Here is a 72089-nt window from a genome sequence, read left to right on the forward strand (position 1 = left end):
CGATTTTCATTAAATTCTCTTCAGCCGTTTTCTCGTGATGCGTGTACAGACAGACAGACAGACAGACAGACAGACAGACAGACAGACAGACAGACAGATAGACAGACAGACAGAAATTACGGAAAAGTAAGAAATGTATTTCCTTGTTACTATGGATGTGACTGATACAGAAATGCCATTATTTTCAAATTCTGAGCAATGTACAGACAAAACTCTTATTTTATATATATAGATTTACATAGGCCTATCATGATGGTTGAAGTTTCTTTCATAATGGTCTACGTTTGTAAATATTCTAATTATTTGCCTACTGATTCCTTGTGAAACAGTATATATGGTTAATTTTATATGTATGTTGCCTCCCTATTAAATGTGAACATTCTGCTGTTATCGTATCTGCGTAATCGTCAGTTAACAGGCCAGGCTGAATGATAATATATAGTAATAATGATACTAATAATAATAATAATAATAATAATAATAATAATGATAATAATAATAATAATTAACTCACCCTCATCGTAGCGACGTACGGGCGCAAAACTAAAGAATTGTTCGTTTTTGAAGTCCCTGTCCCCTATGCAGCTACCTACAATTCTCGATATTTTGAGAACCATTACTTATTTCGGCTACATATTTCTTGCGGATATTTCGACACTGATTTCTGTCAGTTTCAAGTTCGGATATTACCGAGCTCGATAGCTGCAGTCGCTTAAGTGCGACCATTATCCTGTATTCGGGAGATAGTAGGTTCGAACCCCACTGTCGGCAGCCCTGAAGATGGTTTTCCGTGGTTTCCCATTTTCATACCAGGCAAATGCTGGGGCTGTACCTTAATTAAGGCCACGGCCGCTTCCTTCCTACTCCTAGCCCTTTCCTGTCCCATCGTCGCCGTAAGACCTATCTGTGCCGGTGCGACGTAAAGCAACTAGCAGAAAAAAAAAAAAGTTCGGATATTTTGAGACTGCGCCGATACCAGCTCAGACCGGTAGGATCTGAAGGTAGACTTTCTCAAATATTCCAGCTTCGTGTAGGCGGATTTACTGAAACATAAAAGAAGACATGCCGGAAAACATATCACCTCGACTCACAAAAACTATATTATTATTATTATTATTATTATTATTATTATTATTATTATTATTATTATTATTATTATTATTATTATTATTATTATTATTATTACATGTTCGGTTTTTCTGGAGTAGCACTTTGTGGCTTAATGTGGAAGGCAAAGGCACAATTATCTCACTCCTCGTCTTGTTTTGTTCGCCTCATTACAAGACCGCAATCGATTTTTATGCTTCTATTACCAAGTGTGCTTCAGCGGTGCTACCTGAAGATCCAACCAGTGTCGGAACTGATAACTTAAGAGGCAGGTATAAAAGGGCCAGAACCGGAAATCAAAGAGTCGTTTACAACAGGAAAAATAATTCAAAGAGGAAATCGTTTTTCCGATTGCTTTATCTTCTAAAAATCTGTAGAAGTTGCTGAATCGAATGGTCGTAGTCCTCGAAAAGAAGTGCACGAAGAATATAAATACATGTAAAGTATTGATTAGTGGTCCACTGACGTCAAGAGATGTGGTAAATATTGATCAGGAAATGTGTTACAGGAAAGAGACCAATATGTCAAACTAAGCCGTGAAAAATGAGGTTGCTTGGCCAAGGTGTTAAACGCGTGGTCGGTTTTTCTCGAAAGGATATGGGTTTCATTCCCCGCCAGGAAGCCGAAAAGTTTAGAAACTTCTGAACAGATACATGGCTTTGGCATTCACTCAGCCTACTGCAGAAATAAATGCCAAGTTAATCCGCTAAGGAAAGGCATTGTGCTAATCACTCAGTGCGTAGTTTAAGATAGAGGAAGCCTTTACTTCCCACTCTGATAAGGCACTTCGAGACCTATAAATTTTGGTCAGTTAGTTGTGAACTTGCATTCGGGAGATAGTGGGTTCGAATCCCACCGTCGGCAGCCCTGAAGATGGTTTTCCGTGGTTTTCTATTTCATACTTGGAAAATACAAATGTTATTTGTTTTTACGTCCCACTAACTACTTTTACGGTTTCCGGAGACGCCGAGTTACCGGAATATAGTTGCGCAGGTGTTCTTTTACGTGCCAGTAAATCTACCGAGAAGTGGCTGATGTCTTTGAAGCAAACCAAACCAAACCACATGGCGCAACAGCCCCAAAGGGCCATGGCCTACCAAGCGACCGACGCTCAGTTCGAAGGCCTGCAGATTACGAGGTGTCGTGTGGTCAGCTCGACGGATCCTCTCGGCTGTTATTCTTGGCTTTCAAGACCGGGGCCGCCATCTCACCGTCAGATCGCTCCTCAATGTTAATCAGTTAGGCTGAGTGGACCTCGAACCAGCCCTCAGATGCAGGTAAAAATCCCTAACCTGGCCGGGAATCTAACCCGGGGCCTCCAGGTAAGAGGCAGGCACGCTACCCCTACACCATGGGGCCGGCACTGACGTATTTGAGCACCTTCAAATAGCACCGGAGTGAGCCAGGACCGAAGTGCCAAGTGCTTCAACCGTCTGAGCCATTCAGCCCGGCTGTATCGTAACTAAGGTTACGGCCACTACCTCCCCACTCCTAGCCCTTGCGTCACCGAAAACCTTCGATGTGATATATCAAGTAGTATACTCTGTGTTTTAAAATGCAGGTAAAGCTCCTCGCCATAAGAAGTTGCAGCCAAATAGTTCACTTCTTCAAGTAGTCGACCACTTATAATTGATTAGAATTTGTTCTTACATTAATATCATTTCCATTACTTAGGGTACCAAATAGTAGAATTTTAGGATGTGTCCCAACCGGATTTGTTTCTTAATATGTTCGAGAATCTTCACGACTGAACTAATTTTGTTTTCGTGACAACACTTCACAAGAGTTTTAACAATGTCAGAAATAGATTTGGCGCCAGTTTGTTCAATGTAGTCATCTTAAAACACAAATGTCATGTACTGGTGGACGGTATCGGGACTAAATCCCATTTCTTCCCCTTTTTTTGGCAGGCGTAAAGACCGTTTCACTACGTATTTACTTCACATTCCAACTCTTATAAATATAGGCTATGCAATATTATTTCTGAAACTGACTGACAAAATATGGTGACTTTGCCAAGAATATCGGAGAATTTCGTCAAAGGATTGTTAGTGAACCAGTTACGGTAGTTTACATGAAGAGTTGAATATATTAAACCTCTATTTTAGTCGTAATTCTAATGAGTACATACAAATTGGAATGCAGACGTTTGGGCCTTTAATCCTAATTTACTTCTTGACTTAATTCCTCTCGTTCCAACTGGAACATAGGGCACCCGTGAAAAGTTTTCCTTGTGGTCGTCGACTTGCCAATGCTTCAACTTCCTTCCTAGTCTTCCCTACTACAAGGACCTCCTCTACAGTCATCCCCCGGGTCTTCCTAGGACGACCATTCCCATGGTGTGCGTTCTATAGATCCCACTGGCTTTCTCAAGTTATAACATATTCATTTCCTCCTCTTGACTTCCACTGCGACAGGAACTTTGTTTGTTGTTCTCCATAGTTCGTCATTGGATATAATTTCAGGCCATCTGACGTTTATGGTGCGTCGTAAGCAACGGTTTATAAATGTCGGTAGGAGATTACAGTAGTGATGTAACCTTCCAAGTTTCACAAGCATATAGAAGGACTGATATAACATTTGTATTGAACATTTTTATTTTCGTCTTCCGTCTTCCATGGAATGTTATTCTTCCACACTGCATACAGCTGCGTAAAGGCTCCATTTCCTTTCCTTATTCTGGCTCTCACATCCTCTTCTGCCCCTCTTACTCTTGTCACTACACTTCCCAAGTAGGTAAATGTTTTAACCTCTTCAATATCTCTACCTGCCACAAACAACCTTTCATTAATTTTAGCACTTACTCTCATTTCCTTGGCCTTAACAACATTTTACATTGAGACCTGCAGCCTCTGCTTCCTTCCGTAATCCTTCTAACTTGTGTTTCATATCACTAATTCTTGAAGACAGAAAACAAATATCATCTGTAAATTTCAAATCTTACTGTCTTTCCCTCATTCCCCATTGTATTCCTCTTTTCCTTCTACCCACCATTTTTCTCATGACATTACCGAGCACCACTTAAAAGAATGTTGGTGAAAGAATGCATCCCTAGCGAACTCCTCTTGTGAAATTCGCATACTCTGTGAGCTTTCCCTCATGTATTAAGTTGCATCTGTATCCTTCATACATCTCCTTCATGAGATTCAAGATCTTATGCGGTACTCCGTATTTCACTAAGGTCCTCCACATTACAATCATATTTACTGAATCAAATGCTCTTTCGAAGTCTATGAATGTCAAGTACAGTGTGGCATGCCATTCATTGCTGCTTTGCTCTAGAATTATTCTTAGTGTATTTATTAGATCAACACAACTGCCCTGTCTACGGAAACCAGCTTATTCTTTTCGAAGAAGGTGCTCAATTGAGTCCTTTACTCTGTTTATAGTTATTCTAGAGATAGGTTTTCTTGGTATGCTCAGTGATACGGAAATACCGTGGAGCATAGAGGTGTAAGAAGGTGCGGGCGTAAATGAGTGGATAGAGAAAAGATCAAATATTAATTTAAAACTCTAAAATTTGAAATGTTATTCCTTTCCTTTTTTCTTGAGATGTTAAATTTTGTTAAACAATAACACATAATAGTTGTAAAGACATAAGAGGAGCTGTACAGCTATAGAAATAATTATTTGAAATCAGGTATAATAAAGAGGCGAGTTAGGTAGCTCAAGCGTTACATTATTCCCAGGAGCACTACTGCTCCAATCAATTACAAGTAAAGAGACGGGGCTCCAAAATTTACAACATTCGAAGAAGCTTCTTTGCTCCACACAATAACCTACGAGACTACTCTCCAAAATGTACATGATTCAAGCCTCTCCAAGGCACAGTTTAACTTTTACATTAGGTAAAATACAACCACATTCCACTGTCCTACTCGCTTGGCAGTCTAAGTTACATTTAAATAGGAAATTAAATAATTAACTTTAACACAGGCAATAAGTGCCCCTTCTACATGGCCTTAGTGAAAGCAGAAAATATTTAATATGGCGGCCGTGAACTAAAATGTAAGGAGGCGAACTCTTGCACTCCTTTGAAGTTCACATGAAAATTCTTAAAACCCTATGAGGGCTTATGGCCTGAAGTTACAGAGGCTAAGCCTATACTACGGAGGTGAGTAGATGGAGAGAAGATGTTAATTTACAAAAGGAAGAGAGAACTTTTAAAATTCACGAAATCATAGTCATCTCGATGCCAAGATAAAGGGGAATAAAAGAGGGTTCACATTCTTTATTCCGTAAGTTAGATTACGGTCATTAGACTTGGTTGAAAATGTACATAGAAAAATAGACTATTACATTACGAATGAATTTTGAAACCTTCCCCTCAAACTAGCTTACTGAGGTTATTACATGATTAAAAGATGTCTGCCATTACCTTGAGCTGGAGGACCTTCCAGGGATGGGCGAGGCGTGTTCCCTGCTTCTTCTGGGAACACACTCTACTTATGGATTGGAGCGATCGAAAGAAAACATGGCCCAAGAGGTCCAAGATTTTATAGCGGAGAGGAAGGTTCCAGAATTCTCTGGACCAAAGGCCTGGACATACCCACAAATACCATTGGATAATCACATAAATATAAAAAATTCCTGATTTATCGAACATTTAGAAGAAGAAGAAATTGATATCAGTGCTAATAACGTAAGAACACAAAAAAAATTAAAACACTTCAATGCTGAAAACCTTGAAATTACCAATTTCTTAGCAAATTAATTGTTCATATACTCACCAGAGGGAGCACCTAAATCGATAAAAGTTCAAACTTCTTCCGTAATGAGTTTTACTGTTCATATTATATATGGCCTTCTAAAACGCGCTTAGTTTGAATGTACGGAGTTGGTGAACCTCAGGTACACCCAATAGTATTATTCCTCTCCAAATCTCACACAGTTCTCCCTTCTTTCCATATTTTCCCCATAAATGGTAGGAGAAAATTAATGGTGACCTCTTCATCCACTTTTCTGTATCTATATTTTCTATACCATTCTTTGATACGGAAATACCGTGGAGCACAGAGGTGTAAGAAGGTGCGGGTCTGAATGAGTAGATAGGGGAAAGATCAAACTCTAAAATTTGAAATTTTATTCCTTTCCTTTCTCCTGGAGATTTTAAATTCTTATAGCGGAGAAATGTAAAGATGCCTCTACTGTCGCTTTAGGTGTTCCCTCTGGTGAGGAGATGAACAATTAATTTTCTAAGAAATTTGTAATTTGCATTTGAATGCTAACCTAACTTCATATATTGTTGGGGGATCTAGCTTTATTCTTCAGTCTTCAATATCTAAACCTCCATTAAATTCTTGCATTTCCTGTTCATTTTCATTATCTTTATTTAAAATTTCTGAAAAATACTCTTATCTTCTCAATTGTTCTTCGTGTGATAACATATGTCCTTGCTTATTCCTCAATAGTTTATTCTTCCTATAACCTCCTCTTGACAACTTCCTTGTAATCGTCGCCATAAGGCATATTTGTGTCAGTGCGACGTAAGGCAAGTAGCAAAAAAAAAAACTTCCTTGTAATATTATAGAGTTGTTTCATATCACCCTTCTTCTGTCCGACTCGTTGGCTGAATGGTCAGCGTATTGGCCTTCGGTTCAGAGGGTCCCAGGTTCGATTCCGGGCCGGGTCGTGGATTTTAACCTTCATTGGTTAATTCCAATGGCCTTGGGGCTGGGTGTTTGTGCTGTCCCCAACATCCCTGCAACTCACACACCACACATAACACTATCCTCCATCACAATAACACGCAGTTACCTACACATGGCAGATGCCGCCCACCCTCATCGGAGGGTCTGCCTTACAAGGTCTGCATTCGGCTAGAAAAAGTCATACGAAATTATTATATTACCCTTCTTCTCAGGTTTCTCTGCAATTTGTGCTTACTGATCAATCCATCTTTTATCGCTTCTCACACTCCTTTTAACCATTTTGTTAATTTCTGAATATTTCCTTTGGGCTTCTGATTCCTTCTGTCTTGTTCTGCTCTGATTTACTATACCTTTCGCCTCTTTTCTTTCTTCAATCAAATCCCAAGTTTACTCAGACATCCAGTCTTTCTGTTGATAGCTCCGATAACAAATTACTTTTTCACATGTGTTCTTAACATTTTTTCAAGTTCTTTCCACACTCAACCCTTATTTGAGATTTGGAAGGACTTCAAACCGATTTTTCAACTCCAAACTAAATTCTTTCCCCTTATTGTCATTGTTTAACCTTTGTATGTTGAACCCCTTATTTCTAGTTGCACACTTCTTCGATGCAGCCTTTATTTTCAATTTCAACTCAGCTATAACTAGATGATGATCACTACCAAATCAGCTCCTCATTTGCTCCCGACGTCTGTCAATGATCTACTAAATTTCTTACCAATAACCACATGGTCGTTCTGATTTTCTATTTTGTGATCTTGTGATATCCCACGTAACTTTATGACGTCTTCTGTGAGGAATGAATGTCCCTCCAATAAGAGTTTCCTGACTGGCACACAAATTTACAAATCTATCTGCATTATCGTTCATTTAATCTAATCCATGCTTCCCTGTCATGTCCTCTAGTCCCTCATTATTTGATCCCATCTTCACATTCATTTCAGCCATAATAATAGGAATACCTCTTTTATTTATATTCTTCATAGTTTCATTCAACTGATTATAAAATTGATCCATCATGTCGGTGTCAGATACTTCTGTTGGCACATCAAACTACTATTGTTACATTTCGAATGTTACCTTGAAATCTAGCTGTCATCCTTCTATCTGAGATGGAAATCCGTTCAATTAAACTGTTCTTGGATGTCCTATATAACAACATACCCACTCCATTTCTCCGTTCAGTATCCTCCCCAGACTGCCAGAATAAATAAATGTGTTCCCATTCTGCGTCATAATCTCTCCAAAATCGCACCACCTCACTTCGCTTAAGCCAAGAATTTGCATCTCTCTCTCAACATGCTTCAGTTTTACCTTCGTCTGTCAAAGTCCCAACATTCCAACAACCAATTCTCATTTTCCGTTTCTGGCCAAAGTTCGCCATCGAGGTACCCATCCGGTTTCGTTTCACTTCAGTTTCGTAAATAATTGGATTTAAGATGTGCAAGTTATTAGCCCACAGCACCCGAGCTAGGGGGTGGGGCTGCCATCTGAGCCTCCAAGCCTGCCGTTTTCTGAAGGGGTTGTCTCCCTTAGCCTTTGAAGATCCCTCTTCACCACAAAGCAGTGGTTTTCCCCCTATTCCATTAACCGCATGGGAGGAGGGTTGCCTCGTCTGCCAGATTTTCCGTTCCAAAGGTCTCCTTCTCCGCCGTATCTACCATTGAGGACTTCACCATTGCCCTGTTAGCCGTCACTGGGGCACACACCGTCCCCGCTGTACATCACCGCTGCAGGCAATCCCCTACTTCATTGCCGTTGACCACCACCCACGACGTGGACGAGGGATTGTACTTACGAGAGGCTTTTAATCCGTAGAATATCTAGAATGCCTGTTCCTTTCTTGAAAAATGAAGTGTTGAACTCTGTACTATCTACTTCATTTGCCATTCTTAGTCAAAAGTTGATTTCTAATATGATATCAAAAGATATTCATGGGAGTGTGTATACATGTGTATAGTTATGTGTGAATGTTATTGTACAGGGCGTGCAGGCTGAATCGCCTAAGACTTGCACCCCAAGTATCTCTGAATTAGGAGGTGATATTGATGCGGTGTTTTCATCGAAATGAAGTGTAACCAAGGGCTAATAATATATTGTAGCCCATAAATAGATTTTTATAACTATCAGAATGTGTATTATTTTATACAGATGCATTTTTCAAATAGAACAATGCCTATTCACGTTAACAAAATTAAACTAGCGTAAATTAGAATTGCAATGGTGCTTTTTCAGTACAAGTAGTTTACGAAGTATCGTAGTTTGAAAATAGTAAAAATGAAATGTCGTATGGCTTTTAGTGCCGGGATATCCCAGGACGGGTTCGGCTCGCCAGCTGCAGGTCTTTCTATTTGACACCCGTAGGTGACCTGCGCGTCGTGATGAGAATGAAATGATGATGAAGACAACACATACACCCAGCCCCCGTGCCATTGGAATTAACCAATTAAGGTTAAAATCCCCGACCCGGCCGGGAATCGAACCCGGGACCCTCTGAACCGAAGGGCAGTACGCTGACCGTTCAGCCAACGAGTCGGACTTGAAAATAGTAAATACCGACAATTGTCTGTTCCATTCAGTTGATTAGTTACGAAGCTATAATGTTTGTGTGTTTATTCATCCATTGTCCTGTTTCTCTACGGGGTTGGATATGAGGTGAGATGAATCTGTCGCGGCGGTATTTTATGATCGGATGCCCTTCCTGACGTCAACCTCATCGGAGGAGTTAATGAGATGAAATGAATGAAGTGCTATGATAGTAGGGAGAGGGTGAAACCCGGTGCCGGCACATAGCCTATTCCTGTCGAATAGCACCACGGGATCTGCTCAAGGCTTAACGTCTCCATCCGACGGACGAATCACCATCAACAGCGTCATATGCCTTCACTCCATATGAGCACTGCGGAGATGTTTAGAATTTAATCCAGGCTTTTAGCACGCAATCTGGTGATTAGAAATTGTATACCACCACCTCCCTCACCCTGATGGTCAACATTCTGATGGTGAAAGCTTTTTCGACCAACGGGACTCGAACCGGCTAACAACAGTGTCAGACCGTTTAGACTTCAGCGCCTTAATGATCACGGCCAACAGGCGGGCTAGTTACGAGGCTATAATGTTTGTTCCCTGTACAGTACACTGATTGCATTGCAACTTCCTTGGCAGTTAGTTTGTGATAGTTCAAGAAGTAGGATGGGGTGGAAGATGGTATTTACCAACGCTGAAATTGACGACTTGTTAATGATGTTTGGAGAAGGTAGGAAGAATGCTGTTCGTTCTTGTGCTCTGCACGCGGAACGTTATCCCAATAGACGTCACCCATCTCGACAATTATTTGTGAACCTCTTCAACCAATTACGTGAAAATGTAACAGAACGTAACAGAAACAAACGATTGAATGGATAATTCTTTTTTTATTTTTCTTGTTTTCTTGTTGTCGCAATTTGCTTTACGTCGCACCGGCACATATAGGTCTTATGGCGACTATGGGAGAGGAAAGGGCTAGTACTGGGAAGGAATCGGCCGTGGCCTTAATTGAGGTACAACCCCAACATTTTATTGGTGTGAAAATGGGAAACCCCATAAAACGAACTTCAGGGCTGCCGACAGTGTGGTTCGAACCCACAGTCTCCCAGATGCAAGAATGGAGAAAAGGATGAAATCAGTCTACCTTCTGTTGCTGTAGATCTTCACTTGTTTTCCGTGCAATCGTACGAGGAAGAAGCATGAGTCAGGCAATTGTACTACGCGTTCTCCATCGTTGTAAGTTCCATCCATATCATGTCTCTCTCCATCAAGAGCTGCATGGAAACGAATTTGAAAATCGTGTTAATTTCTGTACATGGGCGTTAAGACAAGATACACCGGATATATCATGTATCTTGTTTTGTGATGGGGCAACATTTACAGATCATGGCTATGTAAACCTCCGGAACATGCACTAGTGGTCCGTATACAATCCCCCTTGGCTTCGTCAGTTGGAACTTCAGCGCCCATGGAGTTTAAATGTGTAGTGTGGAATAGTGAACCATCAGCTCATAGGCACTCTATCGAAGAAACACTAGATTCTCAAAAGTATCTCAACCTCCAAACAGACCAACTTCCACATGTTAGAAGACATTCCACTGCAGACTAGGGGGAACATGTGGTATCAGCATGATGGCTTTTAAGCGCGTAGTGCACTACGTACTATAGCTTGTCTTCAGTGATAGTTTCCAATTCGTTGAATTGGACGAAGGAGACCTCTACCTTGGTCGGCCCCTTCACCAGATTTGACCCGTTTAGAATTTATCTCTGAACAAAGCTAAAAGACACTGTTTACAAGGACAAACCAACTACACCAGATGTCATGAAAAGACGTATTTCTTCTGGCTGCGCTGAAATTTGTGATGAAATGCTAGAACTTGTTCATCAACATTTACACTGACTGACAGAGCAAATGCAACACCAAGAAGGAGTGGTCAGAACTTTATGCCAATTGCGGGGTAGACTGACGTCACTGAGGTATGCTCATGATGTGAAATGCGCCGCTGTGCTGCGCACGTAGCGAACGATAAATGGGACACGGCGTTGGCGAATGGCCCACTTCGTACCGTGATTTCTCAGCCGACAGTCATTGTAGAACGTGTTGTCGTGTGCCACAGGACACGTGTATAGCTAAGAATGCCAGGCCGCCGTCAACGGAGGCATTTCCAGCAGACAGACGACTTTACGAGGGGTATGGTGATCGGGCTGAGAAGGGCAGGTTGGTCGCTTCGTCAAATCGCAGCCAATACCCATAGGGATGTGTCCACGGTGCAGCGCCTGTGGCGAAGATGGTTGGCGCAGGGACATGTGGCACGTGCGAGGGGTCCAGGCGCAGCCCGAGTGACGTCAGCACGCGAGGATCGGCGCATCCGCCGCCAAGCGGTGGCAGCCCCGCACGCCACGTCAACCGCCATTCTTCAGCATGTGCAAGACACCCTGGCTGTTCCAATATCGACCAGAACAATTTCCCGTCGATTGGTTGAAGGAGGCCTGCACTCCCGGCGTCCGCTCAGAAGACTACCATTGACTCCACTGCATAGACGTGCACGCCTGGCATGGTGCCGGGCTAGAGCGACTTGGATGAGGGAATGGCGGAACGTCGTGTTCTCCGATGAGTCACGCTTCTGTTCTGTCAGTGATAGTCACCGCAGACGAGTGTGGCGTCGGCGTGGAGAAAGGTCAAATCCGGCCGTAACTGTGGAGCGCCCTACCGCTAGACAACGCGGCATCATGGTTTGGGGCGCTATTGCGTATGATTCCACGTCACCTCTAGTGCGTATTCAAGGCACGTTAAATGCCCACCGCTACGTGCAGCATGTGCTGCGGCCGGTGGCACTCCCGTACCTTCAGGGGCTGCCCAATGCTCTGTTTCAGCAGGATAATGCCCGTCCACACACTGCTCGCATCTCCCAACAGGCTCTACGAGGTGTACAGATGCTTCCGTGGCCAGCGTACTCTCCGGATCTCTCACCAATCGAACACGTGTGGGATCTCATTGGACGCCGTTTGCAAACTCTGCCCCAGCCTCGTACGGACGACCAACTGTGGCAAATGGTTGACAGAGAATGGAGAACCATCCCTCAGGACACCATCCGCACACTTATTGACTCTGTACCTCGACGTGTTTCTGCGTGCATCGCCGCTCGCGGTGGTCCTACATCCTACTGAGTCGATGCCGTGCGCATTGTGTAACCTGCATATCGGTTTGAAATAAACATCAATTATTCGTCCGTGCCGTCTCTGTTTTTTCCCCAAATTTCATCCCTTTCAAACCACTCCTCCTTGGTGTTGCATTGTCACTGTCAGTCAGTGTATATGACAGACTGGAAGCTTGTATTGAAGATGCTGGTCGTCATTTTGAACATAACCTTTGAAATTAATTATCTTTCTTCCTCAAAATCCAAATAATTCGTTTATTCACTTTTTCATAAGTTAGTGCTGACAAATGGAGCTGACAACTGCCGGTATTTACAATTTTCATATTACGATAGCTCGTAATCTACTTGTACTAGAAGTCTAAGAGATACAATTGTCATTATAACTTACAATTAGTCTTGTTTTATTTTTAATGTCAATAGGCATTTTTCCATTCGAAAAATGTAAATTTCTAAAAATAAATTCTAATAATTTTAAAATCTGTGTGTGGGCTACAATAATGAGCCCTTGATTACACACCATTTAAAATAGTTCATCAAGAGCACCTTCCTTTTCAGAAATATATGGGGCACTAATTTTAGGTGATTCATCCTGCATACGTTTTCATTATAGATTGTAGTGTGTTTCAACGTCGAGTCTTATGCCTCTGTAAATTAACTAAGTGCTTCCGCAAGCCTCTATTTGTCACTATCTCTTTCATCGTTTAGTTAATTCCTTCCTTAAAATAATTAAGCTACTTTAGTGTGCCTTTCCCATTCTCACCATGGGTTAGTCCATTTTTCTCCTAGGAAATATTTCCTCCATTCGCCTTGACGACCCAATCACTGAAGCTGATTCGCACGCACAGCTTCATCCAACGAGTGAATTCCTGGTTTGGCTTTTATATCTTCATTAATAATGCTCTCATGTCATTGTTCCCACCTGTTTGTACCAGCAATCATTATCACTACCTTCGTGCCTGTTACTCCCAGTTTATGACTGAGATATCTGAGTCCGTCCATCTTTCACTCCCGAACAGGAAAGTCATTCTGAAAACAGAACGACGTATAGATAAATTCACCTTTGTTACAGATTTAGCTTTTATTACACTTGTAATCGATTTCGCATACTATGCTACTATTCTGGGCGAATGCACGTCACCAGTACCTGTTACAGTTTGGTATTCTCTACCTGACATTCGATTCCCTTAAGCACTTTTCCCACCTGCCATCACCTTATGTTAATATTTATTAATACCTTATGAATATCTTACAACCTGATTTAAAAGTACCTTTTATCTTCGTGAATATATATTTCGTTCTAACGCTTCTTGCTCTGCGACTCCGGAAACATGCTGAAGTGCTTTGTGAGGTTCGTAAAACCAAACAAATATTTGCTTCTACGGAACGTATGGAAATACTTCGGAATTTGTCACTGAGTGGGTGAAATTTCCATCATACCTAATAAGTTCCTTAATCGGCTTATCACGGAAAGGGCTCCATAAGAGTCGTAATGACGTTTCTGAGTAATCCACACAATGCGAAGGGAAATCACTCGCAGCCAACGTCCATTTTCATTTGTGATAGTGAATGCAGTTTCGTTGTTATCGAATTGAGAATAATATGATATATTACAAAAATTATGATCAATAGCCATTTGTACAGGAACATATTAAATTTCACTGGATCTGACGGTTCATTAATCATTGAGCTAAACATGGGAAAAATATTGCATGGATAACATTTAGTTGAAAGTTAGAATTTTACGATATCTGTGTGTAGTAACGAATACGATATAATCATGTAACTTGTCACAGAATGACATTTTATAATTAATTTTTCTGAATCTATTTAATATTGTCCAAATGCTGTCTTCCTCCTATCGTCGATATGCTAATTTCCTCAATGTTATAATAAAAAATCATGTTACAAAATGCGTGGTCTGTTTATAATTTTATTTAAATAATGATCACAATATATATATATACATATAATAATTATAAACAAATCGCAGGTTTATGGTACTCATATCTGAGACTTTCTTTCGTACAGAATAATGCTGTGAGTGCTCTACGTTTTTCATCTATTGTACGTACTATACTACCATTCCGAGAGAATATTCATTCGAAGTACTTGCAACGATGTTTCCATGCAGGAAGATATTAAATTTCACAGGAACTGACTGTTTATCTTTTCCTGTTTCTGTAGAATTCGCCGATTTGTTTTGTGAGTCTCTCATTGCTCATACGAAACTTTCTCATGCATTTCACGCAATTTTACTTACCTGTACTCATATCTGTGGTCTCAAATCAAAAGGTACCAAAATCGCTGAGTGGCTCAAACGGTGGAAGCACTGACCTTCTGAGACGAAGTTGGCAGATTCGATCCTGGCTCAATCCGGTGGTACTAAATTACACCAGTCTCATGTTGGTAGATTACCGGCACAGAAAATAAATCTTTCAGGTCAAAATTCGGACAGCTCCGCGTCTCAGAAAACCATAACAGAAGGTATTTAGTGGAACGTAAGACAAATATGGATATTTCTGTAGTTAGTACATAAGTATTAATATAGGGAAAGATCTTCAAAGGAGTAATCACACTAACGAGGTTGTGAATAATGGTTGCAGATCTTCATATACAGTAGTTATGAACGTATTTAGTGGTTGTTTAACGATGTAAAGGAGCGGGAGTATAATGCGCTTGATGTTTCGCTCATATCCGGAAAAACGGAATACTGCTTTTAAGTTTCCATTATGTATGTAGGCCTATGCATGTACGCTCGTCACGATAAAATAGCTAAATAAAATTTTATGAAAAGCTGTGTTTGAAGTCAAAGAAAAGAGTACTACAAACATGGCTATAATTTTTTTCACTCTTGGTGAAATAATAGTTTAGGGAAACGTCTAAAATTTAATTCTCAAATATTTTCCTTAATACGGGTTCTATCCATAAATTCTACACAATAAGATTTGTCTAAAATAAACGTTCCGATGGCGTATGCAGTGCAAATTGATCGTAGAACGAATAACAACGGAAATATTTTTATTAGCTTTTTAATAAATGTCCCGCTTCCTCCCGTTGTTAATGTTCGTACTATGACTCCAGTTCCGAATCAGAATGCTTTTTTCTCCATTTACCTGAACTAAGTACATGGCCGACCTGCCGAAGGCAGTAGTATAATACAGGGATTCGGCGGCCACCACCACCACCGGCTCCCAGAGGCCTCCTCCACCAACACCACAGCCAGAGGCCTCCCAGATGCCTCCTCCACCACCACCACAGCCAGAGGCCTCCCAGAGGTCTCCTCCACCACCCGCGGGAAATTTGAATTTGTAAACAGAGCCACGTGCTTTTTGACAGCTGTCATCGACAACAACGCATCGCTAACCTCAGTACTGCCATCTTGACGGGCCTAAACCTCAGTAGTACCAACTTAACCTAACTAGCGCGAGGTAAACAAGGCCACGTGTTTTTTGACAGCCACGTGATTTTTGACAGACAACAACGCATCGCTAACCTCAGTACTGCCATCTTGACGGGCCTAAACCTCAGTAGTACCAACTTAACCTAACTAGCACGTGGTAAACAAAGCCACGTGTTTTTTGACAGCCACGTGCTTTTTTGACAGCTGTCATCCGCCATCTTTAAACTACAGAGCACCGTGCTGCCCTCTTTATCGCAGTAGCTGCAAATTTGTCACCTGTCATCGGCAGTGCTGCCATCTTGGCGGGCCTAAACCTTAGTGCTACCAACTTAACCTCACTAGTTCGAGATAAACAAATCCACGTGCAGCTGTCATCCGCCATCTTTAATCTATAGAGCACAGTGCTGCCCTCTTTAGCTACTTACCTTTGAAATGTGGTGGCGGATTATTTGAAAAATGCTTTTTGACAGCAGCCATCTTTGAGCACCGTGCTGCCCTCTTTAGCTAGATACCTGTGGTGGAAGACAATTCCACGTGACAGCAGCTATCTTTGAGCACAGTGCTGCCCTCTTTGTGGCGGCGGGAAATTCCACGTGCTCTTGTTTGGAAACAAATTCACGTGCTATTTTCTGACAGCTGTCATCCGCCATCTTGCATCACAAACCTCAGTGCTACACTCTTTTGCTAGATACCTTTGACCGGGCGAGTTGGCCGAGCGCGTAGAGGCGCGCGGCTGTGAGCTTGCATCCGGGAGATAGTAGGTTCGAATCCCACTATCGGCAGCCCTGAAGATGGTTTTCCGTGGTTTCCCATTTTCACACCAGGCAAATGCTGGGGCTGTACCTTAATTAAGGCCACGGCCGCTTCCTTCCAACTCCTAGCCCTTTCCCATCCCATCGTCGCCATAAGACCTATCCGTGTCGGTGCGACGTAAAGCCCCTAGCAAAAAAAAAAAAAAAAAAAAAGATACCTTTGAAATGTGGTGGCGGCAAATTCTACATGCTCTTGTTTGGAAACAAACCTATGCGCTTTCTTGACAGCTATCATCCACCATCTTTAATCCAGAGAGCACCGTGCTGCCCTCTTTAGCTACTTACCTTTGAAATGTGGCGGCGGCAAATTGAAAAATTCCACGTGCTCTTGTTTGGAAACAAACTCACGTGCTTTTTTGACAGCTGTCATCCACCATCTTTAATCCAGAGAGAACAGTGCTGCACTCTTTAGTTGAAATGTGGTGGCGGCAAATTCCACGTGCTCTTGTTTGGTAAACATAGCCACGTGCTTTTCTGAGAGCTGTCATCCACCAACTTTAATCCAGAGAGAACAGTGCTGCACTCTTTAGTTGAAATGTGGTGGTGGCAAATTCCACGTGCTCTTGTTTGGAAACAAACCCATGTGCTTTTCTGACAGCTGTCATCCACCATCTTTAATCCAGAGAGAACAGTGCCGCACTCTTTAGTTGAAATGTGGTGGCGGCAAATTCCACGTGCTCTTGTTTGGAAACAAATTCTACGCACTCTTCAGCTGTCATCCACCACCTTTAATCAAGAGAGCACCGTGCTGCCCTCTTTGTGGTGGCGGATAATTTGAAAAATTATTTTCGACAAGCAGCCATCTTTAATCCAGAGAGAACAGTGCTGCCCTCTTTAGCTACTTACCTTTGAGGCGGTTAATTTGAAAAATTCTTTTCGACAAGCAGCCATCTTTAATCCAGAGAGAACAGTGCTGCCCTCTTTAGCTACTTACCTTTGAGGCGGTTAATTTGAAAAATTCTATTTAACAAGCTGCCATCTTTAATGAAAAGAGCATCGTGGTGCTATCTTGCGGGTAAATTTTACGTCACAGCTGTCATCCACCATCTTGCATTGCTAAACTTAGTGCTGCCCTCTTTAGCTACTTACCTTTGAAAAAAAATCTATTTGACAAGCTGTCACCCGCCATCTTGCATCGCAAACCTCAGTGCTGCACTCTATGTAGTGGCGGATAATTTGAAAAAATATTTTTGACAAGCAGCCATCTTTAATCAACAGAGCACCGTGCTGCCATCTTTAGCTACCGCCATCTTACATCGCTTACCTCGCTGCTGCACTCTTTATTTGAAATGTGGTGGCGGTAAATTCTAACAAGTTTAATCACGCATCGGGAAACCTAGAGTAAGCACGTGCTGCAGTGATGACGTCATCATGCATGTTTAGACCTGTCCGTTTTCTTAAGAGTAAGTCGGTGTAAAGGAATGCAATAAGTATGCATCATAAAAACAAGAGTTTGCATGTGCTGCAGTGATGACGTTATTGTGCATGTTTAAACCCGTTCGTTGACTAAAAGCTTTAGTCTTCGAGAAACAGTGATAGAGAGTGGAGTGCAAACATAACAAAAACATTAATAGTTGATGTGCAAGGCTTTAAAGTAAACGGAAACAAATTTGTGTTTAAAGAGGTGGCTGTGTTAGATTGCAGTGCGTTGTGGGCACCAAAACTTGTTAGTTTAGTATTTAGTCCACCGTTCCCTTACTGTTTGCAAACAGATGAAGATAAAAAGCAGACTCAGTGGATTGAAAACAATTTAGGTTTGAAGTGGGAAGAAAAAGGAATACCTTATCGTTTTCTACCTTTAATGATGAACGCACATTTGTCAAGAGCAGATCTTGTTCTTTTAAAGGGTTGTGAAAAGAAAGAATGGTTGCGTGATTTTCTACCATCATCGTGTGAAGTTATCGACATGCATGAATTGGGGTGCCCATCATTTAAAACTCTTCCGAAAGAGCATATTAGAGAAACAAGTAAACAGTCTTTACAACATGTATGCATGCTCTTTGATTGGTTGTGTTGCAGTGCATGCCGGGAAGTGAACAACATATGTAAACTGCAATGTCGAAATAACCTTAGTGTAAAAGAAACATTTGTAGAGTAAAGACATCATGTCATTTCTAACAGATACTAAGTGTAACGCAGTTGAAAAGGCGATCGTAAAGTTTTATGCATGCAAAAAGAAACTAAACACTTTTACTGAAGAAGAGTTAAATGCATTACCAAAGGCATTTTTGGTTAATGTAGCTGCGAATGCTGTAAAGAAGATTTGGGATAAGGTGCCTCGTGAGTGGACTCAAGATCCTGTTTTGCCAGAGCTTCAAACGTGTAGTTTACATCATGAACACGTGAGCTTAGGTAGAAGACCTTCTGTGAGACAGTGCCGTACATGTCAACTAATTAAACTGTATCACGGACCTAAAACTAACGAGTTGTCTTCGCTTATAAACACTTATTATGGCTGTGGAGAGAGTAAACAAAGAAAAGGTGAAGAAATGTGCTGGGAGAAAGATGAGGTAGCATGTTGGGCGTGGACTCATCAATAGAGTGATTGATCTTCTTTTCTTCGTGCTTCATCTCCCCTGCGGCCCTAGAACACTTTCGCCTGACATGTAGTTACATGCTGCCTGCATAGAGTATGTCGTGTAGCTGTTAAAATCTGCTTCGTAAAGTTATGCTGTGTGTGTGTGTGTGTGTGTGTGTGTGTTTGTGTGTGTGTGTGTGTGTGTGTGTTATTACCTAGTGCTTTAGCTGCTCAGAAGAATATAGCAGCACTTGTCGTTGTTGGTGTAATAAAACGAAAACAGAGTGACAAAGACCGTAAAATAAACAAAGGATAAAAATGTATATATATATATTCTAAAATAAATATGAATTGTCAAAACATATTACAGCTGTTGTTTAATCCTTCAGCATGTCCTAGTGACTTAGAAGAAAGGAAACGTAGAGGATTAAAAGAAAACACACAAGATTTAAAGTACATCCTCTTTATTAATCCATGAATTAAAGCTGTTATTAAAACCAAGCCATTTAACATACAGTTTATTGCCACGACGTCGAATAACACGTTCACTTAAATAGTGATCAGGATATTTTGTTTTCTGCAGTTCTTCGATGTAGAATCCTCCTTCAATAGGCTGTCCTCTGAGATCGCGAAGTAAATACGTAACTGGATTAGTAAGCTTAACACTTCTGATTTGAAAAATTTCAGTGCTCCAGTTAGGTGTGTATCCTTTTGCAAAGATAGACTTGTGTTTGCTGATGCGAACAAAATCACCTTCTTTAAAGCGATGGCGACGTGGATCAGCTGTTTTAATTACAAGATGAATAGCATTTATACGAGGTGTATTCTTTGTAACAAGACGTGGCTTTGTTCCGATAGTGCGATGAGGTGTATCGTTGTAGGTAGATAAAAGTCTAGGTAGTAGATCAATCCAACGATATGAACCTTGCGCTGTAAATTCTCGCCACATCATTGTTTTGAGTGTACGATTAAAGCGTTCTACAACACTTGCCTTGAGATTGCTGAACGTAGAGTAGTGTTGAATGCCAAGTAACTTGAGGTAAGAAGAAAAATCCTTGTTGTAAAACTCTTTACCTTGATCAGTTTGAAGAAGCCTTGGGCAGCGTTTCGATTCTTCAACAATATGTTTAAATGCTTCTTTAACTTGAGCTGCTGTTTTAGAACGCACGGGTTGTGCAAAAGCAAACTTCGAGTACACATCTATAACAGTAAGTAGATACTTATACCCCTTATTACTAGAGGCATATGGAATCATTTCTACTAAGTCTGCTTGCCAGAGATCATCTTTTCCTCGTGTAATAACGCGTCTGCGACAGTAGGTGCGACGTGCTGGTTTATGTAACTCATGTGCGATGTTTACCTTTACAGGTGAGATCTTCTCTTGACAAAATAATACCGGCATAATGTAGTTCTCTTTCTATTTCTAGAATTTCTGATCCGTGACCAGTGTGACCAGCCTCTTGCGATGCTCTTAAAAGTTGTAATCGTTCAACGAGTAAGTTTGGGTTATTCCAGTATCTTACATCCACATACGGCAACAGGCTTGTAGATAACATCAAGACTACGTGCAGTCGGAAACAGCTTAGAAATAAACTCACGATACTTGTAACTCTTATTCGCATTTACAGCTTCTGTTCTCTTGTAATTTTACGTCGTGTTGCATCAGTAGCAAAAACTATTGCTTTATATTTTTTTAGATCATCTTGTAAAATTATATCCTCGTCAGGTATTCGTGTGAAAAGAAGTTCTAAGAGTCCTTTCGTGGGTTTATAGGTAACACCTTTCACAATGAGTTTGTTGTTATTAATCTTAACATTTGAATTTCCTATCTGGAAACAGTCATCTTCGTAGCGAATACCGTAGGTAGTGTCAGTTTGTCCTGTAAAAAGTTTTTCTATATAAGGTGCAAAGAGAGATCCATAGGTATCTTGAATAAAAGTTCTAAACTGATTGCGATACTCTGGTGTAATCATAACCTCAGACAAAGATGGTAGATTTTGCGTCGATGTAGTAGGTGTTTCAGCAATAACATCTGTAGTTAAAAACTCAACACGCTTAGATGGTGATGTATCATTAAGTTCCTATTCTTCTTCTTCTTCTTCTTTATCTTCCTCTTCTTGATCTACATCCTGCTTCTTCTCTTCCTTATCTTGTTCATGCTTTTCTTCTTCATGCTTCTCTTTATGATATGATGTTTGCATAGAAGCAAAACTTGAAGTAGACTGCGGTAATGAAGTAGAATTAAAAATTTCTTTGGGTGGTGTACTTAGTTGTGTTTTTAAAAATAAATCCGTGTCTGCTTGAATACGTTTAAGCTCCTTAAATTTCCGTCGAATATTGTTTCGAGCTTGGATGATATGTTTTGTGATCTCCTTGCTAGATGTTAACATGATCATGGTTTTTAATCAAGTAGTTACTGTAATTCTGTGTTAATGCATATAAAATGATCGAAACCCATGCGATATCGTCCATGCTGTACATCACTTTCTTTATCAATAACTAAAAAGCTGTAACGGTGTAATGACCAACATTTAGCACACCTACGTTTAAAGTCATCGAATGTCATATCAGTGTTAACATGATCGTTATACACATGTCGCATGTTGCGCTCATCTTGCCGAAAAAGCACAATAACATTTGCGTTGTCACGTATCAACTGCTTAGGCACACGAGAATAGGTTTGGCACAAATAGATGCAATCAACATATTTATGCCGACCCATACTAAAGAATGCACGAATAACGTTTTGCTGTTCTGTTGCGACATCATCAAAGACCATAAGATAATTAGGAAGCACATCGTCTGGTGATGGTACGTGCTCATGCGAATTAAATTTAAAATATCTTATTCCATCTTTAACTAGATCGTACATTACAGTTTGTAGAATAGTATATAGCGGCTGATAGAGTGACTTTGCGAAAACGTAAATATTCTCGAAGCGTACACCATTTACAGAAGTAATAAGTGTGAGTAAAAGATTTGTTTACCCGCATCCCGACGGGCCTGATATAATACATCGAACAGTAAAATGAAACAACGTTCCATGACGTTTTCCTGTAGTTGTACTAGAACTAGCTAAGAGATGTGGTACAATGTCGGTAACAGGTAGCGTGTCTTGCTGCTTTATAATCTTCATGATAACTGAATCTAAAGTACGTAATAGTAATATATATATATATTAAACGAAACAAGAGGTAACGGTTAGTTTATGATTTGCTCTTGACTAGTAAAGTCGTGTCCAGCATGGTAAAACAACGATATCCAAACGACATGAAGAAAAAGAAGAAGAAAGTATAAACTGTTGGATGGAAAGATGTTATAAAGGCTGCGCAAAAAGCTATTCGAGGGGAATACAATCCTCATGTAGCTATTACTAAAGCGTTACGCGCAGCAAGAGCGAGAATTTCTCCAAAGTGCAGAGCAATATTTAGTAAACGAGCACGTATTATTCCTGTACCAAAACGAGGAGGATTTCTTCCTGCGCTGTTTGCTGGCTTAGCAGTTTTAGTGTCATTGCTAGGTGGTGCTAGTGCTGTAGCGAGAACTGTCAAAGCTGTAGAAGAAGCGAAACAACAGTTGAAAGAGAGTGAACGTCATAACAAGACGATGGAAGCAATTGCGTTACGAGGTAAAGGTATGAACATGAAGCTAGCGCCATACAAGAAAGGGCTTGGTATCTACATTTCTCCAAAAAACGTCTACTGAATGCACTGCCATATCGAGCTCTAACGCATGATGAAGTTTTTACGTTTGCTAAACAACTAGGAATTCATTATTTTTGAGGAGTGTATATGCGCGATCAACTACCAGCACGCCCACGTGAACGTGTAAGTGCCGTAATTAACTTGGACGACAGTCGTGGACCTGGAACTCATTACGTTGCTTATGTAAAACGTAAATCTAAAGTATGGTATTTTGATAACTATGGAGACTTACCTCCTCCTTTTGAGCTCATACGTTATTTCGGAAGCAGTGCGGACATTGTTTACAATAAAAACCGTGTGCAAAACTTTAATACACGCATGTGCGGACGATTATGTCTTATGTTCTTATATCAAACCCAGACAGTAGAGAAAGTGCATTACTGTCTACGTGATGACGAACAGTGAAAGAACATTTGCTGTACGTGGAGAAGGGCCTGAAACAACCGTCTATTTTAATCCACCAATCGAACTTAGCTATCAGCCGCATAGTCTTGGACTAGTATCGTTTGAAAGCTACAATAAAATCTATAATGTGCGTGATGGTGTAAACAAGTTCTATTATGATGAGTATGTGCTAACACTACCCTCAGGTAGTTATACAGTAGACGATATTCACGACTATATTGAAAGTACGTTAATTGATCAGTTTGGGGAAGATAGTTTTAGTAATCATAATTACAAATTCTCAATCACTATAAGCAACATTACACATAAATGTGTTATTGAATCATCATTTATGATTGACTTCAAATCACAACCTGATTCGATTGGACCACTGCTAGGATTTTCATCGAGGGAGCTCCTACCGAACGTACGTTACGAGTCTGATCAACCTATAAAACTCTTCGATGATTATAATGTGAACATTACTTGTAATATTATTACAGACTTGAATAGTAATCTACAACCTTCGCACGTCCTGCATGACTTTATTGTTACAGAGGAACGTGGATATACTATTTGTGAGAAACCAGCAGTAGTTCTTTATCATCCTGTGTCTGTAAAACACATTAGCAACATTACTCTTAGACTTGTAAATAAACATAATCAGCTTATTCATTTAGCTCAGCACGCGTACGTAGCTTACAAACTACATCTTAAACCAGTATGAAAACCATCTATAAAACACGGTGTACATTCCGAAAACATACTACATGTGTGCAGAGACTCATCGAGTTAACAGATACCCATAAGCAGATACTCCAAGATTTAGGATATACACTACTGCAACAGAATGGAAGAAATGCTAGACATTACGAATACAGTAGAAAGTCGTGAAGGTGTAGTACGAAGTGAGCTTCATTCCTATCAACCTTTTACGTTTGGATTAAATAACAATGATGAAATTCATTTTATTATTAATCAACAAGATGTTTACACCTTACCACACGAAAGCTACCTCTATATTGAAGGACGACTAGAAAAGTCTGATGGAAGTGGACCAAGCACTTCACAACTAAACAACCATGCTCTAGCTTTTCTCTTTTCTGAAGCGCGATATGAAGTAAATAATGTTGAAATAGACCGAACGAAGAATGTTGCTATTACAAGTGCAATGAAACTCTACCCTTCTTTCTGTGATGAAGAAAGTAATCTTTTGCGGATGGCTGGATGGTGTCCAAAAGCTACTAACAACTGGATGATTAATGAGGATGGTACTTTTACGGGTATGTTATCACTGAAACATATTTTTGGATTCGCAGAAGACTTTACACGTATTATAATCAACGCAAAACAAGAGCTTATTCTAATCCGTGATCGAAGTGATTACAATTCTCTTAAAGCAGTAGAAACACCAGTAGAAACGAAAATAACACTGCATCGTATACTGTGGCGGATTCCACATGTAACCTTATCTGATCGTGAAAAACTTCGATTGCTCAAGATTGTAGAAAATGATACACCATTACCTATACATTTTAGAAGTTGGGAGCTGCATGAATATCCTGTGTTACCGCCTACATACAAGCATAGCTGGGCTGTTGAAACATCACGTTTCACTGAGAAGCCCTTGTACATTATTTTTGGATTTCAAACTAATCGTAAATTCAATCACGAAAAAAGATAGCTCACTGTTTGATCACTGTAAATTAAGACACGTTAGACTATATCTCAACGGAATTACGTATCCCTACGAAAACATAGACATTAACTTTGAGAAAAATAAGTTTGGGATGCTCTATGACATGCTTTGTAAATTTCAATCATCGTATTATCAGAAAGAGATCGTCCGCTATTTACACCTCAAGAATTTAAAAATAAAGCACCGATTGTAGTTATAGACTGCTGTTATCATGAAGAATCAATAAAAGAATCTCCAGTTGATATTCGTTTAGAATTTGAAACATCTGAAAACATTCCTGCTAACACAGCAGCCTATTGTCTTATTATTCATATGAGTGATGTTACTTACCATCCGCTAACGAATATTGTTACGAGACTATAAATAAGAATAGATCTTTATCATTTTCATTAGTGTGTGCTTCGACATCGTACGCTATGGAACAAAACTGTAAATGTGCATGCTGTTTGCATGCTCATACGCAACATCTTATTTATCTTACACGAGTGAGTGAGGCTATTAAGATGTTCTATAAACATAGATCGTTGATGCCGAAACATCTTATTCAATACTTACCACCAGGATTTTTATATACGTACGCTGCCTCTTACGTACATAATTTTTGGGACATACTTCCTCTACACAGTAAGATGTCGATCGAAGTAGCTTTATGCAGAACTTGTGAACGACATTACAAGCATCGGGGAGAAAATGGTGATGATGATTGGGATGGACCAAATCCGAGGATTGAACACTGTACACAGTGTATGAATGAACTTTCTCTAGTACCTCATGATGATGATGATGATTCCGAAAAGGAATAACAACAAGGTAAGAGGTATATGATCTTCTCTGTAAAGCATACCATACTTAGTATAACATATTTCTAAATGTTTTGTTTAATTTGAATGTTGCAGGAGGTATTTCAGAAGCATACGTTGTTAAGAAGCACACCAACCTTGTCAGCAGCAAAAACGAACACTGTTGTAGTACATTTGTAAATAAATATTTGATCGCATTCAAAAATGTTGTACTTATTGCATTGCTTTTCACCGACTTACTCTTAAGAAAAACGATCAGGTCTAAACATGCATAATGACGTCATCACTGCAGCACGTGCTTACTCTAGCTCCCCCGATGTATGATTAAACTTGTTCGAATTTACCGCCACCACATTCCTTTACACCGACTTACTCTTAAGAAAACGGACAAGTCTAAACATGCATGATGACGTCATCACTGCAGCACGTGCTTACTCTAGGTTTCCCGATGCGTGATTAAACTTGTTAGAATTTACCGCCACCACATTTCAACTAAAGAGTGCAGCAGCGAGGTAAGCGATGTAAGATGGCGGTAGCTAAAGGTGGCAGCACGGTGCTCTGTTGATTAAAGATGGCTGCTTGTCAAAAATATTTTTTCAAATTATCCGCCACTACATAGAGTGCAGCACTGAGGTTTGCGATGCAAGATGGCGGGTGACAGCTTGTCAAATAGATTTTTTTCAAAGGTAAGTAGCTAAAGAGGGCAGCACTAAGGTTAGCAATGCAAGATGGTGGATGACAGCTGTGACGTAAAATTTACCCGCAAGATAGCACCACGATGCTCTTTTCATTAAAGATGGCAGCTTGTTAAATAGAATTTTTCAAATTAACCGCCTCAAAGGTAAGTAGCTAAAGAGGGCAGCACTGTTCTCTCTGGATTAAAGATGGCTGCTTGTCGAAAAGAATTTTTCAAATTAACCGCCTCAAAGGTAAGTAGCTAAAGAGGGCAGCACTGTTCTCTCTGGATTAAAGATGGCTGCTTGTCGAAAATAATTTTTCAAATTATCCGCCACCACAAAGAGGGCAGCACGGTGCTCTCTTGATTAAAGGTGGCGGATGACAGCTGAAGAGTGCGTAGAATTTGTTTCCAAACAAGAGCACGTGGAATTTGCCGCCACCACATTTCAACTAAAGAGTGCGGCACTGTTCTCTCTGGATTAAAGATGGTGGATGACAGCTGTCAGAAAAGCACATGGGTTTGTTTCCAAACAAGAGCACGTGGAATTTTCCACCAGCACATTTCAACTAAAGAGTGCAGCACTGTTCTCTCTGGATTAAAGATGGTGGATGACAGCTGTCAGAAAAGCACGTGGCTATGTTTACCAAACAAGAGCACGTGGAATTTGCCGCCACCACATTTCAACTAAAGAGTGCAGTACTGTTCTCTCTGGATTAAAGATGGTGGATGACAGCTGTCAAAAAAGCACGTGAGTTTGTTTCCAAACAAGAGCACGTGGAATTTTTCAATTTGCCGCCGCCACATTTCAAAGGTAAGTAGCTAAAGAGGGCAGCACGGTGCTCTCTGGATTAAAGATGGTGGATGATAGCTGTCAAAAAAGCGCATAGGTTTGTTTCCAAACAAGAGCATGTAGAATTTGCCGCCACCACATTTCAAAGGTATCTAGCAAAAGAGTGTAGCACTGAGGTTTGTGATGCAAGATGGCGGATGACAGCTGTCAGAAAATAGCACGTGAATTTGTTTCCAAACAAGAGCACGTGGAATTTCCCGCCGCCACAAAGAGGGCAGCACTGTGCTCAAAGATGGCTGCTGTCACGTGGAATTTATGCCACCACAGGTATCTAGCTAAAGAGGGCAGCACGGTGCTCAAAGATGGCTGCTGTCAAAAAGCATTTTTCAAATAATCCGCCACCACATTTCAAAGGTAAGTAGCAAAAGAGGGCAGCACTGTGCTCTATAGATTAAAGATGGCGGATGACAGCTGCACGTGGATTTGTTTATCTCGAACTAGTGAGGTTAAGTTGGTAGCACTAAGGTTTAGGCCCGCCAAGATGGCAGCACTGCCGATGAAAGGTGACGAATTTGCAGCTACTGCGATAAAGAGGGCAGCACGGTGCTCTGTAGTTTAAAGATGGCGGATGACAGCTGTCAAAAAAGCACGTGGCTGTGAAAAGACACGTGGCTTTGTTTACCACGTGCTAGTTAGGTTAAGTTGGTACTACTGAGGTTTAGGCCCGTCAGGATGGCAGTACTGAGGTTAGCGATGCGTTGTTGTCTGTCAAAAATCACGTGGCTGTCAAAAAACACGTGGCTTTGTTTACCTCGCGCTAGTTAGGTTAAGTTGGTTCTACTGAGGTTTAGGCCCGTCAAGATGGCAGTACTGAGGTTAGCGATGCGTTGTTGTCGATGACAGCTGTCAAAAAGCACGTGGCTCTGTTTACAAATTCAAATTTCCCGCGGGTGGTGGAGGAGGCATCTGGGAGGCCTCTGGCTGTGGTGGTGGTGGAGGAGGCATCTGGGAGGCCTCTGGCTGTGGTGGTGGTGGAGGAGGCCTCTGGGAGCCGGTGGTGGTGGTGGCCGCCGAATCCCTGTATTATACTACTGAAGGCAGGTACGATAGATAATGTCATACAAGACCTTCGATACTTCGACGTACTAGCAGAGATACTACATTGTAGTACGAGAAGTCTTCGTGCCTGAATTCACTCCTGTACACGCGACCTCAGTGAATATCGGACGCATTCGATCACTCCAGTTATCGATGGCAACCTTGTTCCACACGCTGGCACATTACTGCAGTGTCCCTAACGGCATGCGTTATTCAAAACTTAATCCTAAATAGGAACTCTTCCCCTATTCCAGCTGATAACTAAAACAGACTTGGCTCGTAAACGATCGACCGTAGGACATACGTTTTTAAGGACTTCTTGCGTTCTTTTGAGGTTTGCTATCCACCTCACGATTACTTTCCATGTGTTTTGGTACACGTTGTATGTATGTATGTATGTATGTATGTATGCATGTATGTATTGACCCCGTTACCTAACTGCTATGTCTTGGGAAGGGTACAGTATGTATGTATGTATGATCGAGTATTATCTGAAAATAGCTAAAATATTTTATTATGGAACTCAGCAGAAATTTTACAATGTTGTCACCTAAAATGCTGGGCCGATTGCCATTGCGACATTCAAAGGAAGAAGGGTACATATGAGGGATTGTCAAGTGGTTTCATGGCTGTATTCTGAAGACGGTCAGCTTTAATTTGAAATTTTTCAAACCAAACCGACTTTAAGTTGGACATTTTCCCTTTTTGCTGAGTCCAACAACTGTGAGGTTCACTGGCATTGAAAAATAGTGTCATGGGTATAGTGATGGTTGTCGCCATGATTGTCTTTGTAAGGTGCACAATCGCGTGATAAAATGAAATGTGGTATGGTTTTTAGTGCCGGGATATCCCGGGACGGGTTTGGCTCGCCAAGTGCAGGTCTTTCTATTTGACTCCCGTAGGCGACCTGCGCGTCGTTTTGAGGATGAAATGATGATGAAGAAAATACACACACCCAACCCCGTGCCACTGGAATTAACCAATTAAGGTTAAAATCCTCGACCCGCTCAGGAATCGTACCCGGGACCCTCTGAACCGAAGGTCGGTAATTGCGTGTTGATCTGACCCTTGTAATCAGGAAGATAATGAATATAAATAAGAAAATATGAAGAAACACTTGAAGGAATTGGAGAATGAGGGTAAAAGGAACCATAACTGCGTGGAGGCTTCAGATGCCCTAATATTCCCGACCCGGCAGAAACCACAATGCGAAGGCCTACGATGTCCAAAGCCCACAGTTATTAGTTGAGATACACTCTGTCCCTTCTGGTGAACTTTATCTTCGTTAGAAGGCATTACTGGAGCAAATTGCTCATTGACTAATTCGTCAAGGACGAGCAAAACATTTATCTGTCAAGACGACTACTAAAACCAAAACCAAACCAAACCCCATGGCACTACAGCCCTTGAAGGGCCTTGGCCTACCAAGCGACCGCTGCTCAGCCCGAAGGCCTGCAGATTACGAGGTATCATGTGGTTAGCACGACGAATCCTCTCGGCCGTTATTCTTAGCTTTCTAGACCGGGGCCGCCGTCTCACCGTCACGTAGCTCCTCAATTCTAATCGCGTAGGCTGAGTGAACCTCGAACCAGCCCTCAGGTCCAGGTAAAAATCCATGACTTTGGAGGGAATCGAACCCGGGGCCTCCGCGTAAGAGGCAGGCACGCTACCCCTACACCACGGGGCCGGCCAAGACGACTACTACCATACCAAATTACCTACATTTTCTGGAGTGTCGTGTGGTCAGTGTGACAGCCTTCTCAGCCATATTGCTTGGCCATCATCGCTGGATGTTTTTATGAATCATCTAAAAATTATCACCACGAATACTTTCGTAACGAGACGTGCAACTGGTGTGCTGTTTTCATCGAACGACCTAAATGAACCTTTTACGCTGGGCCAATTATTGTTGCAGACCAATTCGCGTGACTTTTTACATTGTTTTTGGTCTCATTTCTTTTCACATCAACCCAAAAGCTGGTTGTTAGCATATTCGTACATCACTTCTCACTTGTTGGCGATCCCCTCCCAACGCATTAAGGATGCGTTCTTGTGAAATCATTCAGGAAAGCAATCCTGAGTCGTCCGATTCCTCATTGGCCTTGTCTTGTATTCCGTGAGTATTGGAACAACTCAAAATATGTTATTACGTGTGCTGCCGTAGTGAATCTACTTCTCGTTTAGGATTCAGGAAGATATGTTTTTCACCTATTCTCTATCGAACGTTATTTTCTTACTCTCTTGCTCCAAGGAATCTTCGGTATCCACCGCCAGCACCGTATTTCAAACCATCGAATGTTTTATTTCCTTATTTTCTAAATGTACAGGTTTTTGATTCATACAAAGGAACACTCCATACAAAGGTTTCCACGGACGATATTCTGTTCTCGTAACGTGTGTGTTTGACAATGATTTCGTCTTGTTTCATGTTGATAGGGACTAATGACGACGCAATTTGTTCAACTTGGAGAGAAAATCCAACAAGTAGCCACCCATAATAGGGGATCGAACCGACCGGGCTCCTGATCAGTTCATACAGAACAATAATTATAACAATGCACTTCATATTTTTTCTATGTTTTACTGCTATTATTCTAGCAAGTAGGTTTATAACTGGTATGGAAGAAGAGGGTTGCCTGTTGGACTTTCTGTCCTCTACTCTATTGAAATTTTGAGCATTTTACAGCAATAGAGATGATTCCTCATAACTGATAACGAGTAAGTGTTTTAGCACTGATCTGCTACAGCTGTCACAACCAGCACTATCACCAGCTAGTTCGTTACAATGACGACAGTCTGTCAAAAAGTCCGATAGATAGATAAAAATTGAGCTGAACCTGAACTTCCGTAAACCTATTCCAGGATAAACACGGAGTATGAGGAGCAAATTTGAAGTGTACAGTCAAAATTATAATGTGATTATCAGTAGATTAGACACGTGGTTGTCGTTACGCCTTTTGGTACATAATTCTGTTGCAGTGAAGAAAATATGGTGTTACGGCGTTATAGGTCTTACGGCGACGATGGGATAGGAAAGGCTCAGGAGTGGGAAGGAAGCAGTCATGACCTTAATTAAGGTATAGCACCAGCATTTGCCTGGTGTGAAAATGGGAAACTACGGAGAACCATCTTCAGGGCTGCCGACAGTAGGGTTCGAACTCACTATCTCTCGGATGCAAGCTCACAGCTGCGCGCCCCTAACCGCATGGCCAACTCGCCCGGTAGCCGGGATTTCAGCCTTTCGGTGAGTGGCTCATTGTTTCTGATATAAAGCTCGCATTTCCATTTATATGTAACTCATCAAACTAGTAGACATCACAGAAACACCCCTTTATAAGGGTTGCGGGGGAAGGTCATGGGGCCGTAAAACTGGGCCATGTCCACATATGAACCATACAAAATCCCATCAGGGTGTGGGAAATATAGCGAAGACAAATGAAGAAAGAAATATGCTTCTGAAGACGAGCGCTATGCACTGAAGTGGAGCATAGAAGTAAAAGAATGGCAAATAGGTAGTTCAAAGAAAAGAGTATTCAAAACATTTGGAAAGTTTGAATTTTCATGGGCAGAAGACAGAGAGAGAGAGAGAGAGAGAGAGAGAGAGAGATTGATGTTACGCATGAAAACTTGTACGTTTAGTTCTGGATAGAATTATGGGAAGAGACCAAGACGTGAATATAACGGGGGCTGCACCTTTACATAGAGGTGAAGAGTATGGACCAAAAAAACAACAACAACAAGACAGCAACAGTTATTATTATTATTATTATTATTATTATTATTATTATTATTATTATTATTATTATTATTATTATTATTATTATTATTATTATTATTATTATTATTATTTACTGGCGTGAGTTTTTCAGGTGGTAGAGCGTTTATCTATGCTCTCTTTCTTAGCTGTGAGCAATGTTTGTATCGCCATGTTTGGATGCGGCAACTTGTTCTTATTCTTACCTCAGGTTCAACAATAACTTCCATTTCCATTCTTATTATTACTTGGACAGAACTGTTTTGAACCTACCAACATGTCCTAACTAATGATCTGTCAACATACAGCTCGGTAAAGACCAACAATAAGAGATTTCATCTTACAGAATGACCACGTTAATGAAGTATGAGGAGCTCGGCTGAATAGCTCGGTTGAGCGTTGGCCTTCTGAGCGCAAGTTGGTGGGTTCGATCCCAGCTCAATTTCATTGTATTTGAAGACGTTAAGATATGTAAAACACATGTTGGTAGATTTACTGGTACAATACGTAAAAGAACCACCGAGGGACAAAATTACAGCACCTCGGCATCTCCGAAAACCATTATTCCTTCATCCATTCATCGATACGGCCATCTGCAAGCCACATTTGCACAATCTACCTGCCCTTCTGTTACGCAGACTAATGCCTTTCTCACGGCACGGTCGCCAGAGCACCTTGTCTTTGGCTTCTCCTTTCGCTTTCTTCCACCGATATGTTCTGAGGCTTGGCCATGGAGTTTCGGTTGCATCCCTCACTCCCGTAACCATTTATTCTGTCCTGTTTCTCTTCCTCTCTTGATTTATTCTTTCCGCGTGTTCATGAAAGGTCAGTCTTCTTTTCCTCATCGTCCTCGTAATTATTTCGATGGTTTTGTAGAGTTCCTGGTTTGATCTCAACCGGGAAGTATGTTGGTGATTTTACAACTACTTTGCAACCAAGATTTTTTAAAGGAACTCCCTTTCCCTTTTTTTTAAAGGTCTGAGTCTGCCACCCTTGCCCGTGTTTCTGCTCCATAAAGCCACTCCGTACTGACCACTGCCCATTAATGCCTTAATTTGGTTTGAATGGAAATGGTCTTAGTCTTGTATGTGTCATGGCATAGTCTGAAGGCCATCTCCATCCTCCGCACTTCATTTCTAGTGGGAGTGTTGATTTCTCCCCGGTATTTAAATGTATGATTTCTTCTTCTTCTTCTTCTTCTTCTTCTTCTTCTTCTTATTATTATTATTATTATTATTATTATTATTATTATTATGTCGTAGGTCTACAAATGAAATAACAGCAATTAAACTGTCTAAGCTAATATTGGAAACTCTGATAGTAAAATGTACAACAGTAACTTACTGAAGACCGGAAAGACACTGTACTGGAGTGCCTTGAGAATCTATTTCGTTGTTCTTCCGAAGATGCGTCCGGGGGACCTGAAATTAAACTCACTTTAAGAAAAAGCTGTTTAAACAAATGTATTCTGTAAGAGTTTCTCTAAGCAACACTGGAAACACAGGCCACGTTGATTAATTAAAGAAAAGACGTAACAAAATGTAAAATAAATTATACATAAACAAACAAGAAATATTACTTTAGAAAAGTTTTTCTTCTTTTCTTCCTTTCGCTTGTGTTGACATCCTTGCCGTGTATTTCTCGGTGGGATGATTCGTGAATCCTTGTCATTCCTAATTTAATAACAGCATGAGGAAAGAAGAAGATAAGACTTCGCTGGGGGAGATGAAGAGAGACAGGCAGACGCCCGAGGGAGATTCGTCTCATCCGCGTCAACATTACTCCGTGTCGCAACACCCTGCTGACATCCTGCAAGCTCCTGACATATACATGCATATCACTTTGATCATACCACCTTTATTATTTTATTTCCTAGAATAATATGTTCTCCCCACTTCACATTGCCGCTGCAGATAGGCATTTCCTCTCAGATTCAAGGCAAAGTGGCCGTTGCTTGTTATTAGTGATTTGGGTCTTCCTGGGTCATCGAACATCTAAATAACGTACAAATTATAATAAGATGATTGTTTTTGTTTAAAGAGGCTTAACATCTAGGTCATCGGCTCCAGATTAAAATACTCGTATTGTGATCTTGTAGTTTTCCTGAAAGGCCAGTGACGATAATAATCAGCTCCGTATATAGGCTACTATTTTGAAGTTCGTTGCCGATGTGGTGAGAAAATCCTAGATTATACAGGATGAAGCGAAATTCGCGCACTCGGGCGTCGCAGCGCGACTCCTCACATGCCAGCAATGAAATATCTCTCACAAAAGTTCGTCCTGCGAGTATATCCGGGAGAAAAGAACGTTGAAGAGTGACAATCTGGCAACATTGTAACCACATGTAGGGTAACTACCTCTGTCAGCACGTATTAGTCGTGCTGTACAGTTGGTGCACAGGATAGAATTTTGGGTTAGCATGCAGGAGGTCGGTGGTACGATCCTGGTTTGTAAAACAAACCATAGCTCAGTATCAGATAGCATTCATAAGTCATCGCACTTCCGCCCAGCGCTGCATGTCGATGCATCGCCAACTGGTTGCGATTCGATTGAACTAGGACCATCCAGCGACGCGGAGGAATTTATGGACAGGACTAAAGGAATGTCCTAATATAATTATATTATTATTATTATTATTATTATTATGGTCCGACTCGTTGGCTGAATGGTCAGCGTACTGGCCTTCGGTTCAGAGGGTCCCGGGTTCGATTCCCGGCCGGGTCGGGGATTTTAACCTTAATTGGTTAATTCCATTGGCCCGGGGGCTGGGTGTTTGTGCTGTCCCCAACATCCCTGCAACTCACACACCACACATAACACTATCCTCCACCACAATAACACGCAGTTACCTAAATATGGCAGATGCCGCCCACCCTCATCGGAGGGTCTGCCTTACAAGGGCTGCAATCGGCTAGTAATAGCCACACGAAATTATTATTATTATTATTATTATTATTATTATTATTATTATTATTATTATTAAACATTTTAACTTATTATAATATCTTCATTCAGACCGCACTTTGAACTTTGCCGTATCTAACCTAAATACCTGTACCGTCGTTCGATCTGTGAGGCATGAGGTACAATTATAAGCAACAAACATATATATCACAAATTTCGAGGCTTTTCATAAAAAGAAAACACGCCTGTATAAGAGTTTTCTCTCATGTGCCTGGCCTTGCACGACTTTCTGCGAGGATATCCAAATAATAGCCGCGTACGCTGCGGATCCGCACTTCCTTCATCCGCAACTGCATCCGTATCCGCAAAATGGTTATCCGCGGATAATTTAAATATTTAACTACAGTATATTACACCCAAGCTATTGAAACGGATAGATCTGTTAACATAATACAATTGGCCTGACACCTGGCACCAGAACCCCTACAGTCACAGGTTTATGAGGGATTTTCTCTTGCGACAACAACGGATGTATTGACCTTTGTTCCTTCCTTCCATTACTGAAATTGTGGACGAGAACCAGTTGGACTTACGTCAGATGTACGGCTTTATGGTTTCAAGGCTCTTTATATATCACTATTCTCCCTTACCAATGTCAAGGGTCGCCTAACCAGAAGCAAAACCAAGAGTATACCTGAGTGAAAATTAATAAACGTCATTATTTAGGAATTAACAGCAAAATTATCCGCACTGCCATACAGTTTGTATTCGCCAAGACAGTAACTTTGCGGATATCCGAGGATAAATCCGCGGATTTCCACATCCGTGCAGGCCTCCATCTATGTCCAGTAGATCTGACATCAAAACGCCCCATTCAACGTGTGCTGACTTTACGGTGCAGAAGCACTGTAGCGCGCTTATAATTGCGCGTAGAAGATAGTATTTTCTGTCCCGGAGAGTTCATAAAATGCACTTAATATATGTCAAAACCTCAATTTCATAAATAGTGCCATTAACTTGTGGTGCACACTAGTTTCAATAGTCGTTTCTTTATTAGGGGCTGCGTAGTTGAGGCGTTAGAAACGTGCTCGGTTCACTTTCAGGGACGCGGATTTGGTTCCTCGTCAGGAACTTTAGAAACGAGATTTCGACTACTGAAGAAGCACATAGCCCAGAGGTTCACTTTGCCTACTACAAACATGACTACTAGGTTCATTCCTAAAGGCATAGACGGCCACGCATGGAGCTAACCACTCTATTCTAGTTATTGCCAAGGTTCCCGGAAGTGAAAACTATTACCGTCCATTCATCCACGGGCCCTCAAGGCTCGTACAGAGTTCTCTACGCTTTGCTTGGATCCTGGGATAGATTTATCACCTGAAAATTCAAGTAAAGCCAGGTTTCCAAACTTAAAAACATTCAGCGAACACCCAAAATGCCAACTTTACTGGCTTAAAGCAAAGCAAAGTCACCTCCGTACAGGCCATGAATGCCCTTGGAGGAGTGGAAGGTAAAGGCTTCCACCATTGTTAACGCGGCACGTGTTGGGGTAGAGTGGTTAGCTCTACGCCCGGCCGCTTTTGCCCCCAGGAATTAACCTGGTACTCATTTTTGGTGTAGGCTGAGTGAACCTCAGGGCCATATGCACCTCCGGAAGTGAATATCTCGTTTCTTAAATTTTACGACTTCCTGACGGAGATTCGAACCCACGTCCTTCCGGGCGAACCGAGCACGCCTTTACCGCCTCGGCCAGGCATCCCCTACCTTAATGGTTCAGGCGGTAAAATTCTGGCTTTCTGAGCTCAAGTTAGCAGGTTTCTTCTTATTGGCTCAGTCCTATAGAAGCTTCATGTCGGTATATTTCCTGGCACCCTGGGAGATTAAAGGAGTAGTGTGAGACATAATGACAGCAACTGGGCATATCCGAAAACGGTGGAACGTAAAACCAATGGCATTATTATTATTATTAATTATTATTATTATTATTATTATTATTATTATTATTGTTATTATAAAACCCAAAATGAGCCAGTGTGGCATATATGTCCCCAAAAATACCTGGAAAAAATTATGAAGGAAATTACCTTTTTTTTATCCGAACATAAACACTACATTTACATTTACGACAATAGCATATCTGTGATGTACCTCGGAGATACAATTGTCTGGACTAAATATAAACAAACGAAAATAAGCACATTAAAGGTATGGTCTGCACCAGGTCAAGCTAAGAAAGAAAGAAAAGCCCCATTCACAATGCAAACGTAACGTAACGTAAACTTAAAATTAACGTTAACTTAGAAGTTAGCGGCCATTTTATCTACTGGAACCATTCACAATGCGCCGACGTAAACTCAACTGCGAGTCCGTAAAATTAAGGGATTGCAAACTCCAAGCTCTTGCGGTTAATTTTACGTTAACTTTAAGAACCAGCCAATCAGAGCAGAGGTAAACATTGTGTGTTGTGTATGATATAATGACTTCTTTCGACGAAACACTTGTAATTCTCTTTCAAAATAATCTTTGTGTATAGGCTATGTATGATAGAGGGAAAAAGAACTGCAAATACGCTGTACCGAAAAATAATAGGTGGAAATAAATATCCTGTAGCAATGAAATCTGACGGTAAATGGCGGGAGACAAGCTCGCAGCGCTGGCGAATGGACGAGAGACAATCCCTGTCATAAATAAAACAGTGTCCCGGTATATTTCTTAACATTATGACGGACTACTAGTTTACGAAAACGATATCATCCAAACAAATAGATCCAAACATCTCATCGGGGTGTGGTAGATAGGGTCATAGATGTCGGTAAAGGAGACCTTACATTTCTTTTTATTACAAAAGGGGAAGCAAATCATAAGAAAGGCAAACAGTTCAGGTTTCATCCGCATGTCCAAAACGAACTGATGATGGTCATTTCTTACAGTAGATCACTGAAATCGCCCTGAGATAACCTTCTTTGATTCAAGGGATGAGCCCATTTTCTGCACCGCTGTTTAGATTGCCTTTTTTAGGTACCGTAGCCCTACAGAGCTCCCAGGAGCAAAGCAATAGATGTTTGAAGGAATATGAATTCCGCTACCACGTTGTTTGATTCCATTGAGCTACTTACATATAAAACTGTGAGATAGCCCAAAACCCGACTTCCGTGCTAAATAACATGGCAGTGTTTTGATTGGCTGCTGTGTACTCTTTACGTTAATGTTACGTTCCTCCATTGTGAATACCACAAATTTTACGTTAATTTTACTGTTACGTTTACGTCGTTAAGTTTACGGTTACGTTTGCATTGTGAATGGGGCCAAAGAAAGAAAGAAAAGCACAGGATAACACTGCAACAGCTGAAAGTGAATGCTTCTTAACCAGATTGCGCAGTGTGGGTTACCGTAAAATCCTCAGCTACGAGATTACGTTTAGGTTATCAAGATGGTAGGCATAAGGCTTAAATCTAATGCGTGAAATTTAGGAGGCGACTTTATAGGCATTCCCAGATTTATTTCATAATGTATATTGCATTAAATGTTATTTCTAAAACGAAAATAATGTCATCTCCCATTCAAAAATTCTTACTTGTTAGATAACAGTCATTAGTACAAATGGTTAAAACAAAATTATTAGATCTACTGTTGTAAAAAATGACTGTTTAGGACTTCAAGGCCAACGTCGTGATGAATATAGAATACATCATTCCCCAGGCTTATTATTATTATTATTATTATTATTATTATTATTATTATTATTATTATTATTATTATTATTATTATTACTGTTCCGGGGTTTATCGTGGATCAGCAGAGATGAAAGAAGGTGCCGGGGTGAATGGGTCTAAATACAAAGTCAAAGTTAATTTAAAATTTTAACAAAGGTTATATTTTTCGAAAAATAACAAAACTTTAATTTAACAAATTTTCACTTAGTGAAATAACAATGACATAGCAAATTAGAAACAAGATTTAGAAAGATCCAAGATTTCCGAACTTGAACATTCTTGGGCTACAAACCCTTAGTTTTACAATTTTTGGGTACCCAGCTCGATTTTACAAAGAATATACATTTACCCAAAGGGCAGAAATTCCGGAATACCTGGAGCACTTGCTCCCAAAATTGCAATATCAGGCCTCCCAGAGGCAATTTTACAACACTTGAAAAAGAGCTCACACGCTCTCAGTTCTTAAGCCTATTCCAGCCAACACAATATGAGAATCTTAATAATCACTGGCCTTACAAGGCACTATTCACAAATAGCCATCTTATTACACAGAGGTATCTAGTACCCAACCTACGGGGCCTTAGTGAAAAAGAACAGGTTCAATAAACGGCCCGAGTACAACCGGAATGGAGTCAAAGATTGAGCTCCCCCCCCAAAAAAATTAAAAACCCATAGGGCACTTGGCCAACGAAACAGGGGCTAATCCCAAACTACTGAGGTAGACATAACTTCAATACATTGCAGAAACAAATGCGGTACCTCAAACCAAGATGAAGGGGAGCTCGAGAGGGTATATCACTCTCTATCCCCGGTTTACAGTTAAAGATTTATGAAATTTTACATGAGCCGACAGGAGATGTACACTTTAGAGCAGTTATTTAAGGTTTCGGAACTTTCCCTCAGGTTAAACTGCGGGGCAGAGAAATATAGATGTTAACTGGCCATTACCTTACTGAAGAACTGCTGCCTGATGAAAGAGGCGCCTCCCGCCCCCTGCTTGACACACACACTTAGACGACGATCAAATGGCCAGGAGACGAGAAAATCTTCAGTTTATAAACCCTCGGGGAATGTTCGAGACCTTTCACGAATAAAACAGCCACATCCTCACAATTATATTGGTGAATGAAAAGGTTACACTCAAAATCGAAGAAGAAATACGGGATTGGTTGAAAATTAATTTCAGAAATTCTTGATTGGCTAAATTCAAAACTGGCGGAAAGAAAAGGTAAATATTGCCAACCTAAAGATGAATGAACAAAATGTAGTAAGGAGAAAACTTATGAATAGAAAATTTCTTCAAAAAAGTTCTTTCTTTTCCCACCAGGGTGCATGATCATAGTTTTCTTTAGCGGTGACATCGATGAGAGAATGTCCAAACTTCTTGATAAATGGAAAACAAAACAAGTTGAAATTCACACAGTACTGGAAACTTCGCAATAACAAAATTTTAGTGGTGCCATCTTCAGGGAAAATTTATAAGTTGGACCAGTTTCAAGTTCACTGTTTCTCCTGTAGCTGAGTTCTTTAAGGCGCAAGATTTAAATGTGCGGCGTAGAGGTGTACCTCCCGGTAAAATTATTATTATTATTATTATTATTATTATTATTATTATTATTATTATTATTATTATTATTATTATTATTACTTCATTTATTTTTTATTTTCCTTAAATTGTACATGTATAACTCAGGGGTGGTAGATGGACAAAAGGCAAACCCTATCAGTAGTGGCGAATAGAAGGGCGGGGGGGGGGGCAGTCCCCGCACTTTGTGGAGAAAACAATCCTGTTTTATTCCTTTTTACCCGGCTGATTTTAGGAATTATAAAAGAAGAGGGGATTTGTGTAAGCCCTGTTCTGTTATCAGCTAATTTTTTCCTTTCCTTTCTTTTATTATTAACACAATTATTAATGGAAATACACACAAAATGTCGTTTGTCGCGGCTAACGGATTTGTATAGTGCCATTGAAAGTACAGACACACGGCAGATACGATTTTATTTATATAGATTTATAATCCATTAAAAGTTATTTCTAAAAGGACAATAATGTCATCTCCCATGTGCTGTGAGGAAAGGTAGCAGGGGTATACTTTTTTCGATGTTATGGACTCTGAGGTATGATTCACCTTCTTGCCGTGCGCATTCGTAAGTCTGGCAGTCCTTTTAACCTAGCGTTCGTTAGATTCTTAGTGGATTATCAAATACTAAACGATTTTTAATTGTATAATCACGCCGTACTTCTGTTTAAATGTAATAAATACATGTGTAATATTGTTCATTTGGTGAAAATTTTATTATATTGCACTGAATACAAATCTCAAAAAAACTGTTATTGCCGCACTTAAGTTTGTAAACTGTCAACCTTAACCTCTGTCGAAATTCGCTAAGAGAGCATTGAAAAAACTTGCTAACAATTTTTTTTTTCAGTTTTGATGTATAATTAGCCCCTCCTCACTTTTAATTCCCAATCGGCGCTCCTGATTACCCCACGTACACGGAAATGCCTCCATCCTCACATATGTGTCTTGACGTAAACTCTACTGAATATTTAGAGATGTATATACATTTTTTTTTTTTGCTAGGGGAGTAGTATAATGCAGGGATTCGGCCGCCTCCGCCCGCGGGAAATTTGAATTCTGGCGGGAAATTAGAATTTTGGCGGGAAATTTGAATTTTGGCGGAGATTTGAATTTGTAAACAAAGCCACGTGCTTTTTGACAGCTGTCATCGACAACAACGCATCGCTAACCTCACTGCTGCCATCTTGACGGGCCTAAACCTCACTAGTGCCAACTTAACCTAACTAGCGTGAGGTAAACAAATCCACGTGCTTTTTGACAGCCACGTGCTTTTTGACAGACAACAACGCATCGCTAACCTCAGTACTGCCATCCTGACGGGCCTAAACCTCAGTAGTGCCAACTTAACCTAACTAGCATGAGGTAAACAAAGCCACGTGGTTTTTGACAGCCCCGTGCTTTTTGACAGATTTGTAAACAAAGCCACGTGCGTTTTGACAGACAACAACGCATCGCTAACCTCAGTACTGCCATCTTGACGGGTCTAAACCTTAGTGGTACCAACTTAACTTAACTAGCGCGTGGTAAACAAAGCCACGTGCTTTTTGACAGCTGTCATCCGCCATCTTTAATCCAGAGAGAACAGTGCTGCCCTCTTTAGCTACTTACCATTGACAACTGTCATCCGCCATCTCTTTTTTGCTAGCGGCTTTACGTCGCACCGACACAGATAGGTCTTATGGCGACGATGGGATAGGAAAGGCCTAGGAGTTGTAAGGAAGCGGCCGTGGCCTTAATTAAGGTACAGCCCCAGCATTTGCCTGGTGTGAAAATGGGAAACCACGGAAAACCATCTTCAGGGCTGCCGATAGTGGGTTTCGAACCTACTATCTCCCGGATGCAAGCTCACAGCCGCGCGCCTCTACGCGCACGGCCAACTCGCCCGGTCCCGCCATCTTTAATCTAGAGAGAACAATACTGCCCTCTATGTAGTGGCGGCAAATTCCACGTGCTCTTGTTTGGAAACAAAGCCACGTGCAGCTGTCATCCGCCATCTTTGAGCACCGTGCTGCCCTCTTTAGCTACTTACCTTTGAAATGTGGTACGTCATCCGCCATCTTGCATCGCAAACCTCAGTGCTGCACTCTATGTAGTGACGACAAATTCCACGTGCTCTTGTTTGGAAACAAACCTATGCGCTTTTTTGTCAGCTATCATCCGCCATCTTTAATCTAGAGAGCACCGTGCTGCCCTCTATGTGGTGGTGGTAAATTCTACACGCTTTACAAACCCATGTGCTTTTCTGACAGCTGTCATCCGCCAGAGAGAACAGTGCTACCCGGTGGCGGCAAATTCCACGTGCTCTTGTTTGGAAACAAAGCCATGTGCTTTTTTGACAGCAGCCATCTTTAATCACCGTGCTGCCCAGTGGCGGTAAATTCCACGTGCTTTACAAACCCATGTGATTTTCTGACAGCTGTCATCCGCCATCTTTAATCCAGAGAGAACAGTGCTGCCCTCTTTATGGCTACTACCTTAAGCACGTAGTAGCGGGCAATTTGAAAAGTTCTGTTAGCTGTCATCCGCCATCTTTGAGCACCGTGCTGCCATCTTTAGTTGAAATGTGGTGGCGGATAATTTGAAAAATGCTTTTTGACAGCAGCTATCTTTAAGCACCGTGCTACCCTCTTTGTGGTGGCGGTAAATTCCACGTGCTTTACAAACCCATGTGATTTTCTGACAGCTGTCATCCGCCATCTTTAATCCAGAGAGAACAGTGCTGCCCTCTTTATGGCTACTACCTTAAGCATGTAGTAGCGGGCAATTTGAAAAGTTCTGTTAGCTATCATCCGTCATCTTTGAGCGCCGTGCTGCCATCTTTAGTTGAAATGTGGCGGCGGATAATTTGAAAAAATGCTTTTTGACAGCGGTTATCTTTGAGCACCGTGCTACCCTCTATGTGGTGGTGGCAAATTCTACATGCTTTACAAACCCACGCGCTTTTTTGACAGCCATCTTTAAGCAACAGAGTACAGTGCTGCCCTCTTTGTTGTGGCAGCAAATTCCACGTGCTCTACAAAGCCACATGCTCTTTTGACAGCTGTCACCCGCCATCTTTAACCAACAGAGCACTATGCTGCGGGCAATTTCGTTAACTGTCATCCGACATCTTTAATGAACAGAGCACCGTGCTGCCCTCATGCGGGGTAATTTCGTTAGCTATCATCCGCCATCTTTGAGCACCGTGCTGCCCGGTGGCAGCAAATTTCACGTGCTACGCGCAGCTGTCATCCGCCATCTTACATCGCAAACCTCAGTGCTACACTCTTTAGATAATTTTAAAAAGAAAAATTCTACAGCAGCCATCTCTCGACGCTAATTGCACAAGATGGTGGCTATACATGACTCCTTAAAGGTGCTTATGCAAGATGATCGCTATACATAGACGCCCTTGGGATGCTTGCGCAAGATGGCGGTTATACAAGGCTCCTTATGAGGGATGCTTGCGCGAGATGGTGGTTGCTCTTATGAGGCGGCTTAAGGATCCATGGCTAGAGACGCCCTAAGGATGCTTGCGCAAGATGGCGGATGCAAGATGGCGGCTATACATAGCTCCTTATGAGACAGCCAGTACTCGATACAACATGTGATCAGAACACTGATTGATGTGTTCAGAACACAAAATAAGTAGAATCGAACACTGTACTCGATACAACATGTGATTAAAACATTGTGTGGTGTGTTCAGAACACTACATAAGTAGAATCGAACGCTGTACAACATGTTAGGGGATACCTTTGTTTAGATTGAAACATAACAAGACTAGAATTGAACACTGCACATTGATTGATGTGTTCAGAACACAAAATAAGTAGAATCGAACACTGTACTCGATGTCGTTAACTTCAACATGTGATTAAAACATTGGCTGGTGTGTTCAGAACACTACATAAGTAGAATCGAACGCTGTACAACATGTTAGGGGATACCTTTGTTCTAAGAAGATCAGATTGAAACATAACAAGACTAGAATTGAACACTGCACTCGATGTCGGAAGATCAGATTGAAACATAACAAGACTAGAATTGAACACTGCACATTGATTGATGTGTTCAGAACACAAAATAAGTAGAATCGAACACTGTACTCGATGTCGTTAACTTCAACATGTGATTAAAACATTGTCTGGTGTGTTCAGAACACTACATAAGTAGAATCGAACGCTGTACAACATGTTAGGAGATACCTTTGTTCTAAGAAGATCAGATTGAAACATAACAAGACTAGAATTGAACACTGCACTCGATACAACATGTAATCAGAACATTGATTGATGTGTTCAGATCACGAAACAAGTAGAACCGAACACTGTACAACATGTTAGGGGATACCTTTGTTTAGATTGAAACTAACTAGACTAGAATCGAACACTGCACTCGATGTCGTTACATGTGATCCGATACAACATGTTAGGGGATACCTTTGTTTAGATTGAAACATAGCAAGCCTAGAATCGAACATTGTTTGATGTGTTCAGTACAACTTCAATGATTAACACACACTGTGCACATATTGCATAGCTAAAAGCACACTGTGCACATATCGCATACCTAACACTTCAAATGATTTGCTTGGTACGAAAGTAAAAAATCTATACCGCGTAGCTAACTCGTTCATCACACTGCTAAGACGCTTAGTAATTGTGAATACACTCATACGAAAATCAAGAAAGCACACTGCGTAGCCAACTCGCTCGGCTCACTCGCTTAGTAATTGCAACACACACGGATAAGAATGTTCCGAGATACTTACATGTTTTTTAAAGGGGGTGAAAGATCATAAATTATATGTACACATGTTGTCTCCTCCAAGTTGTAAGATGAAATAGACGCAGTACTGCGAGTTTCCGCTCTAGCTGGCGAACGGAAGTAGCATGATATCTCAGCAAAAAATAATACGCGTGAGCTTGCAAGTCAGCCATAATGATGGATACCGCGATTCAAATCCTGGCAACTTATGCCGTCGGGAAGGGTATCCGGCGAGCATCTAGCTGTAAATCCCCGATTCTCGACAGATTCTTAATCCCAGTTCTTTGACGTCAGGAAGGGCAACCGGTCGAAAACAATAGTGTATGATGTAAGAGGCTAGATACTGCTAGTTTTGCGTCAGGAAGGGCATCTCAACAAATTCTTGCGATTTAAAATCTTAGTCAGGAAGGGCATCCGGCTGTAGTGATACAGCGATTTAAAATCTAGCTGTAAAACCCCCGATTCTCGACAGATTCTTAATCCGAGTTCTTTGACGTCAGGAAGGGCAACCGGTCGAAAACTATAGTGTATGATGTAAGCGGCTAGATACTGCCAGTTTTGCGTCAGGAAGGGCAACTCAACAAATTCTTGCGATTTAAAATCTTAGTCAGGAAGGGCATCCGGCTGTAGTGATACAGCGATTTAAAATCTAGCTGTAAAACCCCCGATTCTCGACAGATTCTTAATCCGAGTTCTTTGACGTCAGGAAGGGCAACCGGTTGAAAACAATAGTGTATGATGTAAGAGGTTAGATACTACCAGTTTTGTGTCAGGAAGGACAACTAGTCTTAAAACAAAACAGATTCTTAATCCGAGTTCTTTGACGTCAGGAAGGGCAACCGGTCGAAAACTATAGGGTATGATGTAAGAGGCTAGATACTGCCAGTTTTGCGTCAGGAAGGGCAACTCAACAAATACTTGCGATTTAAAATCTTAGTCAGGAAGGGCATCCGGCTGTAGTGATACAGCGATTTAAAATCTAGCTGTAAAACCCCCGATTCTCGACAGATTCTTAATCCGAGTTCTTTGACGTCAGGAAGGGCAACCGGTTGAAAACTATAGTGTATGATGTAAGAGGCTAGATACTGCCAGTTTTGCGTCAGGAAGGGCAACTCAACAAATTCTTGCGATTTAAAATCTTAGTCAGGAAGGGCATCCGGCAGTAAAACAATAGTTCGTGATACTGCGATTTAAAATCTAGCTGTAAAACCCCCGATTCTCGACAGATTCTAAATCCGAGTTCTTTGACGTCAGGAAGGGCAACCGGTCGAAAACAATTATCGAACACGCATCGCGAAGGCAAGAGTGTGCAGCGATATGCTTGTTTAGACTTGCAGATTATAAAAGAAACATAACAAGACTTGAGTCTTTAAACAAATTCTTGCGATTTAAAATCTTAGTCAGGAAGGGCATCCAGCAGTAAAACAATAGTTCGTGATACTGCGATTTAAAATCTAGCTGTAAAACCCCCGATTCTCGACAGATTGTAAATCCGAGTTCTTTGACGTCAGGAAGGGCAACCGGTTGAAAACAATTATCGAACACGCATCGCGAAGGCAAGAGTGTGCAGCGATATGCTTGTTTAGACTTGCAGATTACGAAAGAAACATAACAAGACTTGAGTCTTAAAACAAATTCTTGCGATTTAAAATCTTAGTCAGGAAGGGCATCCGGTAGTAAAACAATAGTTCGTGATACTGCGATTTAAAATCTAGCAGTAAAACCCCCGATTCTCGACAGATTCTTAATCCGAGTTCTTTGACGTTAGGAAGGGCAACTGGTTGAAAACAATTATCGAACACGCATCGTGAAGGCAAGAGTGTGCAGCGATATGCTTGTTTAGACTTGCAGATTACGAAAGAAACATAACAAGACTTGAGTCTTAAAACAAATTCTTGCGGTTTAAAATCTTAGTCAGGAAGGGCATCCGGTAGTAAAACAATAGTTCGTGATACTGCGATTTAAAATCTAGCTGTAAAACCCCCGATTCTCGACAGATTCTAAATCCGAGTTCTTTGACGTCAGGAAGGGCAACCGGTCGAAAACAATAGCGTATGATGTAAGAGCTTAGATACTGCCAATTTTGCATCAGGAAGGACAACTAGTCTTAAAACAAAACAGATTCTTAATCCGAGTTCTTTGGCGTCAGGAAGGGCAACCGGTTGAAAACTATAGTGTAAGAGGTTAGATACTGCTAGTTTTGTGTCAGGAAGGACAACTCAACAAATTCTTGCGATTTAAACACATTTTTATTCCCAAGAGAATCGAACCCGAGACTACCGGGTGAGAGGCATGCATACTGTGGGCTATGGGTTTGTTCTACTGTCCTTGAAGTCGTATCAGCGCAGAGCGAGCAGCGGAATGCATGTGTTGGCTGAAATTGTACACGTATCTTCCGGCTGTAGTAGTAACCTTGGACGAAGACACGGTGTGCTGATAAGCGACTTGTAACTCACGAACGTCTTCTTAGCTGAGTACCTTTCAGCCCATGTAAGCTCTTAAAACACAGTACTAATTAAGGTTGTAAAATATTCTGAAATAGTCCTCCTCTGTAGTGTAGTAGTTAGTGTGATTAGCTGCTACCCCCGGAGGTCCGAGTTCGATTCCCGGCTCTGCCACGGAATGTGTAGCATTTAGCCTATGTAAGTTCCTAACGTAAACTATCATGATTGTACGGAGAGGTTAAAACACACACAGTGTCAGCATATAGCACACCCCTATCGAAAGAGCCTGCGCGGTGCCGGCATGTAGGCTTCTCCTGATGAAGGAGCCTGCACAAGGTTTAACGTCCCCATCAACAGCCCTTACTTAATGCTGGCTTTCTTGCACACCCCGCCGCTTAGTAGTTTTACACGACCGGTTACCCTTCCTGACTAGGATTTTAAATCGATATCCCGACATAGCCTACTCCCACCGAAGAAGCCTGCACAAGGCTTATTGCCTCCATCCGACAGATGAATCACCATCAACGTCTTGTACTCAAAAATCATTTTCGAAGGAGTCTGCACAAGGTTTAACGTCCCCATCAACAGCCCTTACTTAATGCAGGCTTTTTTGCACACCCCGCCTCACACCATAGTGTTACACGACAGGTTGCCCTTCCTGACTAGGATTTTAAATCGATCTCCCGACATAGCCTACTCCTACCGAAGAAGCCTGCGCACAGCTTAACGCCTCCATCCAACAAATGAATCACCCTCAAACACTCTTCAATCATTCTCGCTACTTCGGAGGATAGCGGGTTCGAACTGGAAGCCGTAAATGCTAGGCGAGGGACCTGCGCGATCGACATTACATGATCTAGCTAGATGCCCTTCCCGACGGCATAAGTTGCCAGGATTTGAATCGCGTACCCTGACTAGAAGAAGCCTGCACATAGATTAACGCCTCCATCCGACGAATGAATCACCCTCAACACTCTTCAATCATTCTCGCTACTTCAGAAGATAGCGGGTTCGAACTAGAAGCCGTAAATGCTAGGCGAGGGGGGCCTGCGCGATCGTCATTACATGATCTAGCCGGATGCCCTTCCCGACGGCATAAGTTGCCAGGATTTAAATCGCGGTATCCATCATTGTGTCTGACTTGCAAGCTCACACGTATTATTTTTTGCTGAGATATCATGCTACTTCCGTTCGCCAGCTAGAGCGGAAACTCGCAGTACTGCGTCTATTTCATCTTACAACTTGGAGGAGACAACATGTGTACATATAATTTATGATCTTTCGCCCCCCTTAAAAAACATGTAAGTATCTCGGAACATTCTTATCCGTGTGTGTTGCAATTACTAAGCGAGTGAGCCGAGCGAGTTGGCTACGCAGTGTGCTTTCTTGATTTTCGTATGAGTGTATTCACAATTACTAAGCGTCTTAGCAGTGTGATGAACGAGTTAGCTACGCGGTATAGATTTTTTAATTTTCGTACGAAGCAAATCATTTGAAGTGTTAGGTATGCGATATGTGCACAGTGTGTTTTTAGCTATGCAATATGTGCACAGTGTGTGTTAATCATTGAAGTTGTACTGAACACATCAAACAATGTTCGATTCTAGGCTTGCTATGTTTCAATCTAAACAAAGGTATCCCCTAACATGTTGTATCGGATCACATGTAACGACATCGAGTGGAGTGTTCGATTCTAGTCTTGTTAGTTTCAATCTAAACAAAGGTATCCCCTAACATGTTGTACAGTGTTCGGTTCTACTTGTTTCGTGATCTGAACACATCAATCAATGTTCTGATTACATGTTGTATCGAGTGCAGTGTTCAATTCTAGTCTTGTTATGTTTCAATCTGATCTTCTTAGAACAAAGGTATCTCCTAACATGTTGTACAGCGTTCGATTCTACTTATGTAGTGTTCTGAACACACCAGACAATGTTTTAATCACATGTTGAAGTTAACGACATCGAGTACAGTGTTCGATTCTACTTATTTTGTGTTCTGAACACACCAATCAATGTGCAGTGTTCAATTCTAGTCTTGTTATGTTTCAATCTGATCTTCCGACATCGAGTGCAGTGTTCAATTCTAGTCTTGTTATGTTTCAATCTGATCTTCTTAGAACAAAGGTATCCCCTAACATGTTGTACAGCGTTCGATTCTACTTATGTAGTGTTCTGAACACACCAGCCAATGTTTTAATCACATGTTGAAGTTAACGACATCGAGTACAGTGTTCGATTCTACTTATTTTGTGTTCTGAACACATCAATCAATGTGCAGTGTTCAATTCTAGTCTTGTTATGTTTCAATCTAAACAAAGGTATCCCCTAACATGTTGTACAGCGTTCGATTCTACTTATGTAGTGTTCTGAACACACCACACAATGTTTTAATCACATGTTGTATCGAGTACAGTGTTCGATTCTACTTATTTTGTGTTCTGAACACATCAATCAATGTTCTGATCACATGTTGTATCGAGTACTGGCTGTCTCATAAGGAGCTATGTATAGCCGCCATCTTGCATCCGCCATCTTGCGCAAGCATCCTTAGGGCGTCTCTAGCCATGGATCCTTAAGCCGCCCCATAAGAGCAACCACCATCTCGCGCAAGCATCCCTCATAAGGAGCCTTGTATAACCGCCATCTTGCGCAAGCATCCCAAGGGCGTCTATGTATAGCGATCATCTTGCATAAGCACCTTTAAGGAGTCATGTATAGCCACCATCTTGTGCAATTAGCGTCGAGAGATGGCTGCTGTAGAATTTTTCTTTTTAAAATTATCTAAAGAGTGTAGCACTGAGGTTTGCGATGTAAGATGGCGGATGACAGCTGCGCGTAGCACGTGGAATTTGCTGCCACCGGGCAGCACGGTGCTCAAAGATGGCGGATGATAGCTAACGAAATTACCCCGCATGAGGGCAGCACGGTGCTCTGTTCATTAAAGATGTCGGATGACAGTTAACGAAATTGCCCGCAGCATAGTGCTCTGTTGGTTAAAGATGGCGGGTGACAGCTGTCAAAAGAGCATGTGGCTTTGTAGAGCACGTGGAATTTGCTGCCACAACAAAGAGGGCAGCACTGTACTCTGTTGCTTAAAGATGGCTGTCAAAAAAGCGCGTGGGTTTGTAAAGCATGTAGAATTTGCCACCACCACATAGAGGGTAGCACGGTGCTCAAAGATAACCGCTGTCAAAAAGCATTTTTTCAAATTATCCGCCGCCACATTTCAACTAAAGATGGCAGCACGGCGCTCAAAGATGACGGATGATAGCTAACAGAACTTTTCAAATTGCCCGCTACTACATGCTTAAGGTAGTAGCCATAAAGAGGGCAGCACTGTTCTCTCTGGATTAAAGATGGCGGATGACAGCTGTCAGAAAATCACATGGGTTTGTAAAGCACGTGGAATTTGCCGCCACCACAAAGAGGGTAGCACGGTGCTCAAAGATAGCTGCTGTCAAAAAGCATTTTTCAAATTATCCGCCACCACATTTCAACTAAAGATGGCAGCACGGTGCTCAAAGATGGCGGATGACAGCTAACAGAACTTTTCAAATTGCCCGCTACTACGTGCTTAAGGTAGTAGCCATAAAGAGGGCAGCACTGTTCTCTCTGGATTAAAGATGGCGGATGACAGCTGTCAGAAAATCACATGGGTTTGTAAAGCACGTGGAATTTATCGCCACCGGGCAGCACGGTGATTAAAGATGGCTGCTGTCAAAAAAGCACATGGCTTTGTTTCCAAACAAGAGCACGTGGAATTTGCCGCCACCGGGTAGCACTGTTCTCTCTGGCGGATGACAGCTGTCAGAAAAGCACATGGGTTTGTAAAGCGTGTAGAATTTACCACCACCACATAGAGGGCAGCACGGTGCTCTCTAGATTAAAGATGGCGAATGATAGCTGACAAAAAAGCGCATAGGTTTGTTTCCAAACAAGACCACGTGGAATTTGTCGTCACTACATAGAGTGCAGCACTGAGGTTTGCGATGCAAGATGGCGGATGACGTACCACATTTCAAAGGTAAGTAGCTAAAGAGGGCAGCACGGTGCTCAAAGATGGCGGATGACAGCTGCACGTGGCTTTGTTTCCAAACAAGAGCACGTGGAATTTGCCGCCACTACATAGAGGGCAGTATTGTTCTCTCTAGATTAAAGATGGCGGATGACAGTTGTCAAAGGTAAGTAGCTAAAGAGGGCAGCACTGTTCTCTCTGGATTAAAGATGGCGGATGACAGCTGTCAAAAAGCACGTGGCTTTGTTTACCACGCGCTAGTTAGGTTAAGTTGGTACCACTAAGGTTTAGACCCATCAAGATGGCAGTACTGAGGTTAGCGATGCTTTGTTGTCTGTCAAAACGCACGTGGCTTTGTTTACAAATCTGTCAAAAAGCACGTGGCTGTCAAAAAACACGTGGCTTTGTTTACCTCATGCTAGCTAGGTTAAGTTGGCACTACTGAGGGTTAGGCCCGTCAAGATGGCAGTACTGAGGTTAGCGATGCGTTGTTGTCTGTCAAAAAGCACGTGGCTGTCAAAAAGCACGTGGATTTGTTTACCTCACGCTAGTTAGGTTAAGTTGGCACTAGTTAGGTTTAGGCCCGTCAAGATGGCAGCAGTGAGGTTAGCGATGCGTTGTTGTCGATGACAGCTGTCAAAAAGCACGTGGCTTTGTTTACAAATTCAAATCTCCCGCCAAAATTCAAATTTCCCGCCAAAATTCAAATTTCCCGCCAGAATTCAAATTTCCCGCGGGCGGAGGCGGCCGAATCCCTGCATTATACTACTTAGGGGCTTTACGTCGCACCGACACAGATAGGTCTTATGGCAAATAGACAATTTTAAACGTACTTACTTATTCACACTAAGCGCAATACTGATATAATAAGGATTTTCTTAATTTATGCTATACATAGGCCTATTAAGAGTAACAAGACTTAGTTATTGGTACCCTAACGCATATCTCTGTATACGCAGTCCTCCGAGCTCATACTCGTTCATAAGCACTCTCAAACACTCATTAATCTATTTCAAACCCCAGCACATAAAATAGTAGTAGTAGTAGTAGTAGTAGTAGTAGTAGTAGTAGTAGTAGTAGTAGTAGTAGTAGTAGTAGTAGTAGTAGTAGTAGTAGTAGTAGTAGAAGACCCAAAGTGAGTTTGTGTAGCTCCTGTGTCCCCCAGAAATACTTGAAAAACTGATAGAAATTACCTGTACCTGAACTAAATCGTTAGCAAACCTGTTTAAATTAGTTTAGTTTTGTATTACGTATCATCTCCAGTGAGCAACGCCTTTTTCCAGGGACATTGCGCAAGCAACGTCGTGTTCTGTATAGACTCTTTAGTAATCTAATTTTTTAAATGCTAAAAGAACAAGTTCTACGAAACCTGGCCACGAGGAACTCCTCATATTGTTGTAATACGAGTTAACAGGGCAAATACCGGTAAGAATTATGAGTACCTATAACTTTTGGGATGTCTTGGGTAGGCTCGGCTAATGGTTTGTGACGTATCTTAAGATTTAAATAGGCAGAAGTCAGATATATCATAACTTTGTACCATACTTTGGAATAGTGAGAAAGTAACTAAGTAGAAGATGATGATGATGAAGAAGAAGAGTTCTCGAAGCGTGTCGAAACCCAACAGATCCAAAATTAGGATACGAAAAGAATCGATAACAAGATCAATTATATTTTAAATTGTTTATTTATTCGTGTCAGTAGCACAATATAGATTACAGATTGCAAATTAGATAAAGTATATGAAATTGCAATATTAAATAAAATTAAACAGTTATTTACAAAATATCGGCCCAGAATTTGGCCAGATCAAGTTCTGTGCATTTAACTAGCACTATTACTAATCAGTATATTTTAAATAAAAATTACAAACAACAAGTTAGAGGACTGATACACTTGCGTAGCATTAACAACTTCAATTAAGACCTGAGAAATGAATGAAATATCAGTAACTTGAACTGGCCACAAAACTTTGATTACAATAAACACATTTCAGATAAAATGAGATACCTAAGCACAATTACACGATATAAAGCACCTAAAAAGGAGAAGAACCCTAATAATACCAATATATATGTATTTTGCTAGTTGCTTTACGTCGCACGGACACAGATAGGTCTTATGGCGACGATGGGACGGGAAAGGGCTAGGAGTGGGAAAGAAGCGGCCGTGGCCTTAATTAAGGTACAGCCCCAGTATTTGCCTGGTGTGAAAATGGGAAACCACGGAAAACCATTTTTAGGGCTGCCGACAGTGGGGTTCGAACCTACTATCTCCCGAATACTGGATGCTTGCCGCACTTAAGCGACTTCAGCTATCGAGCTCGGTAATAATACCAATATAAATGGTCCGTTAGTGGATATTATAAATTTTCCAGCTAACTCATTCCTGGTTGTCAGCGTTTCGCCCCAGTGTGCTAAGTTGGGCTAATCAGTTGGTAAATATCACACCCACCAAGACACCATCTAGATAGCCAGGCAGGCATCAAAGTTTGATAATGAGACAAGGTCTCTCATAGTGCATTGGCACTGCCGTTGGCTCCAAGTAGCCTACGTAGTGGCCTCCACGGTATTCACTAGCCATGCGTCTTCGTGGGTGTGCTATTTACCAACTGATGAGCCCAACTTAGCACACTGGAGCGAAAAGCTGGCAACCAGGAATGAGTTAGCTGGACAATTAATAATGTTCAATAACGGACCATTTATATTGGTAATATAAATTTACTCATTGGACAAAAATTTAAGGTCCCCCTATGGGAATCAACATCTATATCAGAAGAACCCTATACTGGGAAAGAAAAAGGAGATCACAGGCAGGGATGGAAACGGGATCTCGCCGAGCATAGTATAAGGCCGATTATTTAGAAAACTATCACAGCGTAATGAAAGAGTCTGTAACACATTGGCGGAGAATGTTGCACTTAACGTTCTAACAGTCAGACATCGTGATGCTTCAATTCCAAAATTAGTTATATGCACTAATCAACTGTAGCTCTCGCACCAAACGCTCAGTTACGAGAATATATGATGGCTTGATTGGCTGTGAATGGTTTTCCGTGGTTTTTCATTCTCCTGCACTAAGGGGAATGCCGGGACAGTTCCTAGTTTAGGCCAGGCCGCCAATCCTCTCATATTCTCCGCAAATCTCCTGGCCTGAGAGACGGCGTCACCGTCTAAGAGGCCCGCCTTCCCCTGCACGGGAGGAATGAATACATTTTAGTAGTAGAAGTGTGCGTGAAGGGTCATGGGAAACATAGTCCCAGCAAGCAATAAAATGTCATTGATGTTATTGCTCACCATGTGTCCCCAAATAAAAAGACCTGGGTGCAGGATGATAATGAGGCGTGACCAGCACGCGGCGCGGCAAGATGTTGGGCGCTCCACACACGCACCAGTCAAGACCGGACTGAGGAAAAGACGGAAAATCTTAGTATATATAGGGCCTGTGGAAGGTTCTGGAGACATACGAAAATATTCGGGGAAGTCGGCAGAAGATGACATACTCGTGACGTGACGATGACGCGGTGAGGGAAAAGGCAGGAGCATGTGGAGTTCAGTACTATGGCAGGTTAGCAGTGTGAGGTATTGGTAGTAAGGCGACAATGCAGAAGTCGACGACACGGCGACAAAGGTAAATTAAATATGATGTAGATTTTGGGGGGAATGTTACAAACTCCTTTATCAGGACAGAATATTGTTCAGATATCGTTATGGCTTGATTCCAGAGTTTGATGCTGATTCCTTTTAAAAGTTACGTTTGTTTTAGCCATCACCCTCACGAGTGTTATGTGTTGTCTTTGTCAGATAAAACGCGTGGGACTGTGGTAATTGTGTCCAATCTTAATATATTCTCAGTACTAAATAACTACCGATTTTAATACGGTGTGCGTAATAGTTGAATGGCCAGGGATATTCATAGTACCTTCAAGACGATGTTGTTAAAAGAGAAATTTAACTCTAAGTTAACTTTTATCAAAAATATTTCGAGATTTATGAATATTTGATCTCTAAGCTATCTCTTCTGGAAGCTGCCAAAATTAACAAAAATTATTCATTCAATTTACGTAACTCACACGAAAAGATATTGTCAGGGTAGTTGAAAGTGCGGTAAAGATTAACGTTTCATTTATTTTTTCGTCATGGAAGTAAAAAAGAGCATCCTACAGTGCTTGGTATAATATTTCAGCAGGAAATCCTTCTAGTTATTAAAATGGATGTTTCCTTCTTTTGTTCCTTTCTGTGTTCGAGAACAGCAAATTTTAATGCCTACCGTGGGCATATTATGATGAATGAAAAGTACAACCTACTTAAATTGATCATCCAGGGTAAAATTGATGGACGTAGGGGTCTCGGTCGAAGGAAGCACACTTGGGTGAGGAACTTGTGAGATTGGACAGGACTAGATTCAAGTAGACTGCTGAGGACAGCCGAACATCATACAGACTTCGCTGTGATTGCGGCCAACCTAATGGTGAAGGCACTACAAGAAGAAGAAACAATCCTATTTGTCGCTGATGAAAACTACTAAGAAACTGTCTTGATTCAACTTCTGAATAAAATATTATACATCAGGTTTACTTTACTTACACAAACAATTATATAAAGTAATAATATGATATCCTTCCAAGTTGTGCAAGAATATCTGTAGTACGTGTATCGTCCTTCGTAACTTAGCTAAAAATACATTTCCCTTTAAATTCAATTGTTAAGCGTGCTCTCGATATTGAAGTACACAGTATAACTTCGGAAAGGAGATGTGTTTTCTGAGAAGATTCTGAGTGGTGCTCTTGAAATATAAAACGCTTTAGTTCTTGGAAGATGCAAGCATATGTTTTAGTGGATTGTTTTCTGTGTCTCTAGACAGACCGAGAATGAAAGGAATTGTATAAAACAGAGAGACCGAGCAAGGTGTGTAGCATGACATTTGAACATGAGTATGGCGGAGAAAGACGAGACGACTCGACACAGTGTTTTGTGTTGTGTTGTAACTTGTCGATGCAAATTGCGTTTAGTAACCTCTCCTCGCCCCCAGGAGCATTTCGCAAGCAGGGTCGTCTTCTGTGCAGACTCTTTCGTAATCTAATTGAAAAAAATGACAAAAGAACAAGGCTACAAAAGGAAGTTCTGCGGAGTCTGGCCACGAGCAACTCCTCTTCATGTTGTTGTAATACGAATGAATTAGTTAACAGGGCAAATACGATTTATAAGTACATTTAACGCCTTTATCGGGGGAAAATATTGTTCAGAAATCGTTATGGCGTGATTCCAGAGTTTGATTCCTTTTAAAAGCTATGTTCGTTTTAGCAATCACAATCATGTGTGTGGATATATGTTGTCTTTGTCAGATAAAATGGTGTGACTGTCATAATTGTGTCCAGTTTTAATAGATTCTAAGTACAAAGTAACTACGGAATTTAATACGGTGTGCGTACCAATTGAATAATTAGCTTTTCTTTTTTTCTACAATTGGCTTTACGTCGCACCGACACAGATATGTCTTATGGCGATGATGGGTCAGGAAAGGGCTAGGAGTGGGGAGGAAGCGGCCGTGACCGTAATTAATGTACAGCCCCACCATTTGCCTGGTGTGAAAATGGGAAACCACGGAAAACCATCTTCAGGGATGCCGACGCAAGCTCACAGTTGCGCGTCCCTAACGGCATAGCCAACTCTCCCGGTGGTTAGCTTTTCACCAAGAAGTTCTAATATAGCTCAAAACAAGTGGTATTTCCGAAGAGAAAATGTCAGATTCCGTGTAAAATGGTTGGTTTCTTACCATAGGCCTTAAATTTTCACGTTATTTCCAATCTTACTTTAGATATCGTCACTCCTACGTAAAACCATGAATGTGAAAATGCTCTTCCAATCCATTCTCTTAAGACTGATCATGCAGTCTATCAGAACCATTTTCGTTTAGTTATTTTTTCTATGCGCGTGTATAAAGGAAAATGAACCTTAAATACATCCACTCTAGGAGTAAATATGTCACGCTAAAATACATTCCTACAGTAGAGTACTGTAAGGTTCATTTTCGTTTACACACGCGTATAGGAAAGTGAACACAACTAAAATTATTCTGATGGACTGTAGCCTGTATCAATATGTAGCTGGGAGGCGTGACCAGTCTTAACGGAATTAATTGACAGCAAGAGCATTGTCGCATTCGTGGTTTTGGAATAGGAGCGACGATATGAGCGTGCGTATTTCGAGAAATCAACCTAGAAATACGGCCGAGAGGTTCGTCCGAAAAGCCAGGAGACGCTATAATACCTGTAGACAGTCTGGTTGGCAGCAGTCGTCTTGACAGTCCAAAGTAATTAATGGGGTCTTTGTACCATGGGTTTGCTTTTTTTTCTTTCTTTATTAATCCGTTTACAGTCCAGGGTTGGCTTTTCCTTCGGACTCAGCCAGGGATCCCACTTCTACCGCCTCAAGAGCAGTGTCCTGGAGCATCAGACTTTGGATTAGGGTTACAAATAGGTCGGAGGATCATTAACTCGCCCAGGCGGCCTTACCTGCTGTGCTGCACAGGGGCCTTGTTGATGGATGGGAAGATTGGAAGGGATAGAAAAGGTAGAGGGAAGGAAGTGGCCGTAGCCTTAAGTTTGGCACCATCCCGTCATCTGCCTGGAGAAGAAGTGGGAATCCACAGAAAAACACTTCGAGGATGGCTAAGCTGGGAATCGAACCACCTCTACTCACTTGACCTCCCGAGGCTGAGTGGATCCCGTCCCAGTCTTCGAACCACGCTTCAAATTTTGTGGCCGAGCCGGGAATGGAAGCCGGGCCTCCGGGTGTGACAGCTAATTACACTAACCACTCCACCACAGAGGCGGACCTGGATTGCTTTTTTAAATAGATTTTATTCCGTGAAATTAATGGGCAACGTAGACGTCCAAAGCATATCTTTCTTTCTTTTTAATTTAGCTTTACGTTGCACCGACACAGATAGGTTTTACGGCGACGATGGAATAGGATAGGGTTAGGAGTAGGAAAGAAGCGTCCGTGGCCTTAATTAATGTACAGTGTGAAAATGGGAAAACACGTAGTCATTTTCAGAGCTGCCGACAGTGGGGTTCGAACCCACTCTCCTCCGAGTGCAAGCTCACAGCTGCGCGATCCAAACTGCACGCCCAGCTTGCTCGGTGTCCAAAGCATCACTGACATGACACAGTCAATGCTAATATCAAGATTCTCAACTTACGACTACACGATCCCCAAAATCGCGCAAAATGGCGAGCCAAGATTAAAACAGGGGACCCTGAACTAGCGGGAAAAAGCTAGGAAGAAGACGATGATTCCATACCATGGAGCATGATTTCTGGGGCAGCCTGTGTACTGCACATTCGTTTCACAGCGATTGATATGTCCGGCCATGTTTGGTGTTGTTACATCCAAAAGAATTAACCGCGTATTTGCTTTCTGAACCCATCATTGTTAGCGTTACCTCATGTGGGGTTTGAATCAATATCTGCATTCCTCATAACCACCACAATCAATCGTGCAGTCAAGCCATGGACGCAATATCCAGCACCAAACTGCGGTCACTGTTATTTCTCTACCAACTGGACAAGTCATTACAGAACATGCCATTTCAATATACAGCCCCTCTTTTACGAAATGTTTGTGAAGTTGAAAAATTGTCGGGAAACAAACCCCACTGCTGTTTATATGCAGTAGAGTAATGTTGCGTAGGAGAATGGACTGGTATTTTATCCATCAGATATATTTTAACTTTTTGAGGTTGTATACTACACTAAGCCGATCTCAGTGGCGCAGTCAGTTAGTCGTTTACCTCCTGAAATAGCGTACGGCTTTGTGCCGGAAGTGTCCGAGGACAAATTCTGCTCGCTAGGTACAGGTATTTTGATTTGACTCCCGTAGGCGACCTGCACGTCATGATGAGCATGAAATGATGAAGAAGACGACACATACACCCAGCCCCCATGTCAGCGGAATTAACCTATGAAGGTTAAATTTCCGGACCCTGCCGGGAATCGAACCTGGGACCCTTGTGACCAAAGGCCAGTACGTTACCCATTTAGCCATGGAGCGTTTACTTCCTGCATATACAGCACTAGTTTCGATCCTAATTGAGGATAGTGCATTTAAGGAGGTTTAAAAGAGGCAACTCCGTTTGGTCATCCTCCGACACAGTAACGAACTTCTTAGAGCTAAATTCTGACACGATAACGTATCTTAAAATCTATAATTATTGAAAGAGGATTAAGAAAAATATCACAATTATTTTTCTTCTCGCGACGTTAACCAACTAGGAAAAGAAAACTTCTCGGAATGAGGAGATAAAGGCTAAGTTATGAATAAAGTAGATCAGGTGTTCTCATACTGTAGCACGCGCACCCCTAGGGTTAAGAGTGAAACTTTTAAGGGTATGCCTATATGATCAGATATCAAGCCAAAATGTGAAGAGGAAATACAAAAAGATCCATGGCACTACAGCCCTTGAAGTTCCTTGGCCTACCAAACGACCGCTACTCAGCCCGAAGGCCTGCACATTACGAGGTGTCGTGTGGTCAGCACGACGAATTCTCTCGGCCGTTATTCTTGGCTTTCTAGACCGGGGCCGCTATGTTACCGTCAGATAGCTCCTCAATTCTAATCACTTAGGCTGAGTGGACCTCGAACTAGCCCTCAGGTCCAGGTAAAAACCTCTGACCTGGCCGAGAATCGAAACCGCGGCCTCGGGTAGGAGGCAGACACGCTACCCTTACACCACGACGTCGGCGAAGAAATACAAAGGAAGTGAGAATATGTATTTAAATTTACACGCAATACGTCATAACGCTATTAGTGTTAATTTTTGCCGTTTTCGATTCGGTCACTGCCTACAAGATTATTTTACTGCCCGTATTATTAGACAAGTCCGCCTCTGTGGTGTATTGGTAGTGTGATTATCTGCCATCCCCAGAGGCAGTTTTCAATTCCAGGCTCTGCCACAAAATTTGATAAGTGGTACGAGAGCTGGTACTGGTTCCTCTCAACCTCGGGAGGTCTAGTGAGTAGATAGGGATTCGATTCCCACATCAGACATCCTCTAAAAAGGTTTTCCGTGGTTTCCAAATTCTCCTCCACACAAATGCCGGGATGGTACCTAACTTACGACGACGGTCGCTTTCTTCCCCCTTCCCTTTCTATCCCTTCCGATTTTCCCAACCCTCCACAAGGCCCCTGTTCAGCACAGCAGGTGATACCACATGGGTGAGGTACTGGTCATCCTACCCAGTTTCATCTCCCGACTCAACGTCTCACGCTCTATGACACTACCCTTAAATCTGGACGTCCCAAACGTCGCACTTGCGACACAATATAATATCACTAGAATGCCAACGTCGCAGGCGCGACACACAGTACATGTATTCACTTAATGGGCTATGACATAATTTATCTTTCGCTTACGCTTTTATAACAAGTAAGACATTGAAGTCAAAGCTTCAAGTTTTCATCACACATTCCTCACGAGTCGCAAATGACTCATTCAGGGTCATGAGTTGGTATAAAATCTGTTGCCCTTTCTTCATTCCCGTGTTGTCTCTGTTGCTATGTAACTTGGCGCTCGCTGTTGCTGCTAGTTTCTGTGAATTCCATTCGTTATCTTTCGACCGATTATTGAGATTATTTTTATATTGTTTCTTCTTCTTATTATTCTTAATCTGTTTACCCTCCATGGTCGGTTTTCCCCTCGGACTCAGCGAGGGATCCCACATCTATCGCCTCAGGGGCAGGGTGCCGAAGCTTCAGATTTTTGGTCGGGGGATACAACTGAGGAGGATGGCCAATACCTCGCCCAGGAGGCCTCACCTGCTATGCTGAACACGGGCCTTGTAGAGGGATGGGAAGATCGGATGGGACAGGCAAGGAAGAGGGAAGGAAACGGCCGTGGCCTTAAGTTAGGTACCATCCCAGCATTTGCCTTGAGGAGAAGTGGGAAGCCACGGAAAACCACTTCCAGGACGGCTAAGGTGGGAATTGAACCCACATCTACTCAGTTGACCTCCTGAGCCTGAGTGGACCCCGTTCCAGCCCTCGTACCACTTTTCAAAATTCGTGGCAGAGCCGGGAATCGAACCCGGACCTCCGGGGGTGGCTGCTAATCACACTAACTACTACACCACAGAAGCGGACATATTGTTTCATTCGAAGTGTAATTGTTGGGTACAGCACTTCTGGAGACCTATAAGGCCTGGCGGGAAAGAGAAACTTTCCGAGAATAATTCCGACTAGTGCTCAGCGACTGACGGAACTGTGTTCAGCTTGAAACTTTTAATTTCTTTGCGTTTTTGTTTCTGTGTTTACCTTTTAGAACTTCACATTTTTAAAAACTCAAAAAAATTGCGTTTTTTACATACAGTTTTTTTTCAAAATAAGTGTGTTTTATTATTAATGGTGAACTTGAAAATATAACAAAACTTATTTACTTTTCCAAAATTTTGAACGCGTGATAATCACCAGAAAATGAAGTCAATTAGTTAGTACTTATATGAGCATGTTAAATAAAGTTTTTTTAAACATTGTTTTTGCTGCATGTCTAACTTTTCTATATCTAAGTGCGCTTAAATTTGCTTAAAATTACATATGCCATGCTTAAGTAAAAGACCTGTCATTTAGGGAAAAACATTCGGCATTTCTAGGGTTAAGGCGGTAGAGGCGGGATCCCTCGCTGAGTCCGAGGGAAAAACCGACCTTGGAGGGTAAACGGATTAAGAAAGGAAAGAAATATTAGACAATATTTATCAAGGTATGGGCGTGACACTTTGAAATTGGACAACCTGTGTTCATGTTGGCTAGCTTGTAAGCTCGGCTGAAGTGACTGACGTGTTTTCTTTTATCGCTGGCCGCACCACCAAACGTATGATACCTACAACAGTATATTTGTGCGGGAGCGGGTCCTCATCCACAATATGCCTCAAAATCAGAACAGAATTAAACTAAATTTAATTGTTTAAAAGTTTCTCCGACACAACCAGACATTAGAAAACTTCCATCTCATGCAGACACAACCTTCACATTGGAAACTTGATGATTCATAATCTCAAAACTCGAACATTAGGATTCGTTACACAATATTTTCTTATTATTTCCACTGTGCCTCGTATATGTACAATAAAATAGAGGCGTGATTAGCTCAGAGGTTTAGCTGCTGGCTTCCAATCCGGAAGGCTCGGATCGAAACCCAGTCAACCGTGGATTGAGATTTTCATCTCAAAAATCACGCGGCGTCAGGAAGGGCATCCGGCCTTAAACCTCCAGCCAGAAACAAAACATGGATATGGGTAGTTACAGCGACCCCAAAAATGACTGATATAAGTTGAAGAATTTTTTTTTAATTTTTAAATTTACAGTAAAAGAAAGTTTTGAATAAAGAACTGAATTAATTAATAGGTTACTCATTTTTCTTAAACCTGTCGTACGAAAACATTATCGCGGAGGGAATTACTCTTTTAACTATGAATTAGGGTTGTAATCTGAAAAGAGTTTGAGAACTAATTGAATGGCCGATAACTTCTTTCAAACAATAAGCATGAATTACTTGTAAATGGATGAAGCTGTACGTATGAACTGGTGGTAATGCAAGGCGAATGCAAGAGGATAGGTTACCTAGGAGAAGAATTTACTTGACCATGGGGTGATAATAGAAATGAAAGGACACCGTGGCGACTATTGTCAGAAGTGTGGAAGTAAACGAGACCACAAATCTAGTGTCAAATAAAGGATTGTGCAGAAAATTGGAGACTGAACACTGAAAGTAATGACAGTATATAATGGTTATATACAGGGTTATTCACCTAACATGTTACACGGAAATAACTTCTAAACCATTAAATATATCAGCATTCTGTTTCCATATTCGTAAATGGTACGCAGGTTCTTGTAAAATAACGTGCTATTTAGTCTCATGGGGTGATTAACAACCGAGATATTGATATTAACTCCATATTTTTAAATATAACGATACAAATTCATACAGCTGATTTAAAAGTTCATCTGCGTACAAGTTAAAATATGTAAGTATTTTCAAAATCGGACAATTACTTTTTGAGATATAAGTAAGAACAGCATGCGCTGTTTTGCATGTCGCATCAGACGGCGTGAAGTCGGGCAAGGACATATTGAGGCGCAAGCAGTTTCCTGGGAGTGAGTTCAGCCACAGAATGCATACCAGGCATGTAAGCACCTCGTACACATGCGATGGGTTTGCAAAGTGTGTATGACAGACGAACACATGACAGGACAGATAGGGTTGATGTGTTTAAAAGGAATAAAATAAGTACTTTGCCTTGAAAGTCTCACGCTCCAGGACCCTGCCCTTGAGGCGGCAAAGGGCGATCCCTCGCTGAGTCCGGGGGAAAACCACCCCTGGAGGGTTAACAGATTAAGAAAGAAAAAAATAATATTAATAATAATAATAATAATAATAATAATAATAACGGCTTTATTATTAACTGCTTGTAAGGTTTTCGGAAACTGCAAGGTGTCGGAATTTTATTCCAAAGGTGTTCTTTTCCATGCCAGCAAATATACCGACGGGATTGATAACCTCTTTCAGCAAAACGGTCGTGGTTTGAATCCCAACCATTGCAATTCTTATTTTTGTAATGAATTATCGACTCCCAGTAGTTCGTAATATAAGAAACTGAGTTGCTGTGGCTATAATCATGATTTTAACAGTCACGAAAAGCTTCGAACTTTTCATTCGAATGACATTGACATATCTGTATAATCGAGACCTAAAATGCAAGGAAGTTTGAAATTCGAAGCTGGGGTTTTGTAGCGCCCATTTCAAAAAACTCGCAGTTCTTCTTGACGCACTCACTTCGATGCAGGGTTACAAGATCTAGCCTCAAACAATCAGCAAGACCATATCCAGTAGAGAGTCTCTGGTTGTTTACAATAGGACTTGCTTATGTGTAACATTTTATGTTTCTGTTAGTAAAATGAAATTTCGACTTTAAGATAACTGCCTTCTACAGCTTTTAAACTGAGTGATAATTGAATTATGCACTTTGACCTAATATTAATTAATACAGGTAAACACTAATTGAAATTGTTCAGTTTTCGCCATCACTGAATTATTTCTCTTTAGAGACTGCGCCATATAGTGGCGGTGGTGATTTTCGATTTAAGAGAAATTATAGCCAGATAACTACCCTCTATTTTACCATATTCTAAGATGTTGATGACCATTAAAAATAGTCGACAGTATTCGAAAAACCAACAAATATGCTGGAATTTCACAACAGGCTTTTTTATTAATAAACAGTATTCCTTCGGATGTCGTTTGTATAAGATAAAATTTTTCTTAGTAGTAAGTAAACTCGTGTCCTCATCCTGAGGCGGTGCAGCTCTTTTCAGGCACACTCGCAATGGAGGTGATTTGCATGTATCATTTAAACCACATACCAGCCCTCCTTCCATTCTTAAATTTCTGCCAGTACCGGGAATCTAACCCGGGCCCCCTAGGATGGCTTTTTTAGTGGGAGTGTTCTCAAAGCCACAAAAATCCCAATTTCGTCTGGAGTTTGCATTTTACTTCCCAAGAATAAGTTGGCAATTTGTATAGACACTGGATGTACAACACATTGTACTTTCTTCTTCTTTTTCAGAATTCTACTTATGCAATGAATGGATTATCTTAATTTTTCTTTCAGTTTGTGGATAAGCCAGTAAACTCTCGTGGAATACTGACCAAGTGTCCTGTTGTAAGCTGAGGTATATTTTTTTGCTATTGGCTTTACATCGCACTGACAGATAGTCTTATGGCGACGATGGAACAGAAAATGGCTAGGAATTGGTAAGGAAGCGGCCGTGGCCTTAATTAATGAACATCCCCAGCATTTTCCTGGTGTGGAAACGGAAAACCACGGAAAACCACCATCAAGGCTGCCGACAGTGGGGTTCAAACCCACTATCTCCCGAATACTGGATACTGGCCGTAATTAAGCGACTGCAGGTATCGAGCTCGGTGAGATATATTTTACGGATAATATAAAATACATAACAACGTTTCCATCTGCTCTGTTAACGCACTGTGCTGTGATCATAAAGTAAGGTTCAACAACTTGCTGTATAAGAAGCGATTAATAGCCTTCCCCACATACCTAATTGACATAGTACTCAATGTTACTCAATCACATTACTTTGCCCTTTGTCATTGTCTTTTTTTTTCGTCCCACCGTGTAATTCGTAGCCTTGCCTTGAAGCGCTCTGTACGCGCCGAAGCGTTCAGTCATTTAACCCGACGGCCGCGACCTCTTGGGTCTCATTGCGACCATGGCTATTCTAATCAGTGTAATCAACCGCTCCCTCCCCAATGTTTCGAACCGAAAAAAGGAACCTTTTATATCTTGTTCATCACAAAAGTTAAATCCTGTTTGGTGGGCAACACATTTTTCAATCCATAAATGTCCTTTGATCTTATTATATAACTTCCTTTTCCGAAACCTTATCACTTACTCGTGTTACATTTTACGTTCCACGAACCTACTACAGTGGCGTAGCAGGTGGAGAGACGATACTCCCACGTGGCTCGTCCCAGGTGGCGGATAGAGGTTCCTAACTGGCTTGCCGGCGTACTTGCGGGAAATAAAATACCTCCCGCGGACCAAACACACAACCCCCTGTGGGTGGGGAACGCAGACGAGGAATACACCCATGTTATCCCCTGCCTGTCGTAAGAGGCGACCGAGGGATGATTGTATTAGAACCATGAAACTACTTGTAATTAGTACCACCATGTGGGGAACACCATGTGTCGCTTTTACTTGCGCGTAGTACCACTATGTTAGGTACCAAATACGTTTGTGATTAGAAACACGCAGGAGCACCCCCAAGTAGAGTGTCCTGTCGGCTTTTACAGTACCTGTGATTAGTACCACTATATGGGCGACACCATGGTTCTGGCTTGCCTGTGATTAGTACCCACAATATGAGGAACACCACGGGATAGTATGAATCCCTGTGGTTAGTACACTTATGTGATGAACACCACAGGTTTGTGTTGCCTGTAAATGGCGCCGCAATGTGCAAAACACCATAGGTCTGTATTAAATGTGCGAATTTCATTACCTGTGACTAGTACCATAATGTGTGGAATACCACGAGTCTACGATACTCTTGATTAGTATCGCACCATGACAAATACCATGGTTCAACTTTCCTAGCGGTATGTACCATTATGAGGAGCCAAGGACTTGGATTGTGGACCTCTTTAGACAACAAGCATCATCGATTCAGTACTGTGCTTTAGAAGCAGTCCCTTGGTCAGTAATACTATTGTTCCACGTCAATTTCTGTGAATGTGAGGCATTGCGGGTCAGATCCACTGATTATTTTAAATTCATATCCATCCATTCATTCTTCGTCTTCACGTTTTGAATTCTGGTCAGTGGAGGATTTTGGACTTTTAATTTCCATCTCATTTCGTACCATTACGGGCCGATGACCTAGATGTCAGGCCCCTTAAAACAACAAGCATCATCATCATTATCATCATCATCACCATCAACAACATTTTACGTTCTACTTGCAATAGGAACTAGAACAACAGTTTTACGAACAATTCGAATTTTTAGAAACAGGATTCATTCCGAAAATCTTATTTCCATTAACAAGGATTTTGTGTTTTCTTTTTTTATTATGTCTAATGACCAACTAAGTCGCGCTGTTAATTAGTTGCTCTTCTTCTGTTCTAAATGGGTGCAGTCGCGAATGTAGTTCAATGTTTACCGGGCGAGTTGGTCGTGCGCGTAGAGGCGCGCGGCTGTGAGCTTGCATCCGGGAGATAGTAGGTTCGAATCCCACTATCGGCAGCCCTGAAGATGGTTTTCCGTGGTTTCCCATTTTCACACCAGGCAAATGCTGGGGCTGTACCTTAATCAAGGCCACGGCCACTTCCTTCCAACTCCTAGGCCTTTCCTATCCCATCGTCGCCATAAGACCTATCTGTGTCGGTGCGACGTAAAGCCCCTAGCAAAAAAAAAAAAAAAAAAAAAAAGTTCAATGTTTTCCATTTAAGATTGATCCCCCTATGAATGGAAGCTGTAGAATAACATCCACGGTGTCGTAAGAGGCGACTAAAAGGGGCACCAGGGGCTATTAACTTGAGGAGGGTGGGTTGACGAGCACGTTGCCCTTAGATGATTCCTGACATCGTTTCCACTTACTTGTGCCGGGCTCCTCACTTTCGTCGTTCCTGTGCGACCCCCCTTGGTCCACTATTGTTCTTTTCCGACTCCGACGGTATTAGATTTGCGAATCCTGGGGAGTATTTCATTTTCGTGTCCTTCATGGCCCTTGTCTTTCTTTACCTGATACCTTCTTTTTTCGAATCGTTTGAGCTGTTCCATTTTTCCTTCTGATTAGTGTTGATAGAGGTTGGTTGCCCAGTCGTACTTCGTCTTAAAACAAGTCTTACCACCATCACCACCACCTTGTAGGGTTGATGTGTAAAGGGTCTAGAAAGACACAACCATTTAGAGAATGCCACTGAAAAGAGAAAGGGTCTCTGACGACATATGATTGCTGATCAGTCAAAAAGGCTGAAGTCGACAGGCTATCGTCTATCAACACTAATCAGAGAGGAAAAATGGAAGGGGTCAAGCGCTTCGAAAAATGAATTTATCGGCAAAAGAAAGTCAAGGGCCACGAAGGGCATGAAAATTAAAGACTCCTCAGGAATCGCAAATCCAATGTATGAAGTCGCGACTTTAATTCCCCGAGGTAGCTAGGAGTCGAACGCGAGAATCTGAACCGAAGACTATGATGTTGGACATTCAGTCAAAGGCCACTATTATTATTATTACTTTTATTATTATTATTATTATTATTATTATTATTATTATTACCGAGCTCGATAGCTGCAGTCGCTTAAGTGCGCCCAGTATCCAGTATTCGGGAGATAGTAGGTTCGAAACCCACTGTCGGCAGCCCTGAAAATGGTTTTCGGTGGTTTCCCATTTTCACACCAGGCAAATGCTGGGGCTGTACCTTAACTAAGGCCACGGCCGCTTCTTTCCCACTCCTAGTCCTTCCCTCTCCCATCGTCGCCATAAGATCTATCTGTGTCGGTGCGACGTAAAGCAACTAGCACAAATATATATATATTATTACACTGACTGACAGAGCAAATGCAACACCAAGAAGGAGTGGTCAGAACTTTATGCCAATTGCAGGGTAGACTGACGTCACTGAGGTATGCTCATGATGTGAAATGTGCCGCTGTGCTGCGCACGTAGCGAACGATAAATGGGACACGGCGTTGGCGAATGGCCCACTTCGTACCGTGATTTCTCAGCCGACAGTCATTGTAGAACGTGTTGTCGTGTGCCACAGGACACGTGTATAGCTAAGAATGCCAGGCCGCCGTCAACGGAGGCATTTCCAGCAGACAGACGACTTTACGAGGGGTATGGTGATCGGGCTGAGAAGGGCAGGTTGGTCGCTTCGTCAAATCGCAGCCGATACCCATAGGGATGTGTCCACGGTGCAGCGCCTGTGGCGAAGATGGTTGGCGCAGGGACATGTGGCACGTGCGAGGGGTCCAGGTGCAGCCCGAGTGACGTCAGCACGCGAGGATCGGCGCATCCGCCGCCAAGCGGTGGCAGCCCCGCACGCCACGTCAACCGCCATTCTTCAGCATGTGCAAGACACCCTGGCTGTTCCAATATCGACCAGAACAATTTCCCGTCGATTGGTTGAAGGAGGCCTGCACTCCCGGCGTCCGCTCAGAAGACTACCATTGACTCCACAGCATAGACGTGCACGCCTGGCATGGTGCCGGGCTAGAGCGACTTGGATGAGGGAATGGCGGAATGTCGTGTTCTCCGATGAGTCACGCTTCTGTTCTGTCAGTGATAGTCACCGCAGACGCGTGTGGCGTCGGCGTGGAGAAAGGTCAAATCCGGTCGTAACTGTGGAGCGCCCTACCGCTAGACAACGCGGCATCATGGTTTGGGGCGCTATTGCGTATGATTCCACGTCACCTCTAGTGCGTATTCAAGGCACGTTAAAAGCCCACCTCTACGTGCAGCATGTGCTGCGGCCGGTGGCACTCCCGTACCTTCAGGGGCTGCCCAATGCTCTGTTTCAGCAGGATAATGCCCGCCCACACACTGCTCGCATCTCCCAACAGGCTCTACGAGGTGTACAGATGCTTCCGTGGCCAGCGTACTCTCCGGATCTCTCACCGATCGAACACGTGTGGGATCTCATTGGACGCCGTTTGCAAACTCTGCCCCAGCCTCGTACGGACGACCAACTGTGGCAAATGGTTGACAGAGAATGGAGAACCATCCCTCAGGTCACCATCCGCACTCTTATTGATTCTGTACCTCGACGTGTTTCTGCGTGCATCGCCGCTCGCGGTGGTCCTACATCCTACTGAGTCGATGCCGTGCGCATTGTGTAACCTGCATATCGGTTTGAAATAAACATCAATTATTCGTCCGTGCCGTCTCTGTTTTTTCCCCAACTTTCATCCCTTTCGAACCACTCCTCCTTGGTGTTGCATTTGCTCTGTCAGTCAGTGTATTATTATTATTATTATTATTATTATTATTATTATTATTATTATTATTATTATTTTGTACCCGTTCTAGAAAGCCAAGAATAACGGCCGAGTGGATTCGTCATGCTGACTACACGACACCTCGTAATCTGCAGGCCTTCGGGCTGAGCAGGTGTCGCTTGTTAGGCCAAGGCCCTTCAAGGGCTGTAGTGCCATGGGGTTTTGTTTGTTTTGTTTATTTTGTACCAAGGGACTTAACATGAACGGCTATGTCTCGAAACGGTAAATATATACATTTAATGATAATTATGTCTATAGTCGTCGAGCTAATAAAAACCGGAAAATTTGTAGGGTTATGAAATCCTTACCAACTGAGCTAGGCCTGTTTTTTTAGTCAGAGTTCAATATTTCACCACATAGAGCGTCAGTGCTGAGAAACCATAGAATGATACCGTCTACAAGCCTCATTATTGGTTCTCGTATAATTATGTCTTAAATACTTTGATGAGAAGAGAAACTTTGTGAACAGTTTGTTTATTTTCTCATTACTTCGAAGATGTTAACTTTCTCATTCTCTTCCTCGTATGCCAGCCTGCTTTTCAGTTCGTCGCTCCAGTGATCATGGGCCGATGTTGTGGTGGCGTACCAATTCCTTTCCTTCCATTTGGCGCTTCATTCAAGAAGATAGCTTGCATGTGGCTGGCTTTATCGGCTGGTGGAATCATCCAAGCAAAATTGTCTTTCCTTAGCTTTTAGAATGGAAACATGTCAAAAACTGAAAGATAGGACGAACGAGAGAAAGAGAGTTAAAAAATAAAAGAGTGGAAGGAATATTTAAAGATTTCTATAGATTATCGAAGATGAAGAAGTGGTTGGCATTCAAGATTCGTCAGGCTTACGGGAATGATGTCTTCTACCACTTGCTTGTTTTTTTCTCTTTTCCACTCGGTCTTTCTCTTTTTAACGGATCTAATGTTGGAACTAACGCAAGAGATAAAACGACTCAAGTCTTTATGCATATTGCTGTCTAGTGTTCCTGTCTTTTCGCTGTCAGTAGGAAGCCATGAGTTATTAATGTATCTATCTGCGTATCGCACGTCACGAGTGTAAAAGAAAATATTGAGAAAGCCCAGAAATAATAACTGCCTTCTTGTGTCAATATAAAGCGTGTTAAGCTCTACGTCAGCACGTTGCGATGAGTTACCACTTGAGTTGTATTCCAGCGTTGAGTCAACAGTCTTAATATCTTCGAGTACAGAATCCGGCGTTCGCTCCGAAGTAAATATTGAACTGTAGATTATTGTTTTAATTACACTGAATATATAGCCTAATCATTTTTCTGTTTGTGCTTTTTCAATATGAAACTGATGGTTTTTATACCGGACAGGATAAATAATAGATTGTGTACGATTCAGTTTTTCCATCTACCCACAAGGCCCCTGTTCAGCATAGCAGTTGAGACCGCCTGGAGACAGCCGACGGTAGGGTTCGAACCCACTCCTTTCCCAAATATGGAGCTTTGCTACATAGCCGAAGCGCGTTAACATGCGCGGACACTCCGCTCAGTGCGAATTTGACAGACTGCCATTATCATTTGGTAAAATGTCCGACTCGTTGGCTGAATAGTCAGCGTCCTGGCCTTCGGTTCAAAGGGTCACGGGTTCGATTCCCGGCTGGGTCAGGGATTTTAATCTTCAATGGTTAATTCCAGTGGCTCGGGGGCTGGGTGTTTGTGTTGTCCCCAACATCGCTGCCACTCACACACCACACATAACACTATTCTCTACCACAGCAACACGCAGTTACCTACACATGGCAGATGCCGCCCACCCTCATCGGAGGGTCTGCCATACAAGGGCTGCACCCGGGTAGAAATAGCCACACGAAATTAAATTAAAATTTGGAAATATGGTACAAATTCTGTGCATTGCCAAGAAATGTACAGGCGATCACTTGAGTCTCGAAAACAATATAATCCATTTCTTTGAAATAAAGAGTCATTGCGACAATATGAAGCTACCGAGCGAATTGCCTGTACGATTCGGGTCGTGTAGCTGTTAGCTTTAATTTCGGAGAT

This window comes from Anabrus simplex, chromosome 1 (genome assembly GCF_040414725.1).
Source record: "Anabrus simplex isolate iqAnaSimp1 chromosome 1, ASM4041472v1, whole genome shotgun sequence".
Lineage (NCBI taxonomy): Eukaryota > Metazoa > Arthropoda > Insecta > Orthoptera > Tettigoniidae > Anabrus > Anabrus simplex.